This window comes from Cydia splendana, chromosome 7 (assembly GCF_910591565.1).
Source record: "Cydia splendana chromosome 7, ilCydSple1.2, whole genome shotgun sequence".
In the NCBI taxonomy this organism is placed as follows: domain Eukaryota; kingdom Metazoa; phylum Arthropoda; class Insecta; order Lepidoptera; family Tortricidae; genus Cydia; species Cydia splendana.
This window is the reverse complement of record NC_085966.1, coordinates 6,912,223-6,970,500: the sequence shown is the minus strand read 5'-3', so window position 1 is coordinate 6,970,500 and position 58,278 is coordinate 6,912,223. Positions and strand designations below refer to the sequence as shown.

At 37.3% G+C, this 58,278-nt stretch overlaps 4 protein-coding genes across 5 annotated transcripts; all 4 read left to right on the top strand.

The window, feature by feature from the left end:
- Positions 1 to 7,632: 7,632 nt before the first annotated feature.
- LOC134792474 (uncharacterized) lies at positions 7,633 to 22,812 on the top strand. Its single transcript, XM_063763756.1, has 6 exons — positions 7,633 to 7,734; positions 9,794 to 9,836; positions 12,919 to 13,055; positions 15,865 to 15,969; positions 21,961 to 22,064; positions 22,387 to 22,812. Exons 1-6 carry the CDS (start codon positions 7,708 to 7,710, stop codon positions 22,619 to 22,621), a joined length of 651 nt encoding a protein of 216 aa, XP_063619826.1. The 5' UTR covers positions 7,633 to 7,707; the 3' UTR covers positions 22,622 to 22,812.
- A 7,648-nt stretch (positions 22,813 to 30,460) lies between these two features.
- On the top strand, positions 30,461 to 34,223 carry LOC134792473 (uncharacterized). Its single transcript, XM_063763755.1, has 5 exons — positions 30,461 to 30,524; positions 32,351 to 32,478; positions 32,774 to 32,878; positions 33,430 to 33,515; positions 33,948 to 34,223. The coding sequence occupies exons 2-5, from the start codon at positions 32,359 to 32,361 to the stop codon at positions 34,159 to 34,161; spliced, it is 525 nt and encodes a 174-aa protein (XP_063619825.1). The 5' UTR covers positions 30,461 to 30,524; positions 32,351 to 32,358; the 3' UTR covers positions 34,162 to 34,223.
- Positions 34,224 to 36,973: 2,750 nt separating this feature from the next.
- LOC134792095 (protein spaetzle-like) lies at positions 36,974 to 54,396 on the top strand. Of its 2 annotated transcripts, none has more exons than XM_063763280.1 (6): positions 36,974 to 37,322; positions 46,043 to 46,508; positions 48,546 to 48,718; positions 49,340 to 49,447; positions 52,013 to 52,113; positions 53,592 to 54,396. In XM_063763280.1, exons 1-6 carry the CDS (start codon positions 37,290 to 37,292, stop codon positions 53,764 to 53,766), a joined length of 1,056 nt encoding a protein of 351 aa, XP_063619350.1. In that variant the 5' UTR covers positions 36,974 to 37,289; the 3' UTR covers positions 53,767 to 54,396. The 2 variants fall into 2 exon arrangements, with proteins under 2 accessions (XP_063619350.1, XP_063619349.1); XM_063763279.1 differs by lacking the exons at positions 52,013 to 52,113; positions 53,592 to 54,396 and adding exons at positions 50,541 to 50,641; positions 51,103 to 51,311 and having other exon boundaries at positions 36,975 to 37,322.
- A 415-nt stretch (positions 54,397 to 54,811) lies between these two features.
- On the top strand, positions 54,812 to 56,607 carry LOC134792472 (protein CutA homolog). Its single transcript, XM_063763754.1, has 3 exons — positions 54,812 to 55,019; positions 55,726 to 55,883; positions 56,268 to 56,607. The coding sequence occupies exons 1-3, from the start codon at positions 54,893 to 54,895 to the stop codon at positions 56,451 to 56,453; spliced, it is 471 nt and encodes a 156-aa protein (XP_063619824.1). The 5' UTR covers positions 54,812 to 54,892; the 3' UTR covers positions 56,454 to 56,607.
- Positions 56,608 to 58,278: the final 1,671 nt, after the last annotated feature.

Sequence of the window (58,278 nt, the reverse complement as noted above, 5' to 3'; positions counted from 1 at the left end):
GGTCCAAGGGGGAGGCCTATGTTCAGCAGTGGACGTCTTATGGCTGAGATGATGATGATGATGAAGCGTAAAGAGGGGTTTTCCGGTCCTTGCGCTTAACCGCTGAACCGATTTCGTTGAAATTTGGTATAGAAATAGTTTGCGTCCCGGAACAGGACATAGGATAGATCTTATAACCAAAATCATCTTTTAAAAGTGTGAAAAGTGGCGTGGAAATTTGTACGGGAAATCAATAACCGCTGAACCGATTTATATGAAATTTGGGATGGTCTACATATTTGATTAATAAAACATTTATTTACATACAATATATATACAGTGGTACTACTAAACGAAATTAATAACTAGCTTAAATCTAAAATAGGCCCTTGAGGCATTGTACCAAGGATGCTGGCGGCATTTCCTCGCTGTATCGCAATGCTTTGATTTAGGTAAAAATGATAAAAAAACATGACTTCAAGCCTAAACTTAAATAGTATTAACTTCAAGAAGTCAATTCTGAATTCCCCCCTACACCTCATTTCACACCTTTAAAGGATGATTTTTGAGATAACTTATTATGTCCTGTCTCGGGACTCAAAATATATATGTACCAAATTTAAATTCAAACTGTTCAGCAGTTTAAGCGTGAAGAGGAGTTTAAAAGAAAGTATTTTAATAAGTTTATATGTTTTTACTTCGGAATGGTGTCAATGTGATACCTTAACTAAATTTGGTACTGCGAATTTATACGAAAACGATACCAAACATGGCCTCGTAGCTTTACTGTTGTAGAAGTCAAAATAAAATTGAGAGCCCTAAATTCTTATTACTTGGCCAAACTTGTGTAGAAGGAAAAGGTAAAATAAAAGTCTTCGGCAGGAATATAAGACACAATTTTTTTTTTTGTTTGCGTTACTATTTCAATCATCAAATATAAACGTACCTTGATTATATTATTCTAGTGAGATCCTCATAGATAAACAAAAACATTTACTTATAAAATTACAAGGTCGAAATGTCACGGAACTTGTGAGAGTAGGTAATATGTGAAAAATAAAAACTTTTATGACAAAAAAATCTGGACACAATTTAAGAATCACCCAATTGCGTCGAGGAATCATCCGTATTTTTGCTTGTTTCATTACCTCCTCGCTTCTTTTTTGTCCTTTGTATTCTGTAGCAATTTGTTAGATCTGGAAATAAAGATAACTTTCGTCGTCACGGATGTCGATTTATAGGTTTTAGGGAGAGCAGAATTCGAAAACGATGATCATTTTATAATCCAAGATGGCGGCTACGTATTTTGTCATAAAAGTCGTCATGAATATCGTTTTATAGGTTTTAGGAAGGGCCGATTTCGAAAATGATGACCAGTTTGGAATCCAAGATAACTGCCGTGCACTTTGTCATAAAAGTCGTCATGGATATCGTTTTATAGGTTTAAGGGAGTGCAGAATTCGAAAATGATGACCATTTTGGATTTCAAGATGTCTGCCGTGCACTTTGTCATATGAGCCGTCATGGATGTTGATTTATAGGTGTTAGGAAGAGTAGAATTCGAAAATGATGACCATGACCAACGTGCACGGCAGACATCTTAGATTCTAAAACGGTCATAATTTTCGAATTCTCCACTCCCTAATACCTATAAATCGAGATCCATGACGACTTTTATGACAAAGTGTACATCTTGGTTTCCAAAATGGTCATCATTTTCGAATTCTGCACACCCTAAAACCTATACATATAAGTAGTTCGCCCCGAACTGTGAACTCGCGGTTCGCCAAACAGATCAATTGAATGCAGTGCTACTTAGTCTGAGATGGGCATTTCGTAATTGATTCCTGATTCCACGATTACTTGAAATTACTTTGTAATCTGATTACCGATTCCTAGATTACTTTGTAATCTAACAATACCGAATTACTAAGTACAATTCCATTTGAGGAATCAGGAATCAATTTTTCGAATACTACAATTACTAGTAATAGAAATCAATGTCGATTCTTCATTAGGTACAGGAATATATATTACTTGATTCCTTTCAGATTACATTTCGTACTACTACATAAGTGCTATCAAAAGTACATTTCGATAGTAGATATAGATGTTGTTGACTTACTAGGATGCATCTACCGATACCTTATTTGAAACAGGTGTGCAGATTTCGAAATTGATGACCATGACCAATAAAACGAGATCCATGACGACTTTTAACATAGTGCATGGCGGCCATCTTGGATTCCAAAATAGTTATTATTTTCGCAATCTGCGCTCCCTAAAACGTACAAAACGACAGCCATGACGACTTTTATGACATACTGCATGGCCGCCATTTTGGATTCCAAAATGGTCATCATTTTCGAAATCAGGGCCCCCTAAAACCTATAAAACGACACCCATGACAACTTTTATGACCTAGTGCATGGCCGCCATTTTGGATTCCAAAATGGTCATCATTTTCGAAATCTGCGCCCCCTAAAACCTATAAAACGACATCCATGACGACTTTTATGACATAGTGCATGGCCGTCATCTTGGAATCCAAAATAGTCATCATTTTCGAAATCTGCGCCCCCTAAAACCTATAAAACTTAGTTATTTAATTTATTTAATTTTTAATTTATTTAATTTATTTAATTTATTTAATTTATTTAATTTATTTAATTTATTTAATTTATTTAATTTATTTAATTTATTAAATTTATTTAATTTATTAAATTTATTAAATTTATTAATTTTATTAAATTTATTTAATTTATTTAATTTATTAAATTTATTAATTTTTTTTAATTTTTTAAGTTTATTTAATTTATTTGATTTATTAAATTTATTTGATTTATTAAATTTATTTAATTTATTAAATTTATTAAATTTATTAAATTTATTAAATTTATTAAATTTATTAAATTTATTAAATTTATTAAATTTATTAAATTTATTAAATTTATTAAATTTATTAAATTTATTAAATTTATTTGATTTATTTAATTTATTAAATTTATTTAATTTATTAAATTTATTTATTTTATTTAATTTATTTAGTTTATTTAATTTATTTAATTTATTTAATTTATTAATCTTATTTAATTTATTTATTTTAATTATTTTAGTTATAATATAATAATATTTATAATAAAGTCACCATCAGCCCCGATGACGTCAGTTGTGCCATCCGCACGGCTCAGAACTGGAAAAGTCCTGGGCCGGATGGATTGCACAACTTCTGGCTAAAGTGGTTCCGATGCTCGCACTCGCGCTTGGCAGCACAATTTCAACAAGCCCTCGAGCTTGGTTCTCTCCCACCTTCCTTAACAACTGGTGTCACCTTCCTGCTCTATAAGTCCGGTAGTGCCACGGAAGCGAAGAACTACAGACCCATCACATGCTTGCCTACACTCTACAAGCTCCTTACATCCATTTTGAGAGCAAAAATCAACGCGCACATTGTCGCAAACAACATTCTGGCTTCCGCTCAAAATGGATGTAGGGTTGGGTCCCGTGGTACTAAAGAGCTCCTCCTCATAGACATGACCATTTGCCAACAAATCTGGCGGAACAGGGGTGCCCTCTCGGCCGCTTGGATTGACTACAAGAAGGCCTATGATTCGGTGCCTCATTCATGGTTGGGGAGGGTCTTAGAGCTGTATAAAGTTGATGCAGCTTTGAGAGCCTTCCTAAGCGCGTGTATGAGACAGTGGACCACAGTCCTTCGTCAACCAGGAGGCCGGGATGACCGCCCTGGCCCGCAGGATTTTATAAGGATTGAGCGAGGAATCTTTCAGGGCGACAGTCTGAGTCCCCTGTGGTTCTGCCTAGCTTTGAATCCCCTCAGCACCCTGCTGAAGGATTTGGGACTAGGTTGCCGGCTTCGGAGAGAGGGTGAAGTCATTTCTCACCTTCTGTACATGGATGACCTCAAATTATTTGCACCAAATAGCCAAGACTTGTTGGAGCTACTGAAAACCACCGAAGTCTTCAGTAGTGCCATCCACATGGAGTTTGGTGTCGATAAATGTGCGGTTATGCATGTACAGCGGGGGAGGGTTGTAAATTCAACAAATTTACAACTTTCTGAGACAATGTCTTTCAGATCTATCTCTGAATCAGAAACCTATAAATACCTTGGTATGTCACAGTCGTTGGGTATTGAGGACGAGGGTATTAGACGGTCGGTGAAGGAGCGCTTTTTCAGTCGGCTCACAAAAGTCCTTAACAGTCTTTTGTCAGGAGGCAACAAAGTGCGCGCCTTCAACGCCTGGGTAATGCCCCTACTCACATACTCCTTTGGCATACTAAGGTGGACTCAGACCGAGCTGGACGCCCTGGATCGGAGGGTCCGGTCACTGCTCACCACACATCGCATGCTACACCCACGCTCGTCAGTTATGAGATTGTACATCCCACGGAAGTGTGGAGGCCGAGGCTTCCTAAACGCCAAGGATCTCCACAACCGCGAGGTGTACAATCTCAGGAATTATTTCCTTAACAACGAGTGTGGGATGCATCGTGATGTGGTGGCAGTAGACAGGAACCTCACGCCGCTCTCCTTGGCAAACGAGAACTGGCGCAAACCTGTGGTACTAAGTACTGCGGATCGCAAGGCGGCATGGGAGAGTAAGGTGCTACACGGGCGGTTCTACAAGGCCCTCACGGGACCCGATGTGGACCTGCTCGCGTCGGTGAACTGGTTACGATTCGGGGACCTCTTCGGAGAAACCGAGGGTTTTGCCTGTGCAATTGCGGACGAAGTGATGATGACGAACAACTATCGGAAATATATCCTGAAGGACGGTACAGTCGACATTTGTCGGGCATGCCGCCGTCCCGGAGAGTCACTCAGGCATATCATTTCCGGTTGTTCTCATCTTGCTAACGGCGAGTACTTGCACAGACATAATCTCGTAGCCAGAATTATTCACCAGCAACTTGCTCTTCTATATGGCCTTGTGGACCGCGAAGTACCGTACTACAAGTACTTACCTGCGCCTGTTCTCGAGAATGGTCATGCCACGCTCTATTGGGATCGATCTATCATCACAGACAGGACTATTGTAGCCAATAAGCCTGACATTGTGATAATAGATCGATCGCAACGTCGGGCCGTGCTCGTTGACATCACCATCCCCCATGATGAGAATCTCGTGAAGGCCGAGAAGGACAAGTCCAGTAAGTACCTAGACTTGGCTCACGAGATAACCGCCATGTGGGATGTTGATTCGACGATCATTGTCCCGATAGTCGTTTCAGTGAACGGTCTAATAGCGAAGAGTCTCGACCAACATCTTGAGAGACTCTCGCTAGGTGGTTGGATCAAGGGTCAGATGCAGAAGGCGGTGATCTTGGACACGGCGCGGATAGTCCGCCGGTTCCTCTCTCTGCAGCCCTGACCACCGGTAGCTTGGGCCTTGCCCCGCTGCTGGCGGCACCCTAGGTTAGGTTTTTTATAATGTGTTTATATTCATTTTTATTGTTTTGTAAGTGTTTTTATATTTTACTTTTATATTCATATTATAAATAACCTAACTTAAGATGAGAAATGAATAAAGAGAATTTATAATAAGAACACACCACACAGGTAGGTATAAAGATAAACAAAGGAAAGGCAAAAAAACTTGTTTGTGCTGGAGGCTTCATAGACCGCCCATGCCAACCTCGGTTATTCAATAATAAGTTGAATTTAAGTGTGCGTAAAGATTACAATCGTTTGAACTGGTCAAAAACCTCATAATGAGGTAACTGAATAGACTGGGTTTTTATTTCGGTTACCGGTAACAGAGGTTAACTCGATCTGATACGGTTACCGAATCAAAGTGTTACCTTATTAAGCGGTTACCGTTATGGTAGGGGTTTTTATAAACACCTCTAAAATAACCCTATGAAAAACCCCGGTTAAGGTAACCGGTTCCTGTCCCTGGTTAAGCGTCAAGAGGAGTTTCAAAAAAACCGGCTAAGTGCGAGTCGGACGACTCGCGTATTAAGGGTTCCGTACATTAAGTCCGACTCGCGCTTGACTGCAGATTTCTAATAGGTTTTCCTGTCATCTATAGGTAAAGAACTATTTTGTGTATTCAGACGGACATACATACAGACGCACGAGTGATCCTATAAGGGTTCCGTTTTTTCCTTTTGAGGTACGGAACCGTAAAAATATTTATTTATTTTGTGGAATGGTGTCAATGTGATACCTTAAATGGATTCAGCACCCCAGATTTATACGAAAACGATACCAAACACGGCCTAGCACCTTCACTGATATAGATATATCAAGATAAAATTGAGAGCCCTAAATAAACTTTCAAGAGCGGATATCTCAAGAACTATTCAACATATCGAAAAAATTGACTGAATAAACTTGTAACAAATTAAATTAACTTTCATTTTGTATAAGTGGCCATGTCGCTGAGATGCATAGTTTCCGAGATATAATCGAAAAACGGGAAAATGGGACCTTCAAAGCCCCCTCTCTCCCCCCCGCTCAAGGGCTACGGCCGGGGACTTTTGATATGTTCACCTCCTAACTTGTCAAACCGAGTTACGGAGTCAAAAATTGTGTTCCGAGCATTTCCCTCTACAACTTTTGGAGCATTCGTTGCCTGACCTAAGTAGCTTATTGCATTTCTTTAAAAACTTTCCTGTAAAAGGTTGACGGGTGTTGGGTGTTTATATGGTTTCGGTCGATTATTATCATTTGCATTGCCCATGATGACTTACTAGAATTACGAGCACACGAGACACTAATAGTAGTTTGACAAACCTTGGTTTTCAAGAGGTATTTTATATTGACATTTGCTGTCACAAATTTGCTGTCAGATTTAGTCGCAAACCGCACGCAAAGTGCACACAAATGTGTCGACACCTTGTTACGGAAAAGTGTACACACGGCGACGACACTTTGTTTCGAAACAATTCTAGACACATTGTGTGGACTCTGTTACGACACATCTGACATTTAGTTACCACTTTGATGATTCTGCGACTGGAATGGTTATATGGGCAGCAACAATGAAATTAACATAGTTTGACATTAATCGTTCTTATGTTATAAAACTTATGAACAACCAATAGTGTGACAATAGGGATGGACTCAGCATTTGCTGTGTTACAGACTAGCTGTCACAGCGCTGGTTTTCAGTTCACCCCTAATTATATAATTATAAGACATTAAAATATAATAAAAAATATAAAACAAGTGTTTTTATCAAATATATGGCCGCTAGGTGGCGACAGCGCCACGCGCGGCTTATGGCAAACCCCAAAATTGGGGCCGAACGGATGTACTTTTAGCTACCTGTAGCAATTAGCAAAGCGACGAAATCGCCTGATAAAGGTGTTTTTAATTCCGAAGTTAAATCACGGTAAGTGCTACTGCATTGTTCAGTCAGCAAATTTCTAAGGTGTCAGACGTCTCTTCGGGACTGTTTATAGGTACATCGACTATTAGTGTTTAGTGCGTTTCATATATTTTCTACCAAACGCAAGTTGCAACAAACTCGCACTAAACACTAATCAATGTGTAAATTGTGTAAACAGCTTCAAGGTACGCGTTTCACAGCGCATAATAGGTACTTATCATTTAAAGAAAATCGCACATTCGATGTGTCCTACAAACAACAAAAGACACAACTCTCGTCCCGCTGACGGCGCTGACCAGTCCGCGAATTGTCACCGCGACACGCACACGCTTACCCGTCGCTTCGAGTGAAAATTTTAGAAATCGGGAAAATGTTCAAACTCGTTTGTGTTTCAATCGTAAGTACGAGTATTATAATAGTTTTCTACGTGTAAGTGATAGGTACACGAGAGGAATAGGTAAAAAAGTTCGGATGTTCTAGAAAATGAACGGACAAAGCGGTTTGCTTACATTGGTTTTGTATACATTTCAACCGGTTAAGTTTAAGGTGGAAAGGGATTATGAAGTCTTAATTTATCCATGTAGGTACTTATACCTCTGAGTCGGTGAATAATGTGAGAGACGTTTTCTATAATTATTTATTGGGGCATATTGAGATAAATGAAACAATGTCAATTTCGATTTCAATGTAATTTTATCGTGGAGCGCACGAACTACATAATTATGTGAAAGCGTGATGCGCTAGTGATTTACAAATAAAATTGTTACCTATGACATTTCATCAGATTACTGAATTCGTCTCATGGGCTCTAAGAACCAGCATGAACTTAAAGTTTGTCAAGTTTGAATTTCGCGCCTTTTTCTACTGACAAAGTTGTTTGACCGGCTATACCTACTTACCTACTTCTTTCTTCTCTTCATCGTGCAAATTGTAGGTATAACAATTGATCTACAACAAAAAATGCATCCAATATGTTTATAACTTTGACACTCAAAATTCTCAAAAATGATGCTACAAAGTTTAGTGGCAAATTCATCATTATTCGTAACAACATAGTTCATAACCTGTTTCCAGTTGATCAATTCGTACCAAAATATGCGATGCCATTAATTACATATTGACTAATTACTGGTTTCCAAATGTCTGCGACAGTTATTCGTTACATTTATGATGCCTATAATTTGTAAATGTCACTGGTTTTCGTCTTGTGCGGCAAATCACTAAGGAAAAAAACACGTGTAATAGGTATTTTTATAATTGTGTCTCCACTCTCTAGTAAAAGCCTAACACAACTAGTCACTCGACAATTAAAAGTAGGATAATAGGAATTAACGTATCAGCGCAGCATGCAAAAGTCGGTGAGAATCGAGATCTATGGAGGCATCGTCATCAGGTCATTCGTCATCTCTCATATTAATATTATAGTAAGAAGGGGGCCGGTGGTAATAAGACGGACCGACGATCTCATCGAAATCATAGAAAAGAGAACCGTCTCTCCCGTATCCATCGGTCTCATTGATCCTCTTCCTCCGATTGTGAGTTTAGCTCTTTTCACGTTAACATGTACCTAATGTTTAAATAAGATTCTCATTGTTAATTTATCCGCAATGATTAATCACTACGTATAAATAATGAATGACAGCATGTTTCACAGACTCGTCGCCCATACATACTCGTACATTAAATTCCAATATTAGTAATTACGACTTTAGTTATACCGGGTGTTGCCTGTAACACGAGCTTCGGGTAACCAATTTAAGTCTGATCTCGGGTTTCATATGATTTTAATAGATTTTGAGATCAAGATACGCTAAGGTATTCGTAATAAAAATGTATGATGAGAATGCAGTCTTGGCATCCTTGTTAATGAGTCGCAACAGGTGCAAGATCTAAGATTCCAATTTAACAATTTGGTATGGTTTTCAGCTGGTTTTGATATAGCTTTGACGATCGTCTTGGTGATTGGCGCGCATCTCGTGCATAACTTTCACTCAGTTGCGGATTTGAAGTCTTTGCCGCTCTAGACCCCATGTCCTGTAACCGCCCCTTTCTCAGCACTCATCATATTGACTACATTTTGAGTTATTTCTTGTTATCATCAGCGAATTTTTTGTCACAATTTGCCGCCCCTAATTACAGTAATTACCTATCTTGCCGCCCTAGGCCCGGGCCTACTGGGCCTTAGGGCAAATCCACCATCGCTTTCACTTCATTTCGCATGCACCAATCATCGTGAGCAATCTTTAAGGTCGTATCAAAATGAGATCAAAACCTTTACAAATGTTAAATCTGAATCGAGCCTTAGCACTTGTCCCGAGCTCTCTCTGGCTCGAATCACTATTCTGGCGGCTACGGGGTATGGGTACTTTTTAAAAACCGGCCAAGTGCGAGTCGGACTCGCCCACCGAGGGTTCCGTACCATTACCGACGGTTTCTTGTATTAAAACTTTTTTCAGGTAACGGTGTGCCTTCAGCTTACGAGCGGGGGCGTTATGAAGCGTAAGTAAATATTATTATTTACTAAATCAGACTTTTACATGTCACATCCCTGGAAACATTATCCAAGATATAATTCATAAGCCATGAGTGAAACTGTGGCTCCCGCTTACTTGACAACAGTCATGTCAAATAAATACCTAGTAGTTAAATTATGTAGAGTGAATTTTGCCCTTGGTTGGTCTACCAGAACCAGACTATTAAACAGTGAGTGATAAGAGGCGGTCTACGTTAAGATTGCCGACCGACTTGGCATTTTTAATTTTAAAACTTTACAAGCCTCAATTAGTAAATCTATTTTTTATCCCTTTCTTACAAATACATAAGCCTAAATGACAGATTAATTGCTAATTAAGGCTTGTAGCGCGTTAACTAATAACGTCATTAGCGTAGACGCATTCTATAGTCTGTATCTTTGGGTATTTAAATAAAAGTAAACAAACAATTTCTAAATTTTCGGGTAGTTAGAGTCGGACCAAGAAAAGTATGCAGCGGATTTGATAGCCCACTCAGCGCAAGTGTTATTAACCGCCTTAAAAAAAAGGAGGTTCTCAGTTTGACCCGTATGTATGTATGTATGTATGTTTGTTCGCGATTATCTCGCGTTTGGCTTAACCGATTTTGATGCGGTTTCCAGAAAAGTGTTTGTTACATTCTGGAGAAGGTTTTAGTATACATAGATCTGAGCTGATGCTGAACCCTGGCTGTACCTAGTGGAACTCAGGTTTGGTGCAACATAGGCCCACGCTATTTTGGTCATCCGTCACATCTTCATGAGCACTTGGGAGAGCAGTACCCAAGATGGAGCTGATGCTGAACCCTGGCTGTACCTAGTGGCACTCAGGTTTGGTGCAACATAGGCACACTTTGTTTTGATTAACCGACTTGTCGTCGTGTGCCTATGTTGCAGAGTTCCACTAGGTGGGTCAATCAACTTTTTTCTAACCGCCTTTAAAAAAAGGAGGTTCTTAGTTTGATCCGTAAGTTTGTATGTTTGTATGTATGTATGTATGTATGTTTGTATGTTTGTTCGTGATTATCTCGCGTTTGGCTGAACCGATTTTGATGCGCTTTTCAGAAAAGTGTTACATTCTGGAGAATGTTTTAGTGTACAGTACATGGATGGTTTGAAAAACCAATTGGACCCGGTAGGTGGCGATGCTATCGGTATACCTACCAACAAATTTAAGTTGCCTAAACCGATTTAGATAAAAGAGAAATAAATTTATTTAAATCAAAACATACATACAGTTAGTCATACTTACAAACTAAACACACACTAGTTACTAACTAAACATTGTTGCCGCTCCTAGACGCTTCCGGTGCAAAAGTGCCCATAAATCTCGCGGCATTGCCGCGCTGGATGGCTATGGATAGCCTTTGCACCAGAAACGACTCGAAGCCGGGGTCCTCCCCCTTCTGCCTAAGTCGACGGCCTATGTCGCGCACTATGTTTTAGATAAAATAGTGGGAGTGGGAGTCGGACTCGGACTGGGACTGGAAGTGGGAGCAATTACATACAAATCGTGTAGCACCGAAACATATTATGTTTTGTCGCGATTATCAACGAGTTAGGCCATCACGAACATTAGTAGGTAGTTACTAGCCCAAAACTAAATGGAGAAGATAACAAAACTAGTATTTTTGTCCAAAACCTAAAATAAATAAAGTACCTATCACTAAATAGTAAAAAATAAAATAAATAAATAAATAAGAATAAAAAAATAAAAATAAACATAAAGAAAACTAAAATAAAATAATTTAATACTAAATTTCACTAAAACTAAATGGAGAGCCTAACAAACTAGTATTTTAGCCCAAAACCTAAAATAAATGAAGTACCTATCACTAAAAAGTAAAAAAAAAATCAAAATAAAGAAAAAGAAAACCAAAATAAAATAACTTAATATAATTTCTTTTTTAAAAAAAGGGAACCGCCTTCAAAAAATCAACCCACTGAAAAGCACAAAATTTTTTTTATATGGCACCCCTATACGTGTCCAGTCCCTATCCCGTCGTAAAACAAATTTCTGCCAAAAAGTAATTAATACCTAATAATAAGAAAATTAGCAGCAGCAGCAGTGAGCAGTGGTGGCCGAGTGGATATGACGTCTGACTTTCAATCCGGAGGTCGCGGGTTCAAACTTCAAATCCTGGCTCGTACCAATGAGATTTTCGAAACTTATGTACGAAATATCATTTGATATTTACCACTAGCTTTTCGGTGAAGGAAAACATCGTGAGGAAACCTGCATACATCTGCGAAGAAATTCAAAGGTGTATGTGAAGTCCCCAATCCGCATTTTGCTAGCGTGGGGACTATAGCCCAAGCCCTCTCGCGCATGAGAGGAGGCCTGTGCCCAGCAGTGGGACGTATATAGGCTGAAATGATGAATAAGAAAATTAATAATCATCCGGGTAATTGCTTAGTTTTTGAAGGCGGTGCCAAACCAACAAAAACATTATTTGCTGCCAATAAAAAAAAACGAGTATGTAGTACCTACGAGAACTAAATTAATGAGAATAATGAGTAAACTAAGTTTGGTTGTCTAAAATATCGGTTCTCTAAAATTTTGGTTTGGCACCGACTTCAAAAACGAAGTAAGTAATTACCCGGATGATTATTAATTTTCTTATTATTAGGTATTAATTACGTTTTGGCAGAAATTTGTTTTACGACGGGATAGGGACTGGACACGTATAGGGGTGCCATATAAAAATTATTTTGTGATTTTCAGTGGGTTGATTTTTTGAAGGCTCCCTTTTTTTTTAAACTTCACACTTCTATAAAATTATGACGTATAAATAACACTTGGACTGCGTTGGCTATCAAATCCGCTGCAGACTTTTCTTGGTCTGACTCTATAACATTTATTGGTTCACCAACCAAATACAAAACCTCCTGGATCTGTCACTGAACGACCTGACCTTAACCTACATTATTTGATCATGTAATGTTTTCATCTACCCTCAACTGACTTAAGGAGCCATTTGAGGGTAGATTTTGTTTATTTTTATTTAAATACCTAAAGATACTATGTAAGATATATAAGATATAGAGTATAGGTAGGTATTTTTTCTCCAGCTGATGACTCCATTAAATATCCTGGGCCTATTAAGGATAGGCTCGACGTCCCGGACGAGTGCAAGGACCAGAATTTCTGCACAATAAAGCCGCCGGACTACCCTCAAGAACAGTTTGATAAGATGTTCAAGGGAACAGTAAGTACCTATATGTATATGTATGTTTACAAAGTGCTTCTAAATCATTCATCAGAGTGTCACTTATTTAATGATATTCTGGAGTCCCAGTCAAATTTGCCGTACAAAAAACGACCTTGATTTGACTTTTAGAATTGAATTGAATTGCCATTTGCAAATATTTCATAAATCAGCTCAAGAGACAAAAATAATAATAATTATTAATCGGCTATTAATAATCTGTTATTATTATTAATAAAATAGTAATACTAGCTTAGGTACGCGACACTCTGGAGAATATACCAATTTTTGTAAGTGACTAGGTATACCTTGTTGTTTACCACTATTTACCATTTGAAGGTTAAACGTATTTGACCAGTGCTTACCTAAGTAAGTACCTACTGTTTATTAAAATGTATAAAACAGCATTCGTAGTCGTACACCCATTTTAAACAGTGGCGGTACTTCCATACAAGCCGAAAAGCCGGGCTTGCCTTAGTTGCCTTACCGAAATTCCGTAGTGTTTAAGATCAATAATCAATACAGATTATTTTTAAACCGCGCGCCAAATGAACACATATTATTACTAAATTCAAGTCACAGCGCGCGGACCGCGGCGCCAGCGTGTTGCAAATTTTTGCCGTTATATCGTGCTCGCACTCGTCGGCTTGCAACTGGGCTTGCTCTTGGCCCTCTAAGCCTACAAACGCCATAGAACGATGTAACTATTTGTTGGTATGTATAGCAATTTTATAAGGCGATTTAAAGCCTGGCTTTTGGTGTGAAGTTAGCTGCATAAATTCGCACGGACACGCGTTTACTTCAAGTGTATTATTATTTAGTCGAGTCGAAAGTCGAAAGTAACGAAAGCTCAATTTATTTAAGTGAATTTGAATTAAATAGTGAATGTGGATTTGTTAGTTTGTTGTGGCGTTTTTAAATGTTAACAATGGATGAAGTTGTTCCTTGTATGAGACGGTATGAGATGCGTCCACGTATTATCTACTCAACTTAGACAAGGTAAAATCGTTAAACTTTGTAGAAAAACGGGATATCATTTCCAACACCCGACTTGTGTATTCTCAGATAAGTCAGTCGCATTAAGAGAAAATTTTGTGCGGCCGTTTACAAAACACAAGGATTGTTGGTTTACTCCAATTAAGGCGTAATTAGAGTGACAGAGAACGAAGCATGCAATTTGCAAACTTCAGTGTTCGCGGTATGATATGTTTGTAAAATTATATCTAGTAGTTATAGTAGTACCTAGTATGCCCTGTGCGCTATGATAACTCGCCGCGATACGCTAGCAAATTCATTTGAGTCCAAAGAGTGAGATTGGACATTTATTACGAAAACATATCTTTCGGCTTGCCTTACTCCGAAACCCTAGGCACGCCACTGATTTTAAATTGCTATTTCCATCCTCAGAGCTCGCTTTGGTATTATTGTCTACATATAGTCACGAAATCGTATAAATTAAATTAGCATAAACTAGTTCTTATTTATAATGTTCTGTTTACAAGAAAAATATTAAGTAGGTACCTAAAAAGGTAAAAATCTTAAAATAAGTCGCCTTAATAGAAAGGTGGGAAGGAGGGGGGTGGGAGGGGGAAGGGGGGACCCCCCTCCAACTTTCCCCCCGCGGAAATGCTTGGTTTCTGAATTATTCATAATTTCATAGTTATAATTAATTTGAGGTTATGACAGTGACAGTGCCAAAGATTGGTTATTCGCGAACGGTCCAGAACGCAAAATGCCTACATCATTTTCGTCGTTTTATCTTTACGTTAGCGATGTCGACGGAGCCCCGCTCTCGCGGGGCTCCTATTCTGTGCTGTTTGGCTTTCGGCCATTTGAAGATAACTAACGAACCTAACCTACCCTAGTGATATAAAAAAGTGGTAATTTTGCGTTCTAGACCATTCGCGATGTAAGGGATATAGGCAAAATATTACACTAGTCATTTTGCGTTGTAGACCGTCTTAATATTCAATGATCACCCAAAAAAACACTTATTTGCGGCAGCTAGAATTGCTTTAAATCAATTTAAAACAACCCAAAACAACCCCTCACAGCGTCAGTTAGCCTCAAATAAGGCGACTTATTTTAAGATCCAACCCCTAATGAATAATAAACAATATAATATAATACCTACTCACATTAATTGTATTTTTTACTTGTTTGGCAACAAAATGTACACTTGTAGAATTTGGCAATAGGTACCGGTCTATAGAATAACGGTGTTCGAGTTAGTTTCGTCACAGCTTGTGACATCGCAAGTGTCGTAAAAATTTAGTTTTTAAGGATCTTACGAGGCTTACGATTACCTATAATTTAAATTCGTCTGTAAACGTCTTTCGTGTGTAACAATATTAGTTAAATCACGACTTTGGGATACATTTTATTCTCGTGTGGTAGAATTGAAAAAATATAAGTTAAATGCATAGCTTACGTATGGCATTTGACTCGAGTATCCTGACTTCATGCTTCACCTATTTAAAATGTTGTTATCGTGCCGTATAATATATCTTTTTACCCTTCGGCGGAACGGAGAGTAGGAGACGGTGTATGTAATTGTGCATTTAAGGTTAAGTTACTAATAAATATGTATAATAAATCTTCCACATCGCTCTCAAAACGAATCGACCGACTCAATTGAAGTTATGTCAATGATTTTTAATTCACCAGAGATGGTTCTTAGAAAGGTTTTAACTCACTTTATGTAACTTACTACTTTATGTAACTGTAGATACTTTATGTAAGGCCGGATAATTTCATTGTAATTTTGTTTTAATTTAGAGTTAAATATGTTATTTATTGTTATTTACAGAAGCTAGGAAAGCTCCCGAACCTGGTATTGAACGTCAGCGTCGTAGACTTCCCCAACAGACAGGGCGGGCCTGGCGATGAGGACGATTGCAGAACCACTGTCACGGTGAGAAGCGTATATTTATTGTGATATTTTATTAACTGAACTCATTGCTGTCTTAAATAGGTATCAATATGCTAAAGCCGATATAGAGAAGTTTTTCTAGTCAATATTAATGCCAAATGAACATTCGACCTATTGTGTTTCGACCAATGGTTTCTCGGGTAATTATGACAAATGATTATTCTACGAATAGTAAATAACTAAATATGCGTATTAATGTTCTGCTTATTGACAACTCTCGCAAACGACTACTATGCGTAATGAGATTCGGCCAATCGTTACTCTGCCAAAGAACCCGTCGGCGAATCGTTGTCGGCGAAACAATAATCGGCGTAATTTTTCTCGGAATATCAATAGGGCACCGCTATAGCCAGCTTAACTATTGAAAACGTATTAATTTTTTCATATCTCACGCTCTGAAAGTGGGTCGTTGTTGTTCTAAAAGGTGCGCAGAAAGTGATACGTTTATGCTCTAGCGCAGAAAAGTGGTGTACTCCTCTGCGTCCCCGTCCCACGAACAAGTGGGTGGAAACAAAACAAAATGGAAAAATAGTGTCTATTTCCTCGCCTGGAACAATTGGTACCTACCTAATTGTTTAATTTTACTAATCCCACGTTGATCCTTTTTTTATAAAAAATGATAGTAAATTGTTAAAAACAAATTATTCTTGATTTCTTTCCTTGAATTCTATTTACTCGATTTCATAAGGCTGGAACCAAAAGGAATACAGCAAAAATATTTTTTTAAACCTTACCCTTGCGTAAATGAGCAAAGGCAGAATGTTATACAGCCACAGTTAAACGTTTGTACGTTATTAAATGGGTTTTTAAAGTTATTTAGCACTACATTCATGAAAATAAAATAAAGTACAAGATAAAAATTTCTTATATTATTATTTTTATTGTTATTAATTATTTAAAATATATTTATTATGTTATTACGTGGTGCGGCGCACCAAGGTCGCGGTGCGGTCCGGTAGTCTGTTGCGGCTTTTAGAACGAAAAAGTATAAAATTAAAAAGTAAGAGGCAATCCCGCTGATTTTCATATTATAATGAACAAATAATTTTAAAATTACTGCAGTTTGTTAAAAAATGTGTGTTTTCGTAAATATTGCAATCTAAATGATTTTCGCTAGGGGTTATTAATCTTCACACATGTAAAGTCTCCGATTGCAAGTAAGTCCTAAGGAAAAAATCATGGCCGTAGGTCTATTAGGTACTTCAATTACTGATTTTGCGAAATTGCCTTGTCTTGTTTGGTTTCCTCGCATTCGATATGAAAAGTAGAGTGTTTAACTCGGGTGAAAGGCACCATTTCCGTCTCGGACTATTGGCGCTCTCACTGCGTTCGAGCGCCAAACTACCTCGACAGAAATGGGTGCCTTTCAACCCTTGGTTAACAATCTACTATTTCCGTTTACTCGTGCGAATCGTGCAATAAATTCCATGTTCTGGCTTTCCATAATAAGGCTTAACATAAAGATTGCGATAATTCGAATACAAATTTATTCTATTTATTTCCAACTTGACATGACATGAAACCTGAGTCTTTACCATAAGGGCACACGGGCAAAATCTTATGTGCCCAAGGGCCCCAGCATAGTTTAAGACGGCTCTGGGTCACACCAGCTGAATTATCTCCAATTCTGCAAGACTAAGGACTGTATGAACAAAATTCGACGTTTCAGCAAGGTCACACTCTGCTCCCTCGCACATACCAGAGGAAAAGGAAGTATAATAACCTAACTTAATTTTAAATAACGGATATGCATATTAATGGATGTGAATACACAATTGCTTGACATGCTAATGCTCAATTGTTGACATCTAATGCGAATGACGTCGGTTGACTCGGACGTCTACTAAAATGCGTTGCCTTAACCACTTCTCGATAAATACTAAATAGCCAGAGACGAAGGTCTCTGAAAACTGCACACGAGTTTGTTATTCCATCTATTCGTATCATGGTATAATAATATACTCCGCCTGGTACTCCATTCCGAGATTCGCGTATGACCTAACTGACACGGGCCTACGTCATCATGCTGTTTACAGGTTCTCAAACTTTAAAATGTGGGAGAATTTTAACCAACGGTGAAAATTATTTTAACGGCATTCATTTTAAGTTATTCATGTAGAAACATAGTAAAATAAAACAAATCTAATGTATTATATTAAACTTTATTTATCTGTACAAGACAAACGTTTGAAAAACTAATTCACAGTTACACATTAATTACCAAGCTTACGACGTGAAAAGTTTGGAAAACACTGCGACTGCTGACACTGAGCGAGAAGGAAATAACAATTAACACGCGTTCGACAAGGATGACGGTCAGGGCATGAAGTTATCTAGATCCGAATTGTCAAATATGACAGCGCTATCCTGTGTTGCCAGTAATGTAAACAGAATTACCCGAACGTCTGAAATTTCTTTCGTGAATCGGAAGATATTGCTAACGAATAATTAAAAATGACGTGTTATTGTAAAATTTAAGATAAAATACATTATAAATGAAAATTATAAAATTATAAAGAAATATTTTAACTTATTAACCATAGCTATAATGTACCCATGTAACATGTTATGTTGAAATAAAGTGGCAATGTTATTGTGAATGTGAATAGAAGACCATGTTTTATTAGACCATGATTCGTATGAATCACGGAGGATTCTGTCTGGTTTACATTTCATGACGGAGAACTAGGTACGCTAACCGCAATTGTTGCTCAATAATTATTGGATTAATACAGCTCAACCTAGTGAGATGACTATTTAAGTACTACATTACATACGGGTCAAACATCTTTCAGGAAAAAGCTTTCTTCTGTGGCCAATACAATAAGGTAACGACCCTCGTACATATCACGTTTTGCTTATACCAGACTGGTGGAGTTAGACCAAGATAACTCTGCAACGATTTTGACAGCACAGACTGTGCAAGTATTTACACGTTATAATTTTATAGAAATTTGACGTTTGTAGTCTGGGCTATCAAAATCGCTGGAGACTTATCTTAGTCTAACTCTAGGTAGGTACTAAAAATATATATATTGCCTGTAAGGGTCCAGGGGTGCAGCAGCGTAAATATTAGCCTTTGGTTCTATTAACTTTTTTTTGCGCTCCTGGCGCATTCAGCCAACTCTATTATCTTTGCGATGTCTACAGGATGCGATTGTTGATTGTCTTTTTAAGTAAGTAAGTAGGTAGGTACAGTGGCGTTCAAAAGTGCATGGATTAGATGTCGACCGTAATGCCTTATTACGGTTGAAACATCTCCATGCACTTTTGAACGCCAGTATATATGTTAAGTAGATGGGACAAAAAAAATAACTAAACACTACGAGTATACCCACTCCGTATTCGCTCATTGTAGCTATTTTAACGTATTCGTACTTACGTAACGTTGTAGGTACCAATCTCATGTCATCAGGGGGAAATACTTGGTACTTAAGTTAATTCTCACGATCGGACCTTGAACTTTATGTATATTGTATTGTATTACTTTATGTATGTATGTGTATTGTCCTGCAGTATTTTATATTTCATACTCTTCACTTGATAACATTTTTAAAATATTTGCTACAATGTCAGTCAGCTCAGACATCAAAGATATGTTTACATTTGAAAAAAAGTAAGGTGTAAAAACCTAAACCAACGGATATGATGGTCGTTCTTGTCTACGTGATAAAACGGTGTCCGTCTCTTTCTATCCCACGGTGTTAAAAAGTGACAGTTATTTTATCACGTGGATAAAAATGGATAAAGTCATCCATAATACGCCGGCTGTACTTTGCGAAAAAATAAATGTGCTTTGTACGTCTAATAGCCACGCAACGCAGAAACGCATAAGACTGTCATTTTAAAATGAATCATCTCATTTACGCAGACAGTCTGCACGAACGTTTGTTTTTTACACATCATTTGCATACCTAATTATTAATGTTTTCGAGCGGGTATTGCACTTTTGTGTACGAGTATGTAAACACTTTTTTACTGGCGCAACAGACTGTGTTATTTACACAGTACAGTGGTCGGTGTTTAAAAACTGGCCAAGTGCGAGTCGGACTCGCGCACGAAGGGCTCCGTACCATTACGCAAAAAACGGCAAAAAATTCACGTTTGTTGTATGGGAGCCCCACTTAAACATTTATATTATTTTGTTTTTATTATTTGTTGTTATAGCGGCAACAGAAATACCTACATCAATTGTGAAAATTTCAACTGTCTAGCTATCACGGTTCATGAGTTACAGCCTGGTGACAGACAGACGGACGGACAGATAGACAGACATACAAACGGACAGCGGAGTCTTAGTAATAGGGTCCCGTTTTTACCCTTTGGGTACGGAACCCTAAAAAAGGAAGATTGTAACTTAACGCAATGCTCTGATGTGTGTCTCTGAGCTGCATTTTTTAACATACAAGTAGAACTCGTTATTTGTTGTTTTTAAAACAAAAATGTCCATTGTCAATGTTACTGACACCGTTGTTATTAACATAATACAAACACCACCGAAGCGAATTAAAATAACTTCAGCTATAATTAAACGAATAAGGATGGGCGTATTTTTAAACCATTTCGTTAGGTACTCAGTTTTATTAAACGTAAAACAGTTTCTGTCTAGAATGAAAAACGGTTGTTATAAAACAGTGACATAATTATTACGACCATAAAGTCTCAAACACAAGGTTTGATAACATTCAGTGCCAATGTAGAGCTATACTTAGTATACGGGATATTTTTTAAGCAGAGCTGGCGAATTTCATTGAAGGGTAATATTTTGAAGACACCGGATTAATCCAAATAAGGCTTAAATAGATCCTCCGACTCTTGATTGTTTTGTTTGTCTCAATTGTAGGGATTATGTTTTTTCTTCTTTTTTCTATAGTAACCAACAACAGGGAAAGCGCATAAGTACTTTATACTCGTATTAAGGTTTTCTGTAAGGCATTTAGGTATTGAGAATCTACATAGGTAGGTATAACTGACACTGTTTTTGAAACCGTTTTTTAAATGAAAACAAACGATTGCGTTTTTTTCTGCGAAAATGTCGATATTACAAATATCTACCGTACATTATTATTATAGTTAACTAGGTGTAGCATAATAATGGATACGGAAACCCGTGCGAACGCAAGGTCGTAACAGGTTTACCTTAGCACATCGTTATTATTAAAATTTTATTGAGAACTTATTAAGATCTTGATTTACAAAGATTTATACGTAGTTGCTTAGAGTCTATAAAAACGAAACTCTATTATATTTTGGAAGAAATAATTTGCACCTTTTCGCTATAGGTACAAAACACGCGTTGTGCATATTATAGATTATAGAGTTAGACCAAGAAAAGTTTGCAGCGATTTTGGTAGCCCACGCAGTGCAAGTGTTATTTATCGTCATAATTTCATAGAAGTTTGTAGTTTAAAATTACACTTGCACTGCGTGAGCTATCAAAATCGCTGCAGACTTTTCTTGGTCTAACTCTAGTACAACTTATAAATCTAGGCAGCCAATCATACCACACATCACACAAAACGTTCTGGGGTCAAAAAGATCACTGTGTTATGTCTTTCCTGTAGACATACACGAGAGTTAAGGGCTATAAAGGTTAATTTTCTTATTTAACCCTAATCCACGTGAAAAGGTCCTCCTTTTATTTAGAGAACTATGATAAAATCATTGCTAGAAAACTAGTGTGTTCGCGCGAACTGTACATTTTTCTCTCCTGTGGGCAATAGTTAACAGCTTGTGGGCATGTAAGCAATGATTTTATCATAGTTCTCTAAATAAAAGGAGGACCTTTTCACGTGGATAAGGGTTAAATAAGAAAATTGAGTGTATGTCTACAGGAAAGACATAACACAGTGATCTTTTTGACCCTATGAGTGAATTCCAGTAATTTATTCAGTAAAAATCACCCCTGATATAAATTGTTAGGTTAAACATTGCGGTTTGATGTTAACAACCTGTTAACATTTTTTGTTACAGTACGAACCGTTATACAAGGTGCGCACTAAACGCGGGGACTGGCGAACCGTCGTTCAGGCAGAGCAAGAAAACTACGTGCAGAAAGTGCGTTTGGAGACATGCCTGTGAGTATATTACATTTGCCACGGTGCCTGCATAAAGGATGATTCACGTTAGACCGGGCCGTGTCCGGGACGGAGCTTCCGGCGCTTACTTTTCTATGATATGACAGGCGATCACGTGATGCTTTCCATAGAAAACTCAGAAGAACTTCCATAGAGAAGCTCCGGCCCGGACACGGTCCGGTCTAACATGAGTCATCCTTAAAGCCTGCAGGTTTTATGGAGAAAGTGTTATAAAATGTAGGTTGCAAAGCATGCAAAGGGTGTCACATTATCTGTATTCAGCCATGAATTCCGTGTAAGTGCATTTTTTTCTATTCCCCAGAAAACCTCAAAGCAAATGCTTCACCAGCTTCGGTGAAATCCCAGGCATCGAGACCTACTGTCGCCAGAATTACAATGACTGGGAGTTAGTCGTGTCAGACGGGAAAGGGGGCACAGAAACCGTCACAACCAGCTTACCAGTCTGCTGCTCTTGCCACTACAAGTCCGTGGACCTCGCCTCCAGGTTTGGGAAACCGAAAGAACAGAAAACACTGATAGAAGGGACAAAATCTTAATTTCTATGGTTTTGTCATTGCATTGTTGCCTCAGCAATCAGTGGCAGATTTGCCTTAAGGCCCAGTAGGCACGGGTCTAGGGTGGCAATTATATTAAGGGCTGCAAAATGTGACAAAAAACTCGCTGACGATAACAAGAAATAACTCAAAATGCTCAAAACTCAGTCAATATGATGGGTGCTGAGAAAAGGGCGACTACAGGGCCTGATGGGGCATAGGACGGCAACAACTGCAAATCCGCCACTGTCAGCAATGATGTTGAGTTAACTATTTTATGTAAAAGTAGGACAACGATGCTGAGTTCAGATTGATTCAAAATTGTTTATACCTTTCGCGTCGATGATGATGATGGTCCCTATGACAGTTCCAGTTGGGCTTATTTAAAGAAATAATTGAAGAAACATGTTTTTACCGTATTTTTATTACTTAAATGTACATTCCCATTCGTCTCTAAAATATAATAAAATTATGGTTGCAATTTGTAAATGATTTGTGATAGGTAGAAAGTAACTACCTACGAGGGGCGTTCAAAATATTCTCGGTATTGATATCTTACAACCTCTTCTAAAATTTCTTTCGTTACTGGCCGCTAAGGTTTATTCGTTGACATTAAAAAAAAGTATAATTCGAACCGAGATGTTCTTTTGTTTTTCTGCAATTGCTGAACAAACACGGACATCATGTGCGAATTGACAATGTTAACAAAATTAGAACATCGATGCGTCATAAAATTCTTGACAAAACAGGGTAAAAATCAAAAAACCATAAAAGAGGAAATGGATTGTGTTTACCGCGAGTCTGCTCCTTCTTTATCTACCATTCAAAAGTGGTCAAGCGAGTTTAAACGTGGAAGGGAGAGTATTGAAGATGACCCTAGACCTGGCCGGCCTGTAGTAGCTACTTCACAAGAAAATATAGATAAAGTGGAAAAACTTATATTAGAAGATGGTCGAGTGAAAGTAAAATCTATAGCTCAAGTAACCAATCTCTCTATTGGTACCGTACATGATATTATACATGACCATCTTAATATGTCAAAAGTAAGTGCAAGATGGGTTCCGCGAATGCTGACTCGGCTTCAAAAAGACATGCGTGTTGCTTGTTGTTCCGATTTTATTGACCTGTGCGGTGAAAATCCTGATGAGGTGCTGCAAAGAATAGTTACTGGAGATGAAACCTGGGTTCATCATTATGACCCAGAGAGTAAACAAGAGTCCATGCAGTGGCACATTAAGGGTTCAGCTCATCCCAAGAAATTCAAGGTCATGCCTTCAGCTGGCAAGGTCATGGCCACGATATTTTGGGATTGTGAAGGAGTATTACTAATCGACTATAAAGAAAAAGGTGTCAGTATCACAGGACAGTACTACGCTAATATTCTACGTCAGTTAAAGGATGCAATCAAAGAAAAGAGGCGAGGAAAGTTAACCAAAGGTGTTCTGCTTCTGCATGATAACGCCCCCGTCCATACTGCTCATATTGCCAAGGCAGCTATTGTTGAATGTGGGTTTGAAACTGTTACTCACCCACCGTATAGCCCGGACTTAGCCCCCAGCGACTTCTTTTTGTTCCCCAATCTTAAAAAGGATCTGCGTGGAAATAAATTTTCTGACGATGAAGCATTGAAGGCGGCAGTGGAGGAGCATTTTTACACCAAAGATAAAAAATATTTTTATGAGGGATTAAAAAAAATAATTGATCGATCTCTTAAGTGTATGAACATAGGGGGGGAGTATATTGAAAAATAAAAATATCAAACTTTTCGTACTTGTTTGTTTTCATTCTCATACCGAGAATATTTTGAACACCCCTCGTACATCAGAGATTGTTTGTTGATAGGTCACCAGAGAGTGCTACTAGGTACAACTTTTGTATCGGATTGTATTATTTTAAATTTAATGTCATTCGACCATTTAGCACGAGGTGTTCTCATATGCCTTCATACAATGAGGCATAGGCCAATACTGCCCTGCTAAACCAAATAGCGCTATCTCAAAAGAAATTTCATTGCTAACTTATACTTTCGTTTCTATAACTGAGAATTCCATTTTCAAAAGCATTTTTGACGATTTTGGACCCCCCCCCCCCCTATAATCATCCAAAAATCATGCTTCAAATGACCCTATTTCCTCCTACTTCATGCTACCGTCATCCGATGTCCAGCCCCCCCCCCCCCCAATTTTAAATGACGTAAATTTATGAATAGCCCCTTAGGAGGGCAGCATAGGTAATTATAAAAAGTATGACGACTAGGTCTTTCGGCCATAATACCATGGCTTTAAAACCGTTTTTTTCGTGTTAGATGCGTAACGTTATTTGTTATAACGTTAAATATTGAAATATTTTTGTGAGTCTACTAGTTGTTATAATTTGCTATCTAACGTAGGTACCTAGAAACTTTAACTTATTTAAGACCGACCACAACGGAGCTTGATTCATCGTATAATACCTACGTTTGCCATATATTCGAATTCTAATTTAAAGCTACATGTCATTTAAGATTTTTTTAAGATTTCGCGTATTTATTTAATATCTATGTCTTAGTTTACTTTAGGCACTGTTACATGTTATCACAAACAACTGACATAATAGAAGTGCAAAGTATTGACTATTGCCACGAGAGTTGGCCCTATTATGCGCGTCTTATTTTTTTTAGTTATCTGTGATTCAGAATTTAATTGTGTGTCATGGAAAGATTATATCATTTACCTATGTATTATGTATGAATTGTATGATGACTGGGTAACTACTCATTTTCCTTTTATTATATCATTAATAATAACTTTTGATTGCGAAAATCTCATATGTAATCAAATAATCAATAAATTACTGGTAGTGGTCAATCAAGTTTTATAAATGATGTATTTTATAAGTATGAACTCACGATCTCAACACCTAACATAGCATTATAAACATATTCGGTGCTCGTCCTGCCCACCATATTCAGTTTAAGCCATTGAAATTTAAACCATATTACTAAATAGAGTTGATTTTCCTTTATTTCACGTTTTTAGTTAAAAAATAAGTTTTCAATGCCTAACCTCAACTTTTCCAGGCTTTTCACTCATAACTTGCTAAAAAGTTAACATGTCCTTTAGGAATCACAATGGGCAGGACGAGGATATAAAAATTATCGCCAAGTATGATGTATTTTCCTAGCATAGTTATTATTTCTTAAGTCACGATGAAGTTATATAACTCAACATGTATTTATTATTTTGTATAATTACTAGTCAGTAAATAAACTTACAAAACATTTTCGACAAATAAATCATCAAATTTATAAATTATTTTTTTATTTGGTATTTAACTAAAGTTTCCTATTTTCCTTGATATTATCATCATCTCATGATGGTTACTAAGCACCCTACATTATGTAAGTACCTATCCAGCGAGGTCGATACATGTAAATAATATAATACCTCTAGTTATGCAAATTTCAATCTTATACCATAGATATACGTTATCAATTGACTTAAAGTGATTTTGATTAAGGTCACTGTGGGCAAGTCCGTCTACAAGGCAAGTCCGTCAACACGTTATAACTTTTGAATTTGAAGGCGTATGCGACTTTGGAGTCCAGTCGATTAACCAGTTTTTCGCGCTAGTTCCGTCACTGTAAAACAGATGGCGCTGTGACAACCAACTTCAGAGCAATCCGCCTCAACAAGTCATTTCGTGTTTTGAACTCGAAGTCATAGGGCGACAACCGTTCGAAAAAAATTTTTTTAAAATAGTTTTTGAAAAGATTGTGCATCAGAAAGTAACTACGTAGGTAGCATAAGAACCAATTGTCTTTATTCTATTTTTAAAATATCAGAAATTAGCTTAGTTTTGTAATTATACGTTCCACAATTTATCATATTAAAATTTGACTAAGTTGGAAAGTCCGTCTATTATGTTCAAGGCAAGTCCGTCATATGCCGGACTTTCGTTAAATCAGAGATTACCAACTGTTTTTGCGACTTTAATATTATAACCATTTGATAAGGTATCAAAAAATCCTCCTGACTTTGCGTATGATGTTACTTTATTAAATTTTGATCACAGTAAATTAAAAGAAACGATTAAAATTCATTTTAAAATTACTATTGATCTTTTATTTCGGAAATCAAAAAAATAATTATGTTTAAATATTTGCCAAAAAAGGTTTACCACCCCATCTTGGTAGTATATGCCGGACTTGCCTTTGTTTTAGAAAAATGGTGTTTATTTCGAATCTGAACCGTATATTGACAAGTTTAAAATACACTTTTCATTGTCTCGATCCGTTCTTTTTAGGAATTTGACTACGAACATATACACACCCATAGATTGGCTGATATCATAACTAGACGGACTTCCCTCAAACTGCACGGGAAGTCCGTCTACTCGCCGAATTTTAAAAAATGTCATTGTTTTTGCTTAATTTATGCTTGAAATGATCTGTCACTAAGGCTAAACTATTAATTATTAAATTCTTCATCGTATGCGATTACACGCAGTAACATAGGTGAATAATTAACGGAACTAGATCACTCCAAAGTCAAAAAAAAAAAAAAGTATGCCGGACTTCGCCACAGTGACCTTACCTACATTGATCTACTGATTTTGCAATGAGCATGCAAGTGCATCGAGGAAAAACTGCATTATTTTCCATTCGGAAAACACGAACTTGCATATAAAACTTTATTTTAACTAAAACAGGAAAATGTGCGTTCACAGAGGGATTGCAGAACCGGTACTGTTTAAAAGAACCGGGATTTTCGGTACCAGGTAAAAATGGAACCGGGAATTCCCGGTATTTCGGTACTTTCGGGACTGCCTTCAAAAATCAGTTTTTACCTCAATTTTCGGTAAAAAAAAAAACAAAACGATCATGAATCTTTCTCTAAACATTACTACAGTATAAAAAATCCCATAGTGAAGGTACACACACTTCTTTTTTTACGATAATATGTGTCTTCAAGCCACATAATCATTGCCTACATTAACTGTGATATGGACTACTTCTGCTTACTTCACCTCTACTACTAAATAATATAATTTGGTTTGATCCTAAATTACATTTGATATTTTTATTATCTTTGTTGAAAAACGACGGCTAAATCAGAATTGTGGCTCAGGTAACATCATTTTTATTTTCGAGAAAAATGATAAAAAAATTGAGTAATCATTCTCGTATGCGTTTAAAAGGGATATTTTACCTCTACATACATATTATAATAGAACTATCAATACGAAGAATAAAAGAACTTTTTGCAGCCAGAATTAAGAATGTAGAAAAGAGGGCATGTCACTGTAATATTTGAATTCATTTTAAAATGTCATTATCAATGAGAGTTCCTTATACCGTATTCAAATTAAAAGGAATATTTTATTAATTACACAATTCTCTAGTTTTTGCTTGTATTTAGTATACAAATGACTAATTATTAGTGTAAAATTATTTATCGTAGAAACACTTATGCCCCTATAGTTTCAAAATACGCAATTTTATATGGTCGGCATTGTCAAACTCATTGACTATTTTTGTTTTGATTTTTATATTGACCACATATAAAAGTATTAGCGTCAGCCTTAGATTGATACAATATATTTCTTTAATAAACATGATATTCCATGCTAAGTAACAGAAAACAGTCATAAAAACTAACTGTACATACAATATTGTACCGAAAATATTAGTCCCGAAAATCCCGAAAGAACCGGGAATTTAATTTTGAAATCCCGGTTCTTTGCTTGGCTCTAAATCCCGGGAATTCCCGGTACTTTCGGTTCCGGTATTTCCCGGGAGCAAACCCTAGTTCACACAGTGTAACATAAATAACATAATACTTCAATAAAAAAGAGGTATACATACATATGTATAAGGTTTTATTAAACAGGCGTCCGGTTTTTTATCCCATAGCCCAGTATTCAGTCTATTGCTTTTACCATATAGCTTAAGTACATTTTAAATTTCATTAACTTTCAATAGTTCTTACATCTGATGGGTGCCGTATTTGCGTGCGTCCTATAACACAGGCAAGGGCAGCATCTGCTCGCTCGGTATAGGTAGGTAGGTACTTACTTCTTACATTTCATTAAGTTTTTGAAAGGATTAACACTTTACGTGTTAGCTTTGGCTCTGTGACCACCTTTGAGAGCCAAGAGGTACGTACCTACCTATAATATTGTGAGTCTCGAACTTAACGTTTTCCCGGGAATAATCATGACTCAGTTGCGGAATTTTTAAGCGTCCTGATACCGATCATGATTAATTAAGTCAGCGGGCTTTGCTTCAAAAACAGTTAACGCAGCATGTATGTTTTTATTACTGAAAACTGAAACTGAAACTTTTTCTCCAATATGTTCGGAAATGTTCGTTATCATTGTAGGTACTGGTCTCTAGCGAACGGGATTCTTGCCTCCGATTTTTAATGACCCATGGGTCCAACAATGTGAAAAAAAAACGTGAATCATAAAGCCGACCACTGACTAACAGGCCGCCGGACGATATCGGCCTGTCAGTTAGAACAAAAATTTTACAGTTCCGAATTTCCGAACAACTGACCGGCCGATATCGTCCGGCGGACTGTTAGTCAGTGGTCGGCTTAATAAAGACTTTCAATAAAAATTATAGGTATAGGTATTATAGGTAGGTAGCGAACATGATTGCCGTTTTTGACATATGTTAGATAATTCAGATTTTCAAATTTTGCGATACGAGTTTTTTCGGCCTCTGCAATAATTAACTATGAAAATCGACGGTCGTTGACTCGGCCTACTGATGTAAATTACGAGTATAATTGACTCCTAATACGTGTACCTACTGGTAGTTCGCATAAGTTAGGCATGTAGAAAACGAGTTTCAGTTGATATCGAATTCGCAAACTTTCTCGCGAACTGGTCGAGGACTGCCGGCTTAAGGCCATTTTCTAATCCAACCCAACATCCTAATCCTAACGCACATCTCACTTAAAGATTAGCGAATAGTATTTAAGTGAAATTGACTACTTAAACAAGTTTTTACTCTCAAAGTATACTATTAAAAACGGTGTAGGTTTGCTTTTCCGAGCTGCTGATAATTTAGCAGTTGCAGAGCAGTTATAGAGGGCCTACCGGCAACACGAAAATAAAAATTTCATTATCTGCCTCTCTATCGTTTCACTATGCAAGAGCGATAGAGAGGCAGATAACGAAATTTAGATTTTCGTGTTTCGCGGATTCGCGGAAGGGCCTCAGATGTGCTGCAAGTTGATTGTATTCTACCCACATACCTTAGCGAGCTATCCTGAGGGCCTACCGCGAACAACGTTCGACGTATTGCCTCCCTGTCGCACTTACGTACGAATTTACAAGTGCGACAAAGAGGCAACAAATCGAACATGAAACGCGGTAGACCCTCCTGTCTCGTAGGTTATTATTAATAATATCGATATATTTTATACCACAATTGGACCTTATCGAATAAAGTTATCGATACGAATATTAATAATCGCGTATTTTAACGTCAATGACTCGTCGATAAGCGATAATATATTTATTGGAAGTCCTTTTATATTATATTCATATCAAATTTGTACTCGTGGGTTACGTGTCGTTTTGTTGACTTGTAGGCTTGTTGACGGAAAAATGCATTTCACTTTGCTCATTCTTGTAAGTTTTTTTTGTTGATAATTTATGAATTTTTCAAAATCAATTTGCGTTAAAATTCCCCATTTCATAATTCAATATCGTCCACTATTTATCTTATATAATGCATAAGTTTGTATAGTAAATAGTAATGTAGAAATACAACAATTAAGTAAAATATAATATTTGTAGCCAGTGAAAATTAAGGTATCCTGACAAAGTTTTTCAATTATGTAGATGCTTGCATCATCAAGAGCTTTGCAGCACCATCGGCTTATCATCGATAATAGAATATTACCAGATTCAGGTAAGCCCTTACCATCTCATTCTTACACAGTATAATATAGGAACATCGATCGTTTCATAAATCGTTACAGACTAATCTAACCTGTCCAACGATACCCCACACTATGAGTTTGAAGCGAAAAATTACATCCCCACTTTACGTTTAGGGGAGTTACCATAAAAAAAATATGATTTTATTTTGTCGGATTGATTTATATATCCATGACAAATTGCAGCTTTCCGTCAAGGAGCAAAACCTCGGACAGATAGACAGACGGACATGATATAAGGATTAGTTAACTACGGAACCCTAAAAAGTACCTACATATTTAATTCCAACTGCAACACTCACACTTTTAAAGGCGTAATTGAAGTTAATTACAGAGTAAAGTCACTGTAGCATTTACAACATTAAGGCTATTGCCTTGATCGATTACCGATTTCCGTCTTAAAACAATATAGTTCATTGACCTGGAGCCCGATTCTGATCCTCATTTCTTATTCTGAGAGTTTTATGGATTTGATCTGGCCAGATCAAATGCATAACAGTTTCAGTACGGATGATGACGGTCGTTTTTGTTTACGTGACAGCGTGATAAAACGGTGTCTATCCCGTGGAGTTAAAAAGTGACAGTTATTTTATCACGTGGGTAAAGTGATCCATAATATGCCTGCAGAAAAAGAATTTAAAATCATAATCGGGCTCCTCTACGGATGTGATGGTCGTTCTTGTCTACGTGACAGCGTGATAAGGAAAATGTCTGTCACTTTTACTGGTATTAATAAGTGACAGTTATTTTATCACGTGAATAAAATCATCCTTCATACGCCAGTAGCCTTACTACGAGTTTGTGTTACCACTATAGTGGCATATTACTGTGAGCGAGATGTATAGAAAGTAAGTTAGGTACGCTGTACGCAGACGTTAATAGCGAATTGGCTACGTGCATGGTCTAATAAAACATGGTCTTCTATTCCCAGAGTGACACGGGCCTACGTCACAATAACATTGCCACTTTATTTCAACATAACATGTTACATGGGTACATTATACCTATGGTTAATAAGTTAAAATATTTCTTTATAATTTTATAATTTTCATTTATATGTATTTTATCTTAAATTTTACAATAACACGTCATTTTTAATTATTCGTTAGCAATATCTTCCGATTTACGAAAGAAATTTCAGACGTTCGGGTAAATTCTGTTTACATTACTGGCAACACAGGATAGCGCTGTCACATTTGACAATTCGGATCTAGATAACTTCATGCCCTGACCGTCATCCTTGTCGAACGCGTGTTAATTGTTATTTCCTTCTCGCTCAGTGTCAGCAGTCGCAGTGTTTTCCAAACTTTTCACGTCGTAAGCTTGGTAATTAATGTGTAACTGTGAATTAGTTTTTCAAACGTTTGTCTTGTATAGATAAATAAAGTTTAATTTAATACATTAGATTTGTTTTATTTTACTATGTTTCTACATGAATAACTTAAAATGAATGCCGTTAAAATAATTTTCACCGTTGGTTAAAATTCTCCCACATTTTAAAGTTTGAGAACCTGTAAACAGCATGATGACGTAGGCCCGTGTCAGTTAGGTCATACGCGAATCTCGGAATAGAGTACCAGGCGGAGTATATTATTATACCATGAGTAAAGCGATCGCAGCGCACAGGGTGGTAAATATTGGCACTAACCAAGGACAAACAAGGACTAGCGTCTTTAACATTTCGTACAAGTTATGTGCTTGAAATAGAATTAATAAAATTGCAAATGCCACGCAGAGCTACCTTGTTGGTCTGACTATCTCTTCTCTATAGGTACTAAAATGTCAAATTCGAATCTAGAACCAACGATGGTCCTGCCGAGTTTCGAACCGGAGATTCCCGAGCATTGTCAGAACCACAGCATTTGCGAGGAAGTACCGAACTATCCCCACGAGTACATCGAACACTTACTGCAAAACAATGCCACGGTAAGTTGACAGTTTAACCGAGGAGATTCAGAAGAATGTTTGTGACATACATCCAAGTTTTTTCTTATACAGAGTGTTTATTTACACTTTTTACACATACAATGGTTTTCCATCACATAAGGTTCCTTAGGTATAGGTACTTTCAGTGCAATATGGTCCTTTTTATTTGAAATTCCAACAGAAATTCCGATATAAAGGTCCTATTGCACATGAAGCGTAAGGACCTTCTCTGCTAGTTAGTCCGCCGAGAAACCTTCAATTAAAAGTAAGATAATTATATTTCCCGTGTCTGCAGGTGAGAAATGCATTGTTCTTGGTGACGGGTGGATTTGGCGACGCTAGAGGGTGCATGGCTAATAAAGATCCCATCAAAGTGGAAGTATGCCAATCCAAAATGAAAGTGAGTATTTCTTCCTGCATTTTCGCAAAAATCTGTTTCAACAAGTATTTCTGTCCTGTATTATTTTGTATTTCTTTCGAGTAGTTAAAATTTTGTTAAAGGCTGCCAATGCAATTTAGCACAACCCAAAAAGGTTCGCCACAAATACCTACTTATCTTTCCCTAATAACTTTGTAATAAATTATCATAATATTTCATTATTAGGTAGGTAAATATATATTTTTCATGAGCTCACTAAGCAGTACTTAAACAGGCAAAAGTAAACTGTTTTTAAATTTTAATATACCTAAAGACTTAACAAACATTGAATTTAAACTGTCTTGACTCATATTAAGCTATTTTTACTATTTTTAGTCACTCACGCGACATGTTTCGAAGAGCCTAGATCTCCATTTTCAAGCACTAAACAGTGCATGAGTTGATAATAGCGTTCACGATAGCCGCGCGCCATGTATCTTCCGAAACATGTCGCTCGAGTGACTAGAAACACGTAAGCTAAACCGTATAATTAGCTGAATACTTCACAAAAGTAACATTTTGACTTTTTTTAGTTGGTTGAAGCTAAGGCTGGTCGAGACGTGAGTGGCTGCTGGCATTTTCTAGTCGGCGCCCAACCGCTCTGCGAAGAGCTATGCGTGTAAGTATCGACTATACTTGTGTAATTTACTAGGTATTCATTAATTCGTTCAAAATTCATTCATTCAATTCATTCATTCATACATGCATTCATTCATTCATAATAATTTAATAGTCTCTAATAAAGGTGACATTCGGATTGTAACTGCAGCAGCGTTACTCTTGCGGAATTACTGATGCTGCGTTGACTTGGACGATATCACTCTCAATCACCTTGATAAAATGAGTGACGGATCGAACGTTCTAATCGCGCCAGCGATGTGACATGTGCCAATGCCAGTAACCCAATTTATCAAGGAAATTGACAGTGACATAGCCTGCGTTGACGCTGAAGCAGTAAAGTCTCGACACTAACACTGTACTAGTTTAGTTTTTTATTTACCTAATTTGCGTAGATTATACTAAGACTTTTGAAATCAAACTTATTTTACAGAGTGCCTGACAGCCCTTGCGCGCGACCCGTAAACAAGAATAGTCCCATCGAAGTTAACCAAGGCTACAGAGCTACATGCAAACAGAACTTAATTGATAAGCCAAAGGCAGCACTCGACAAAAATGGTGCTATTATCGTTTTGCAGCTCCCTATAAAAGGCGGTTGTTGCTGTCACGTCACACAAAAGTCACCGGTGTCTCATTCGTATTCATAAGTTAATATTAACTATTATAGTTTACAAGCGCAGGCGCTGTCAGGATATTTTTATGGATATGTAATCAAAGAGAATGTAACATAACATACAATGCAATAAGCGAATGGTCGGTTCAAAAGACGCACAAGATTTGCACTGAACTGTTAACATATTCATAAAAAATTGTGTGTGTATGTGTGTGTGTGTTAGCTCCGACGCACGACTGGGGTTAATAGGAACGTTTATAAACTCAGATCAAAACTCCGCAAACTGACAGTTGTTATTTGTTGACATTTAATGAATAAAGTGTTTCCATGCAGCCGTTGTTACGGAATGCCATACATTTTCATATCCCGGGCTTGTATTATGAAAATCGATTCTTAAGGAGTTAACTCCAATAAACTCCAAAATTCTGCACCTAGGTATCTAGCATGTCTAGTTAACTAAAAACTTAAAAAAATAAATTGTTTAGTCCATTATTAACTTTATCATCACGAACTACCGTCGAATTTCTCCAAGTCACTGTATAATTAAATTGAATGATTTCTCCCAATCGATATGACTTTAATGTCTATTGTTACTTGACTTTTCAGATCAAACTTATTTTACAGAAACCGTGACGGCCCATGCGCGTACCCCGATAAAAGGGACAGTCCCCTCAGCGTTCCCGTAGGCTACAACGCTACTTGCAAACAAAACATTATTCAAACTCCCAGAGCAGGACTAGACAAGAATGGGGCTTTTATCGTTATCCCACTCCCTTTATATGCCGGATGTTGCTGTTATGTTACACACAATGACATTATACCTACATCAGTTTGATAAAATCCTCTAGAAATTGTACGAAACTTTGTAAATATGAAATGAAATGAAAGAGAGATGTAATAAAAAACTTGTAATTGAGAGCAACCATACCTGTATGGATATGGTGGTCGTTCTTGTCTACGTGACAGCGTGATAAAACGGTATCCGTCACTTTCAATCGCGCTCTTTTTAAGTGACGGATATTTTGTCACGTGGATCCATGCATAATAGGCCTGCTGGAAATAACTCTTAGTTTTCACGTGTATAAAAAATAATAATAGAGCTAAAAAAGATTACGAAATGTTAGTATATTTCTAAATCCAATTTGATTTTAGGAATCATATCATGTCACGACGGTAACTTTAATAAATATTTAAATAGAATTAAATAATTTTCAAGTAGGTAAGTAGTTTCTATGTAAATACTATGTATAGGTACAACTACCCTATACTGCAGCATTGCAGTGGCGGGAAAATTGACATACAAAATATATGTTTTCCTAAACTTACCTATCTTTAATTTAATATTAATTAGGTAGTTAAAAATTAGTTTTAGCCACTGTCGCTTTCGTATCTTGTATTATTAGGTAGGTACTTGTAAACTAAGTACCTACGATAATTATTTTATATTAGAAAAATATACTTATTGCCTAATTTTCATATTTGTTTTATTTTGACAGACCTTTTTATCGAATATCTTAAATAATACCTTCCTAGATATGCTATGCCCTATGCCCGTAAAAAAATAACTATTTAACTTGAATAGATAGGTTTAATCATTTTTGTGCGTTTAATATTGGTATGGTATGCTAGTATTATGTGACTACATACTATGGCATATTACGTCTTCAACGTATCACTGACGAACAAAAGAGCTTCCGGTCTGTGGTTAAGTACCTACGTTCACGCTAACATACCCAATATTGTAACATACTAACAACCCAATATTATAACTATCGCTTTCGTAGCTTGTATTATTAGGTATTTGTAAACTAAGTACGATCATTAGTTTATATTCCTTAGAAAAATATACCTTATGCCTAATTTTCACATTGGTTTTATTCTGAGAGATATTTTTAACGAGTAACTTAAATAATACTTTCCTAGATATGCTATGCCCATACTTATAGCCTAAAACTCTAAATATGTAACTAATTAACTTGAATAGGTAGGTTTAATAATTTTTTCATCACACCAGCTCGGAAAGGCTTACTTTGCACTTCAAAAACTGATAGCAAAGTTGCATTTTATTCACATGTGAGGCAAAGTAATCAAATGCAAATTTAGGAGTTGTTTTCTTATGTTTGTTGGTAGAATTGACTTTTAAATGACGATTTTGGATGATAAATATTTAATAACATTCATTTGGATTTGATTTTGTTTGATATTTTACATTTAATATTTGCTTCGGGTTGGTGTGGTGAAAAATTTAAACCCTCGCAACGCTCAAGATTCAATTTTTCGAACCACTCGTTCAATTTTGGAATCTTTCGCTTGCTCGGCTATCAATATTAGCACGAGCGGTTAAACAACAACTTTGCCCCCTTGTAAAACAAATAACTAGGTATTGTGCGTTTAATTTTGGTATGTTGGTATTGTGTGACTACATACTATGGCATATGACGTCTTCAACGTACTGACGAACAAAAAGAGCTTCCGGTCTGTGGTTAAGTACATTCACGCTAAAATACCCAATATTATAATTATAACATAAATCATTACGTACAGTAAAATGTTATTTTAGTGGTGCCGACACAGTATCGATAAAATGATTCGATTAAATCACTAAATCCCCTTAATAACTTAAGTTGCCAAAAAATGACATAAAAGGCGTGAGAACTGCGAACCCTGATCTTTATAAAAAAGACAGGTCAATCATATCGAACACCTGTTGAACAACCAGTCTGTCTTGACCTGTCGCGGCTCTCAAAACGTTTACTACGATGAAGCAAAACTGGTGTCCAGCAAGCAACGTCAGAGATCTTCAGGAACTGGTAGCATTGAGCGTAAACAACTTTGCGAGGGAACTTGACCAGTAGTTACCGCACCGCAACAGACGGTGCATGTCTTGTCGATGTCCGCTTATCGACAGGCGGTTAGTGCACGTCATGAACGCTTGAAATTGTTCAACGTAGCCGGGAAGTTAAACACACGGTTTTTCAATTTGAATCATCCAGTTTAGACGGTAAAGTCGATATTTGACCGATTAAATTTGTCGCAGCTCGGCCAACTTAAATATTATCAAGTGTACGTAATGTGCTAGCGCGTCGCAGTGTCAGTTACTCGTTAATAACCTGTGACCGAGTATGGTCATTCGCTATGTACAAGTTCAATAAGTAAATAGAAATGGACTGGACATTGTGCCTCCTTTGTGCCCTGGTAAGCGTTCTGAATTTGAATAACGCTCTAGAGTGAAAAGTAAAAGTTATACTGTCGCTTTCTTCTAGCCAGTAACGGTTGGAGCGAATATTTTTCGCCGGCAGGTAGGTGTCGGGTTTGCACGCGATGTCCGTGTTCCGGTTGTTTAACTAACTTGTCCAAGTTCACTGTAATGACAGCAAACAGGCTGTAACAATGATAATGTTACAATGTCATGGCAATGACACTTAGATTTTATTGTTAGAATATGGTGCGATTATTCGGTACTTGTATGTTTTATCTGTCTGCTTTTTAAAAATAATAGCGGCAAAAACCTTTTGTTTGTTTGTTTGTTTGTTGTTTGTTGTTATTGCCAGTTCAGAAGTTTTCGGATTAAAACAATAATGCCTACTTTTAGACGTAAATTATACAACTCTATTTGACATACCTACTCAAATCCATGACTGTGTCAATGATGGTATGTCCAAACTTACTCTTAAATGTTTAAGATTCATCTGTATGGATATGATGGTCGTTCTTGTCTACGTGACAGCGTGATAAAATGGTGTCCGTAACTTTCTATACCGTGGTGTTAAAAAGTGACAGTTATTTTATCATGTGGATAAAACCATCCATAGATAATACGACGGCTGGATTTGAGTGGGGTGTCACTTGGAGTGGAATGTGAAAGAACATTTACTTAAATAATTGTATTGTCAATGTTTACTATAATGTACAACAGGCCTTAAATGGTAAAGATTGATTTGATTTTACCAAATTTCAAAGGGCATTTGTAAATATAATCCCAAAGAATCTCTTGGCCCGCAGTCCGCTGATTAGTCAGGTAATAATTGCAAAAATTGACGGGCACTTTATGGAGGACTCACGCTAGACCGGGCCTTGCCCGGGCCGAGGCGTCTACATGTCATTTTCTATGACGGCTGATCGGTGATCACGTGGTACTTTCCATAGAACAAACGCTAGAAGCTCCGGCCCGGCCCCGGTCCGGTTGAGCGTGAGTCATACTTTATTCGAAAGAAACTGAAGGTTTAGTGCGAAAATTAAAACTTTGTTATCTGCCTCTATCACTTGCATATTTGAGCGATAACGAGGCAGATAAGGAAATTTCGATTTTCGCGTTAGACCCCCCGAATAGCATTGGGTACGACCACGGTACGACTAACTCTGAGGGAATCCTTCTTTCCATTTACCTGCTGTAAGTATTGGTTATAAGTAGCTAGTGATAATAACATAACGTTAAATAACACACACTAGAAAATTGCTATGCAAATAGGTATTCGTGGAAGTTGAAAGTTACCGTATTAAGAAAATTATACCTACATAGGTACGAATATGTTTGTGAAAATTGACAGCCGTCTAGAATCTAGTTTGCAAGTGTTGTTGGAAGTAGGTACATAGGTAATATACATTATACCTATAGGTATGTGTGAGTGACGCCATATCTAGGTTATACATATTTAAGTAAGAATGCCTTACCAGGATTTAAATCAGAGAACGCATGGTTTCATATTTTATAATCGGGATAGCTTATTTATAAAATTGCCGTGTATGACATACACATTTTTTTTTCTCTAGCCTATTTTGGTGTCCCACTGCTGGGCAAAGGCCTCCCCTCGTTTTCTCCACTCGACCCTGTCATCGGCATTTTCCCACCATTGGGGTAGAATGCGTCCAAGTCGTCCCGCCATCTCCTTTTCGGTCTGCCTAAACTCCGGCCTGCACCGTCTATTGTGTTCCGTGGGTCCCACTCAGTAACCATTTTGGCCCACCTTTCTGGGTACATGCGGCAGAGATACACATGGGCTGAATAATAAAAAAATCAGCTCAGCAAGCTCTCTGGTCAGGGAATAAATAAATTCAGATATTGTCTATGTCTATGCCACCTGTTTGTGTATGAAAAAATCAGATGCAAAATATCAGAATTTAAACCGTGAGTTTATAGATTCCAGTGCTGAATTTTTGATATTTTTAGCCCATATGTGGTGCGACTATATGTACGAATTTAATTTGGAGTATAAGTACGTCGGCCCTTATTTATACATATAATATCGGCACATAACTAGTATTATCATGTGTAATATGTATGCTGCGTATACAAGAGATTAGCTAGTACCAACACTAATTAATAATGTATAATTAGCCTCGTGATATCATACTTTACTTAGATTACTTAGCTGCTGGGATGCTTTTGTTTAGCGGTTCCGGTAACGATTTATTTTTTCTAGTGACTAGGATTACATTAATATGTAACAAAGTAGAATAAGAAATACAGTAATGATGTGCTAATCAACGTTACAAAATACTAGGAGCTATTAATATAAAATTATCCAAAAAAACCTAAAAATTCGTTAACCCCCAGTTGTATAGGTACTATATGTACCTAGGTTTACTTAGTTAAAAAAATATAGGATGTTCGGATGTTGTTACATAAGAGTTGTTGCACCTTAAAAATGTATAACTATCTATACCTACCTTCCTACCATCGTCATTACAGTTATAGTCAGTATATTTGTAACTTGTAACTCTTATTGCAATGAAATTAGGTATATAAACGTACAGACAGTCTAAACTGCAAAACGTAATTCAAGACCAAAAAAAGTTGAAAATGTTGCCACTTTATTACTAGCGCGTCTTGTATGTAAAAATAAGTAAATAAAAGTGCTTTTTTTAATCGTAGGAGTAAAATTACTAATAAATAAATTATCTTAGCGTGATTATTTATCAAAATGAATTTACTATTTAACAAACAAATTATTGCAGTGGCAACATTGTCTTACTTTTTTTGGTCTTGAATTACGTTTTGCAGTTTAGTTCAAAACCACTAAATATCAAAGGTTATTGACGCCGAGTCTACGTATAAAAAATGTCTGAGGTATTTGATTAAGTAATTCTAAGTTGTTTGGACACTCATGCCGATTCATTAGTACACTTATGAGTGTTTAACACCAAGGTCGACAGTTGACAGCCTCAAGTTAATCGTTATTACCGCAGCCATTTTAGTTTTTTTATGCGTACCTAAATATTAGTCATAGTAAAAAAATTGTAGAGACGCTATGTTAGTAGAGAGACGCTACACACACAAAATACAGTCAAGGGGGCCTAATAGCCAAGTTACAAATATGACAATCGTTTATAAAAAATTACAAAGGAAACTTCAATACTTAATTATGAAAATTATCACATAACTTTTTGTTGCAACTTTGTATCTGAGTCAAACGCATTTCAGAAAAAGGTCCGTTCTGTGGACAATGTAATAAAAGTTAACGACCCGGGTACATAAAATAAAATAATCCCGTTTTTATTATTTTATTGAAGTACTAAATCTAAATCATACTGAGCAACTTTTACAAAAAAAAAATCCTGAGCAACTTTAACTATGGGACCAACCCCAAAATCGCGAAAAAAATTGGCTGTTTCATACATTTTGGCTGACGGACTTTGGGTGACTAAATAAATAACTGTATAAATTATACTTAGAAAAAAGTAAGAACACGACCTAAATAAGTAATAAATATAGGCCCTTTACTTAAATTACATCCATTCTAAGGACATGATGGCCAGGAAAAACCTATAAAAACCCCGATGAGAAAGAGGCAGAAAATACCCTATTGTTTGATGCGATGACGTCACGGATCTGACGCGTTACACCGATTCATTAACGTAAGTGTCGCTCATGTAATGTGTGGTATCGACGCTCTGCTTTGATTGTATGACCAATTCATTAATGAGGTTTTTCCTCTTAGGAGTATTTAAAAATAATATTTAATGTGATGCGCTCATGGCCTCTCGGTGCTTGCTCATTCTCATCGGTTGCACAATGGATTGGTCGGCCATAGTTTGGTTTGGAAGGTTCTTTAAGAAGACCTGTTTAGTTAACAAAAGTTAGAGGATTTCAAACAGCTTTAATTCATATAACTGGCAAGCAAGTCGCCCAGCTGACAGGGCCTAATCCTAAAAATATACATATAATTAATTAATATAGGTAACTCATTAAGTAGATTAGAAATAATATCGGAATTAAGGAGCTTTTCGTCGGGTAGTTGCACAAATCTCTATTTTGACATTTTGCTGGGACATCAGTTAGCCGCGACCACGACCAGTGAAACCTGTGTCGAAACGTCGGTAAATAAAGGTAATTGAATAAATTTCGCATTAGACCCGTCTATGAATGTGATTTAATATATTAAGGAGCTTAAAAACTGGTGTCTGAGCTAGTTCTTAGGTTTTTTCTGCGACACATAAGGTAACCCTAATAGCATTTTCTTGTAGGGATTTTGTTGGGCCTTTGTTTACGTATTAGTTGGGCAACCGTTATATTTGGCCGTACGATTTGCTGGAGGGCCCTCGACAAAGGCCCTCCCGAAGATTCCCAACAGAGGGCCATAAGAGTAATTTTTTCGTTGGGCCTATTTAAATAAATCATACAATTATTCAACGGTGGTGGTTTTGGTTGGGCCGTGGTTGGGCCTATATACATTTGTTTGATGGTTGGTTAATTGTTACATTTGGCCGTACGATTTGCTGGAGGGCCCTCGACAAAGGCCCTCCCGAAGATTCCCAACAGAGGGCCATTAGAGTAATTTTTTCGTTGGGCCTATTTAAATAAATCATACAATTATTCAACGGTGGTGGTTTTGGTTGGGCCGTGGTTGGCCCTATACACATTTGTTTGATGGTTGGTTAATTGTTACATTTGGCCGTATGGCTTGCTGTAGGGCCAACTGCAAAAAAATAAAAAAGGGCAATTTTTTCGTTGTGCTTCTGTTTGCAAATTCAACAATTACCCAACGGCAAGTCAGGTAGGTCGGTAGGTAGTCGTGCACCAGGTTGAAGGCCCAACACAGCTTGTCCCACAAAGGGCCAACATTGTAACTTTAACGTTGGGCCTTGTGTAGGATTCTTACAATACTACCGTAGGTAAATAGTTGTGTAATTTATAGTGTGCCTACAGTCTAATTATGTAATGGGCTTTTGTTTACGAGTCCTACAGTTACCCTACGTTAAGTAAGTGGTTGTGTAATACGACGTTGGGCCTTTGCTGATAAATATTACAATTACACTACGGTAGGCATTGGTTGTATCCACATGAAGGCCCTAGGCTAGGCAGCAGTTGTTGTTAATCTTCTCTGTATCGTTCCAATTTTAGTATATGTACTGCCGAAGCAAGTACACTTACTATACACTCTAATTTGTATATATACTAACCGAACTTCGAAACTTCGTAAGCGAGATTTATGTTTTTTGAGATTTAAATTGAGAAAATGTTGGTAAAATACAATTTTTTAAATTTATGTATAAATTTTATAGTTATAGCTATTAGATTTATAAGTTACTTTAAAAAAATATTATGATTATATCCGGAATAATCGAGAAAATAACTATAACTTCGATGTTTGGAGAGAGTAACGCCATCTAGTGACGCCACAAGCAAACTCAACTGGTATTGTTGGGCATCAGTACCACAGCCAATGTTGGTAAATGCGATATTTGTGCTCACTGGGCCAACGAATGTTATCGTTGTTTAGCCACCGGTACCAAAATACACAAAGGCCCATTGTTAGGCGTCAGTGCCACCGGTAATGTTGGTAAATACGATATTTGTCATCATTGGGCCATCGGATGATATCTTTGACTAGCCAACGTTACCAAAATACACAAAGGCCCATTGCTGGGCATCCGTGCCACAGCCAATGTTGGTAATTGCGGTATTCGTCACCATTGGGCCAACGAATGTTATCGTTGTTTAGCGAACGGTAGCAAAATACACAAAGGCCCATTGTTAGGCCTCAATGCTACAGCCAATGTTGGTAAATGCGATATTTGACGTCATTGGGCCATCGTATGATATCGTTGATTAGCCAACGTTACCAAAATAAACAAAGGCCCATTGTTGGGCATCAGTGCCACAGTCAATGTTGGTAAATGCGATATTTGTCATCATTGGGCCATCGGATGATATCGTTGATTAGCCAACGTTACCAAAATACACAAAGGCCCATTGTTGGGCATCAATGCTACAGTCAATGTTGGTAAATGCGATATTTGTCGTCATTGGGCCATCGGATGATATCGTTGATTAGCCAACGTTACCAAAATAAACAAAGGCCCGTTGTTGGGCATCAATGCTACAGCCAATGTTGGTAAATGTGATATTTGTCGTCATTGGGCCATCGGATGATATCGTTGATTAGCCAACGTTACCAAAATAAACAAAGGCCCATTGTTGGGCATCAGTGCCACAGCCAATGTTGGTAAATGCGATTTTTGTCATCATTGGGCCATCGGATGATATCGTTGATTAGCCAACGTTACCAAAATACACAAAGGCCCATTGTTGGGCATCAATGCTACAGCCAATGTTGGTAAATGCGATATTTGTCGTCATTGGGCCATCGGATGATATCGTCGATTAGCCAACGTTACCAAAATAAACAAAGGCCCATTGTTGGGCATCAATGCTACAGCCAATGTTGGTAAATGTGATATTTGTCGTCATTGGGCCATCGGATGATATCGTTGATTAGCCAACGTTACCAAAATACACAAAGGCCCATTGTTGGGCATCCGTGCCACAGCCAATGTTGGTAAATGCGGTATTCGTCACCATTGGGCCAACGAATGTTATCGTTGTTTAGCGAACGGTAGCAAAATACACAAAGGCCCATTGTTGGGCATCACTGCCACTGCCAATGTTGGTAAATGCGATATATGTCATCATTGGGCCAACAAATATTATCGTTGTTTAGCCAACGGTACCAAAATACACAAAGGCCCATTGTTGGGCATCTGTGCCACAGCGAATGTTGGTAAATGCGATGGTGGGCCAATACAAAATTAATGTTGGCTACGGAACGAACCTCATCCCAACGTTTTCCCTACCGTTGGCACCGTGGGCCCCAACGAAAATGCTACTAGGGAAACGTACTGGTGCTCGACGCGGTCCTAGTACATTGTCATCTTGAAACTTAAGTCATTGTCAATAGAAGTGACAGCAAGGTGTCATCTATTGGGCATTAGCATGTCGAGCACTAGTACGTTTACCTTACCTAATAAATCCTACCTACCTGCAATGCTTGCGTAGTGGTATTGGTAGGTATGGATATAAAAATGTAAATTCCTCTAACTAGTAAATGCCAATTAAGTATGTAGCATTAAACACTTGATGAATAGACTAGGCGGCGATAAACGAGTACGTTCAAACTGTTGTTTTATCAGTTAAACGGAAACTTTCATTTGATATTAGTTAACACTGCCATTTGCTTTATCAATGTCAACTTCGATCTAACTATTGTAATTCATTAAATACTTTGTATAAGTATTGTATATTTTTACGGCGTACCTACACAAGTACATAATTAAATCACAACTATTCCATCAACCATGACTTTAGACGCAATTAGTACCGACATACATTATCGCAAAGCGAAGTAGCTTTATCACAATGTTGGTTTGTGGAATTACCAATTGAATTATTTCGAAAATACTTATTTTTTTACAATATAACTTTTTCTTAGTTTTCATGTTTTAAGTTAGGTACCTACATACTTATAAGTACTAAACGTTTCTAAAATATATAAGGCATCTTAGATCTATGTTTCATTCAGGATTAAGGTGATATTATATCAAAGACAACAAGTGCCTAGTACGTGCTAGTATCTACTTAGGGGCTATTCATAAATTACGTCATTTCAAATTAGGGGTGGGGGGGGGGGGGTCTGGACATCGGATGACGGTAGCATGAAGTAGGAGGAAATGGGGTCATTTGAAGCATGATTTTTGGATGATTATAGGGGCGGGGGGGGTCAAAAATCGTCAAAAATCGATGACGTAATTTATGGACAGCCCCTTAAGGGTCACTTGCACCATCCCACTAACCCAGGGTTAAGTCGTTAAACCATTAACCCAGTGTCATATTGTACTGATAACCATGGTTACTCCAGGTTTAACCGGTTAACCCCCGGGTCAGTCGGATGGTGCAAGTGGTGCTAAGTAAGTTAACACGTTCCCTGTGTAGGTACCTAGGAACCAGAAATTGAGTCCTCACGTGCAACATGTTTTTTTCCAAAAGGTTCATAGCCAGTATGTGCATGCAAATAAAAAAGACCTAGCTCACACGTGTAAATTTTGCCAATGCTTTAAGTTTATATGGGGTCGTGCATCATTAGTGGTGCATGCACGTATCATATGTACCCTAAAATGCTACACATATGATGCATGCACAGGGAACGTGTTAAATATGGGTAAATTAATATTCAGTAGGGCCAAAAAATAGATAAAGTCTACGGTGTATGGTATTTTTTATTTCAGATTTCTACAATGAAAGAGTCAGTATTAACTTGAAATTATTTTACACTTCAATTGTAATTGCATCTCTTTAATTGTTTACTTAAAGAAGGTGTCACTGTCAGTCAACTATAAAAAAAGATGTATGCAGAAGAAATAAATTAAAAAACATTAGTTTCTGGAATTTATAACATAAAATTCGATAAAATTGCTGGTCTTCTATTTAAATGTTTATTTGTAACTAGAAATAGAGAGCCGCTAAAACATACAATACGGGCACCTATTATGCGAATTAGTCACAGATGATTATTAAAATAGAACATTTATAATCGTTACATTTACCTTACTATATGCGTCAACCCAGTTTCCATTAGCGGCAGCGGCTGACCTCGTAGCTTATACAAAGTAAAACTTACCAGTACTTATCTTCATTACAGATATCAATGACATCTATAAGATGCTACCGACATATACCCTCGCCGTACCATCAGTACGGTCAAATAGAGACAAACCATGACCGACAGGGTCATGCACAGCGAGCGAGCCTGCACGACCAAGCTACGCAGCGAATAAGCGGTGATCAAGCTACGCAGAGGTTAAGAGAATGGGTAGATCAAGCTACGCAGCGAATAAGCGAACGAGAACATTATCAAGCTACGCAGCAGATAAGCGAAAGCGACCAAGCGACGCATCGGACAAGAGAATGGGTCGACCAAACTTCGCAAAGGTTGAGCGAAGGAGACGACCAAGCTACACAGAGAATGAGTGAACGCTCACTTCCCCTGGACAGCGGTCGACAGAGGCTACAAGAGTTGCAAAGAAGGAGGTTTAATCAGGAAGATGAGGGTCTTAGAATCGTTAATGTAAATAAAAATTCGGGGTTTAATTCGACGCCTAGAAGAGGTAAGATTAGAGTATACCTACATAGGTCTACCACTTATCGGAGGAGGTTGGTAAATAATAAAGAAGTTGCGCTGTTATTCTAGTAGTAGGAAGAGCAGCTGAGTTTTGGGACTAAACTTAAATATTACATAATTATTCTATTTATTTACTTCACATAATATAAATCAGCTTCATGCAGCCAAGTTTTCAACCACACTAAGTACATACGTAGCTGCCTATAATTTTAATTGATTACCAACCGCCTTAATAAAACGGTAGACCTACCTACCTATAGGTAGGTATCTAAATATATATCATATCTAAGCACGCCAGCCTGCTTCCATTCACTACCACTATTGTGACTGGTGTTCTCACGTGCCCTCAATGTGCGCGGGGGTTCACCTCAAAGATCGGCTACGTCAGCCATATTCGGGCGCACTAGCGCCGAGCTAACTAGTTAGGAGTCGAAGTGGTCGCCATGGTCGAAATCGGCCGGAAGGATCATCATCATCATCATCTAAATATACCTGATTGCATTTTAGAATTTTAGGTTATTAAAAACGATTAAATTTTTAATTAAACCGCCTGATTGCATTGAATCTTAAACTTTGCCCTTTAAACACTAAACGGTTCAAATGCGGTTTTTATAAAGTCAAATGTCCCTAACTATGTATGGACTCGTGGAGAAAATCGACAAACCGGTTTTGAATAAGGTACCTTAATCTGTAAACCTATTTAAACACGATCGCATCTATTAGTAGATATTTACGAGTATAATATAATGTAGTCGAGGTTGAGGTCATGTCAATGATGTGTCATGCATGACGAGACATACTTAGAGATGAGGGCAATTGTTTCTACTTAAGTAGTTTATAGATTTTAAAGTCATAACATACTTAATCGAATTAAGAATGACTCACGCTACGATCCGGGCCCGGGCCAGGGCGTCCGACACTTCAGTTTTCTATAGAAAGTATCACGTGATCACCGATCAACTGATGACAGACTTCTTTTTCTGTGACAGGCATGAGCCTGTCACAGAAAAAGAAGACTCGGGACACCCGTAATAACACTCAAACCAACAAAGTAATGTATTATTGTTTGACTTATGGTCAGTTAGCTGGAGTTACTTGATATAATTGACCATTTAATTGGTAGCCAATGTTTTGCTAGTATCAACTAGTATGTAAGTAGGTACTTGCTGTCGACCTTGGTTAAGGTATACTATACACGTGCCCCCAAATTATACTTCTATTAGCCAACTAAACACTAATTTGCAAGTGACTCACGCAATGACATAAGGCACCGAGGGTTTCATTTACATACATACAATAACATTGGGCTTAAGGCTGACTGCTAATTAAGAGTTGCAAGTTTTTGCCATTTAGGTACATATACCTATCTACTCGTAAGCGAGTCGAAACGAAACATACTTATTTCGTAATTTAAGGTCGCTCAAATGAGCAAAAAATAATGGTTTTATGGACAAACAACACAGCACTGATGCAAAACATAGCGGTCAATATCAAGGGTATATTTATGCTTATTATGGCATTTGGCTTGATATGCCACATACCTATGTGTGAAATCGTTACCTATACTTAGTAGAACGATTTGTTTGTTTGAATTCGATAAACAAGTGCTTAAAACTAAGAAGTTTTAAAAGCACGACTGCCGGCCTAGCCAACGTGACGATCACTTTCGCTTCGCCATCGAATCGTTTTGTGTCTCTTTATCACTCTTCCATATTAGTACACAAATTAATAGGGACTAGAGTCGGACCAAGAAAAGTCTGCAGCGGATTTGATAGCCCACGCAGTGCAAGTGTCATTTATACGTCATAATTTCATAGAAGTTTGACGTTATAAATAACACGTGCACTGCGTGGGCTATCAAATCCGCTGCAGACTTTTGATGGACTGACTCTATGAAACATGGTTTTGGATTTTTTTATGGAGCTATTAGAAAACGGTTCAAGCGGCAGTTGCCCATTTTGTGCTCTATCTTTATACGGACAATCTTAAACTTTACTGTCGTCTTAAGGATCTGAATTCCCAGGCATGGTGCCGGATCCGGTAGCATCGCCGGACGTAGTGGTGTTCCCGGGCCCGAGCCGGCGGTCCGATCAAACGCTGTTCGTCCCGAGCGTGCCGGAGGAATGTCTGCGCACGGGTATCTGCGAAGACTTGCCTGACTACCCGGAGGACCGAGTCGCCGCCATCATTGAGCAGGTGACACTGATATTTTTGTCTTTTTTACAGCTTATTTCGTACTGTCCTGTAAAATATGCTAAGCGGCACAAAATATATTAAATGGTAACAGCATGTCGAAAGAAGAAGCGATGAAAGGCCAAGATGAAAAGATGATCTGGTGAAGATCACAGGAAATAATATTTATGAAGTACCTAGGTTTTTTATCTAGAAGTCGACGTCTTTCAGATAAAGGAATGGCTCTTGTTCTAATGCAAATACCTAATAAAGTAATAATAATAAATGGTACTCAACTCTCAATAGTCCTCACACCCTGGCGGGTGCTGCCTCTGCGTGCGTCCCATGACACGGGCAAGGGCAGCCTCCGCTCGGTGTACCCCTTACATTTCATTAAAGTGTCAAAAGGGCCTCTACGTGTTGGCTTCGGCTCCGCGCACGCCTCCCAAAGGTCCGGAACACCATTGTTCCGTGAAGGGAAAGATATACAAATAAATGGTACTAATAGTAGGTATAAGCAAACGCGGATCGGGCCGCGCGATCTGCCAATTATAGTGGCATGTTAATGATAAAAAATTAAAATAAGATTTAGTACTTACCCTTCACTGTTCCTTAATTTTTAAATGAATTATTGTCGTTTTCCAGCTCGGCAACGCGACGGACAAATACAAGGTGGACGAGCTGGACACGCCTGAAATAGCGCAGCGGATCGGCCCGCCGGAGGAAATGGAGCTTTGCGAGTTCTCGCTTAAGGTACATTTTACTTTGATTTCCTGAATTACCTCGATCGATATCTATGAAAGTAGAATATATGTTCTACCTACTTTAATATTTAAAAAATGATTTATGATAGTTTCGTCAGTTTCGTTAAATATTTAACTAGGTATATACCCACTGTTAATATCCAATAAGAATCAGTACATTTATTACCTAACTCATTGGCTTTTGATGCCCTTTGAATTAAAAATGGAATTTGTTACTGCGTTAATGTTTACTCACGCTAGATCGGGCCGGGGCCGGGCCGTAGCTTCCGGCGCGTCGTTTTCTACGGAAAGCACCACGTGATCATCGATCAGCCGTCATAGAACATTACATGTCGGGCGCCTCGGTCCGGGCACGGCCCGGTCTAGCGTGAGTCATCCTTTACCAGCATCTATGTGTTTTTACCAATGAAATTCTAAAAATGGTTCATATTAAAGTACTCCTACCTTTCAACAAGCAGAATGACTCCAACACATTTTAGCTTGTAAGTATGAAATGTACAAAAGTGTTCCAACGCCACCCCCAATACCTACGTATACCCATATGATTTGTTTTCATCTTTTCGGACTGACGGTTTCGTTACGTTAATAAGTACTGTGTTAAAACATTAATAAAAAAAACTAAAAAAAGCAAATAATAAAACAAAATATTGGTCACTAAATCATAATAAAATTATACTCGTATTTAGACTATGATAAGTTAATACTTATAGTGCACAAACAAGGATTGTTTTGTTTGATCCGGGGTTAGAAAGTTCAAAGTCATGTAACTCCGGTTCAGGTAGGTTAATTTTCTTATTTTGGTGTTATACTTAAGTAGGTACTTATTAAATCATTCTTATACCAGACAAATAGTAGTACCTAATACATAGAAGTAAAAAATGCATATAGTATCGATGACACTGTTTATCGATTCGCAATCTTATTTATTTTCAAAGAGGGTCTAAAATTAGTTTGAGATAAGAAATGGCATATTTTGGAAAATTGGCGTTGCCGTCATGGAAATTATTAATTAATCTCCTAATTTTCACGTTTTCTTTGAAAAAATATATACTTATTCTAATATTGTTAATGATGTATTTTAGGTTGCAGTACCCAAGGCGGCTCCAGATAAAGACGGAAAGTGGCACTACATCCTGAACCAAAAGGACAAGCCTTTGCAAGGCTTCCACGTTGAGATATGCAGGTGAATAGTAGGATTTAATAAAATTAAAAATCGAAGTATAATAGTACTAATAGTATACCTTTAAGTCCTTTAAATATCGTAAAAATGGTGTCGATAAATGTACCTAACCACAAAAATGTGCCTTAGTGAGGACCTTCATCGTCCACAGCAACTAGGTTCAATCTCTCCTATGACGTATCCAGAGTAAAACCAAATTGTATAATTAAAACTCTTATCTGTCTGAGTCGGAAAGTTTCCAACGTGCGAATTTCCACCTGGGAAAAAACCGAATACTTCTCATATTTTTGTACACCTAGGAATTTAATTTTTCTATTTCCGAAGCTTGTTTTGTTTTCTGTGCAATTTTCCTGAAAAAATGTGAGAGTTTTTCTAACTTTTTGCAATTTTTTCGCATGAGCATATTCTTTTAACCTGTTTGATAAAATCTGACCCAAAAGTAAATAACCTAATGATTTTTCCAGCAAAGCCGACTCGCCCTGTTCAAAGCTGGCCTACTTCTACTCGGGCTACGAAGCCAGCTGCAAGCAGAAGTACATGCTGCGGTACATGGCCGGCCTGAACGCCGACGGCCAGGTCGTTGAGAAGCAGTTCAAGATACCCAGCTGTTGCTCGTGCGTCGTTCGGCAGACTGATTAGGACTAGAGTTTATGAAAATGATTGTTCTTTTTTTAAATGTGCACTACAATTGCGTCAATCAAAAATTCTTCATAAATTTGAACGGTTAAAAATAGGCACCGATGCCTAACATGTTGACATAGTAATGTAAAAACAATTAAGTATCAAGAAAGATAACGCCACAACGCCATATTTACAATAAATGTAAAAAATTTAGATCAATCCGTGTTTTAATAAATTCCTAAAGAAATTAATAGGTAAGTAAAGGAAAATAACAAATAACCCGGCATTTCAAATAAAGGAAAAATCTCTTACAACTTATTATTTGACTAATATACTCGTAAGTTGGAAATAAAAATACTACCTATACTAGGTACCCTACCTACCTACACTACATATAAAGGTATCACAAAAGCCAACAATTAAACGAAATGGTTCAACTAAATATTATAGTTACAGTAGGTACATTTTTTAGCACTCCTGCATAAATACTTATGGCCCACAAATGGTCTCGCCGGAAGATCAGCGCTGGGTCTCGGGTCAGTATTATGCTGAGGCGAGCCCATTTCGTGGTAAACTTTAACGATTACCAATTTTATTAATATTTGTAGTTTTAGTTATACTCTTGTATGTAATCTTAGTTTTAAGTTTATCACGAATAAAATGCTTGATTCTGATTCTAATTCTAATTCTTATGTATGCAGGGGTAGTTTTGCTGTACAACTGAATAGCGTTAGCGTATTTTACTTTTTGCAGGTGGTAGTACCGAAGGCGGCTCCGGACAAAGACGGCAATTGGCACTATATCCTAAACCAGAAGGACAAGCCTTTGCAGGGCTTCCATGTTGAAATATGCAAGTGAGTATTATAGATGAATTATATTCTAATTAACCTATGTATAATATAATCTCAAAATGAATATATTTATTAGTGCATAATTATAAACTTAATATAAAACATACCTATTAGAAACAAAATAATACCATAAGTCATACCTAAAACGTAATTAAATAACTAACCTACAAAACTTATAAACTAAAAATAAATAAAACTAATCTAAAAATAAATAATTACAAACTATCCCCCTGCGGAATGGTGCCGTAGATGCTGGCAGCATTTCCTCGCTGTATCGCAACACTTATTATTTGTGCGAGGAAGCTGCCAGCTCTACGATCACCAGTGGCGTCTGCTATCCTTGTAAAATCTTATCTTATCCTTTATCTCAAAATTAAAACGTTACTAGATTAATAAAGTAAGTGGTAACTAGGACCCCTGTTCAGATTAAACATTTTCTTATGTAATTTGTATTGGTTTTGATACGACCTTCACGTCTTGGTGAATGGCACGCATCTCACGCATGACTTTCACTTTATATCGCATATGCACTAAGCGCCACTTGCACCATTCAACTAGCCCGGGGTTAACCAGTTAAACCTGGTGTTACCATGGTTACCAGTACAATTTGACCATTCCATTAACCCGGAGTTAAGCGGTTAAACCGTTAACCCAGTGTCAAATTGTACTGGTAACCATGGTAACTCCAGGTTTTACCGGTTAACCCCGGGTTAGTGAATAATGCAAGTGGGCCTAAATGTAATAAGCGTGAGAGATCTTCAAGGTCGTATTAAAACCAGTTCAAAACCATAACAAATTGTTAAATCTGAATCGGGTTCTATAGTTTGTCAAAGGACTGTCCACGGACTGTCTCATTTCAATCATAGACAGAGAGAATCATACTATCTTTGTCTTACACTAGTATTAGCACCCAAAAGAAAAATATAGTATAGTTTTCCTGGTTCTTACTGACCGACAAATTGGTTTGACCAACTAATAGGTTTTATGACGCTAATGCGTTTCCATTTTTTTTTCGTAATCTGATGACATTATATTTTTTACTCTGGCACAGCGATCTTGGCCATAGAGTCCACCGCCGGGCGATCGCGGCAAATCATTCAGTGTGCTCGCCCGGCGGTGCGCGAACATCTGCCCTGCAGCAATTAATTTACTTACTTGGACTCTATTGCCTAGGTAATAAGGGTGACGACGTTTTGGCTAAAATACCAATATCTCAGTTCTGCAATGGAATTCCGCTTGGTGCCCATAGAGCAAAATTAAGTACATAGAAATACCTATCCAATGACCTTACTCTCATTCCTGTTGGTGTTGGGTCCAGGCTCCATACAAAGTTGCCCATGGTCGTTTGAAAAATGTAGGCGCGAAGGGATATCGTCTCATAGAAAATTTGAATTACGAGCCTTTTTCTGCTGACAAGATTTGCTTGATCATCTATACCTTATTATAAGGCAAAACTTTTTACTGAACATTTTTTTTTTCAGAGAGGATAAATCCCCCTGCGCGAAGCTAGCGCACTTCTACTCCGGATACGAAGCCAGCTGCAAGCAGAAGTACATGCTGCGGTACATGGCCGGCCTGAACGCTAACGGCGAGATGGTCGAGAAGGCTTTCAGGCTACCTAGCTGCTGCTCTTGCGTTGTCCGACAAATAGATTAAAAGAGTCCGTCTGAGTCTGGCCGCACACGCTCGGAATTTCCCGTACGGAATGACATGAGCAAGCAAGACAGCGCTATGCATTTGTAGAGCGACGTTCCGTTCCCACCAGTCATTCCGTACGGAAACCGAATGAAAATTCAGTGCGTGTGCGGCCAGACTGAGTCTGCGCCATGTTTAAAAAGTGACCGAGTGTGCATGCAGTGTTGCAAGGTCCCTTAAGCCATAAGCTACGTACCTACTTATAATGAAAAGTCAGATTTTTATTGGTGTAGTCACATTTTATTCTTGCATTATTAGAAAACCCCGGCTAAATACCGATAAGTCATGAGTCATGCACATTGTCGCATAAAGTAGTATGTGCATGACGAGTGCCAAAACTGTGTGCAATCTAACAAAACTTTGGTTTTCAAATGCCTGGTAAATATTAATTATATTTCGTGTGTAGGTATTACTTTAAAACTTACCTACCAACTGTACCAAGGTGACATACAACTTTTTTCTTTTTTTAGTGATATGAATATTTTGAATAATTGATCGTTTGTTTGAAAGCATCATTGTGATAATGAGAAATAAATGTGTATGTAGGTATAAGTACTTTTATCGAATAAACCAATTTTGTACTTATATAAAGTCTGTAAAATCATTTCCGTTAGTAGAAAAGAGCGGCAAATTAAAAAAATGTAGGCGCGAAGAGTTATCGTCCCGTAGAAAATTTTAATTTCGTGCCTTTTTCTACTGACAAAGTTGTTTGACCGGCTATACTTACCTATAGTTTTTCTTACCTAATGACTGACATAATTATTTTTCTTTGGTTTTTAATGAATATAATTTTGACCATCCATTAAATACCAAAAAATATTTGCGCTGGTACATGCTTATGATTTACCCAGAACTTCCTTATATCATTAACATCCTTATTTCAAAGCCTAATTTACCCTAAACCTGCTCAACATGCTCTGTGTGCAAGGAAACATTTTCTTACATTGGTAACACTGGCTATCAGCTGTCAGTCTGTCACTGTCAATGTTATTGTCAAGTCAATGCTGTCATAATAATAATACGGTTTTCCAAGTTTTTCTATTGAAATCGAAAGCTAAAAACCAAAACAATCGGTATTAAATGTAATATGCTGAAAGCTTTGAACAGGAAATCCTTCCTTACGCTTTATTTATCCGTTCTGCGTCCTTGTTTTGTCATGGCAGACGCTAATTTAGCTACATCTTCAGTATGCGGCAGTGGCAGTGCCGACGCAGGTAAGTAACGGGATGTCATTACTAAGTAATGCTAAAATAAGAGCCTAATAGACATCCCGGTGTAGGCTCCAGCCTGTCTCAAGGACGAGAGGGACTATCCTCTTCAGATCCAGTGTGGGTCGCGGATTCAAACATTTGGATTGAAACAGCTTTTTATTTGAAAGTTACAGCTAGGTTTTTGTATACTTAAACAAAAATCTTTGAAAATTATTTATTTTAAAAAGGTGAGATTATTCTTTTCTATATTATACTAGGACATAATTTGGTTTAAAACCAAGCAAAGGGCATATTACAATGTAACTTAAAATCTTAGAAGTAGGTAATACTATAAGTCTCTATTTAAACATTTACCTTCTTATTCATAAACGTTTACTAAAGTTGACAAGCCGATAATAATCGTTTATCCCTTTCCATCATACTAATACGTCGGAAAGGGACAAACGATTATTATCGGCTTCTCAACTTTAGTAAACGTTTATGAATAAGGGGGTTAGAACCTAAATTTTAGACCCAAGTCAACATGGCAGGATACCTTTTGAATCTAGTCTACTCAACTGCCAAATTTAAATTTAAAAAGAAAAAAAATACTGCAAAACATTTCTGTGTGTGTCCATCCATCTACAACATTCATAACTTGTTACTTTTAGGAATATACTTATATTTGGATTAAATCTCAAATCTCTTAAGATAAAAATGTTATTTCCAGACAAATACTCAGTGGCTTATGTGACGGTGCCAAACAATGAGGTAGCAAAGACCCTGGCTCACGGGCTAGTGAAGCAGCAACTGGCAGCCTGCGTGAACATCATCCCTCAAATCACCTCGGTGTACATGTGGAAAGGAGAGATTAATGAGGATAGTGAGGTCAATATATAATACATAATTAAGCTACTTACAGTACAGTCAACTACAAAGAAAAGTACCCTTTGTGCTTGATTGGGAGGCAATGACAATTTTTATTTTATGTGTACGGAGGAACGGCAGCCACTCAAGCGTGCCATTCCTCAACCCACCAATGGAGCGGCAGCTAACATCCACAAGGGTTTATTACACATCACCCTTAACCACTTTACACATGATAGCTCGGATTGCAATGACTGGCAACATGTACGCTTAGCCCGCTGTCTACATGTACAAACAGCAACACTCCTAACTGTACATCGGTGGACCATATTTCAAAAGGCATAAGGTCCACCGATGTACAGTTAACGGTGTGGATGGTAAAATAAAAATTTCTGTTCTTTTCAGCTGCTGCTAATGATCAAGACAAGAACATCTCAAGTAGACCAGCTGACAACCTATGTACGCTCCAACCACCCATATGAGGTGTGTGAAGTTATATCCTTACCTATTAAGAATGGAAACCCACCATATCTCAAGTGGATTGCGGAGACAGTGCCAGAAACTGAAACTAAGGTCTGTCAGAAGAAATAATTAAAGTATTTAGCGTACTATTCTTTGTAATAAGTTTCCATATAAAATGAGTTTAACTATGTAATGGTTTGTACATTTGGTTAATAATTAAGAACACCTATTAAATAAGTACAAGCATCTATTTGGTAGGTATTTCGTTGTGTGAAGTTGTAGTTAGTCATGTAAGCAATGTTATGTTCGTTTGTTTACAAGTAAAATGTTATGGAATTAATGCAAAAAATGTTTCAAATACAAGCCTGGAATGACTTTTTCCTAAATACAACAAAAAATAATAAATAATACTTTTATATTATATCAGCGGTCGGCAACCTTTTAGCAGCCAAGGGCCACATAGTAGTTAACGAAGTTGACGCGGGCCGCACTTTGGTAATATTTGTGATTTAGCAGACATCGTTTGTCAATATTACATAGGTATAAAATAGCCAGGGAGGCTCGCGGGCCGCAAGCGAGAGGTTCGCAAGCCGCATGCGACCCGCGGGCCGCCTGTTGCCGACCACTGTATTATATCATTATGTAAATTCTTATTCAACCTTTCCACATAAAACTTATCCTATAAGTGCCTAAATTTTCAATACAATTAAAATACATTTACTTATTCAATAAATAAGAAATAAGTAATACTTTGAACAGGTTACACTAAAATATTCTGTAGTGTGGGTTTAAAAAGGAGACATCTAGCGTAGTTAGCGTAAACTATATAAAAAGCTGCACTTACTCTACAGAGAACAAATAGATGTCGCTACTTATATGATCTTAAAAAGGTTACTCTAGTTTAGATTAAAGATTGCTTGCGAAAGAAGATAATTTACCAGAGTATATAAAATTATATTCTACCTAAAACTATTGGCTTTGTGTGTGCAGCTTAGGTACCAGAGTAGCTGTTCTGGCACATAAGTTATATGACACTTCACAGGTGATAAATTGTATGAAAAATGTCCAAAAAATTCAAATGTTTGTCACGTCAAGTGTGATCATTGGGTTCAATTACCCCATTTCGTGAGTATTGATGCGCTGTAGTGGGTATTATATTGACCACCTTTAACAAGGCTGCTCGGCTTCGCGACCCTCCGGATCTTGAAATGAGATTGCAGAGGAAGTAATTCTAGTAGGGTGGCATATATCAATCAGTATCAGTGTTTCGATAAGTACAGGCCCGTAATCAATTCGCGCTGAGCCTATATCAGCGATATATATTTGTCCAATCTTTGGCGAATTTTGACAACCCTAAATAGCCGAAACGCGTAGTATAGGTACCATAAATAAGGGTGTGTAATGATCGATATAAAAATAATTAATATATTTTCTGTAGATATAACAACATTTAATATAATTTCAGAAAATATAATAACTCATTTTGTATAATATACATTTGGTATATTATTAAAATGTTTAATATCATTTTATATAATTATCTTTTGATATAACACTCATTTATTATAACGATCATGTGATATAATGCTCATTTATTATACAAGTATTATTATATATGCATTATTCGGTATAATATAGGTATTTTTATGACGACATATGTAAATGTTTAACGCCTGATACTTTTTTTTACTGCAAACACGTACATACTAACAAGTATCGTGACTATCGTGAGGCTTCCAATTTGAATCTAAAAAAAACATCCAATGTTTAATTTAAAAATATATATATAAATTTTTCTTTGCCAATTGGGTTTTCTTTACCTAATCTAAACTTTTTTCCTTTCATTTTATATAGGGGTCACAATTCCAACCTAACCTAACCTACTTTTCTGGTAGCGGTTCGTTTTGTGTAGGGGTCGCAGTTCTTAACCTAACCTAACCTAGTATTCTGGTAG

Excerpts from the sequence above, each read along its gene's own strand:
- LOC134792472 (XM_063763754.1), top strand. The coding sequence starts at position 54,893 with ATGCTGAAAGCTTTGAACAGGAAATCCTTCCTTACGCTTTATTTATCC. Across the intron at positions 55,020-55,725 it reads CAGTGGCAGTGCCGACGCAG|ACAAATACTCAGTGGCTTAT; the intron begins GTAAGTAACGGG and ends TGTTATTTCCAG. Across the intron at positions 55,884-56,267 it reads AGATTAATGAGGATAGTGAG|CTGCTGCTAATGATCAAGAC; the intron begins GTCAATATATAA and ends TGTTCTTTTCAG.
- LOC134792473 (XM_063763755.1), top strand. The coding sequence starts at position 32,359 with ATGGTCCTGCCGAGTTTCGAACCGGAGATTCCCGAGCATTGTCAGAAC. Across the intron at positions 32,479-32,773 it reads TACTGCAAAACAATGCCACG|GTGAGAAATGCATTGTTCTT; the intron begins GTAAGTTGACAG and ends CCGTGTCTGCAG. Across the intron at positions 32,879-33,429 it reads TATGCCAATCCAAAATGAAA|TTGGTTGAAGCTAAGGCTGG; the intron begins GTGAGTATTTCT and ends GACTTTTTTTAG.
- LOC134792474 (XM_063763756.1), top strand. The coding sequence starts at position 7,708 with ATGTTCAAACTCGTTTGTGTTTCAATC. Across the intron at positions 9,837-12,918 it reads GAGCGGGGGCGTTATGAAGC|CTGATGACTCCATTAAATAT; the intron begins GTAAGTAAATAT and ends TTTTTTCTCCAG. Across the intron at positions 22,065-22,386 it reads GTGCGTTTGGAGACATGCCT|AAAACCTCAAAGCAAATGCT; the intron begins GTGAGTATATTA and ends TCTATTCCCCAG.
- LOC134792095 (XM_063763280.1), top strand. The coding sequence starts at position 37,290 with ATGGACTGGACATTGTGCCTCCTTTGTGCCCTG. Across the intron at positions 46,509-48,545 it reads TAATTCGACGCCTAGAAGAG|GCATGGTGCCGGATCCGGTA; the intron begins GTAAGATTAGAG and ends CTGAATTCCCAG. Across the intron at positions 48,719-49,339 it reads TCGCCGCCATCATTGAGCAG|CTCGGCAACGCGACGGACAA; the intron begins GTGACACTGATA and ends GTCGTTTTCCAG.